The sequence below is a fragment of the Malania oleifera genome, chromosome 6, assembly GCF_029873635.1.
Source record: "Malania oleifera isolate guangnan ecotype guangnan chromosome 6, ASM2987363v1, whole genome shotgun sequence".
NCBI lineage: Eukaryota > Viridiplantae > Streptophyta > Magnoliopsida > Santalales > Ximeniaceae > Malania > Malania oleifera.
In genome coordinates this window covers 77,201,572-77,273,660 of record NC_080422.1, presented here as the reverse complement: position 1 = coordinate 77,273,660, position 72,089 = coordinate 77,201,572, and the positions used below count along the sequence as shown (strand labels likewise).

Genomic DNA, 72,089 nt, shown 5'->3' with positions numbered 1-72,089 from the left:
AAAAATCAAATATCTAAAAATTATATTGATTAGAGTAAAGGAATAAAATCTGAGTTTTTAAATTTGAAATTTGAGTTTTATTTTTAAAATATCCTAATCTGATTTGTGGAATTTAATCAGTTGAGTGTCAATGTCAAAGATTTGAACTTGAGATTGAATATTGGTTAAACTTAATTGATTATCAATAATATTGTGGTTATTGGTAAATTGCTGAAAGTATATATCGCTAAGATTAAAATTTAACTAAGGAATTTTTAAAAACAAAGTAACCAAAGAAATTTTAAAAACACAATTCACTCCCCCTCTTGGGAGTTTACCTTACTTTTCACTACCCTATACCATTCGAGTGGATTGACCATTGAACCTAGTAGGGATAAGTGACCAGAAATAGTTATCTCGAACGACAACCTAATTCAGATTCATAACCTGAGACTTGCTTTCCAAAAGTAAATGCATTTCACTTTCATTGCTTTTGTAGTTGATAGAAAAACTTCCATATCCATCTTTTCATTATTGTTCAAGTGTAGTAAGGTAGATTAAGGTTGATTTACCACTGCACTAGAATCCCTAAGATCGACCCCGGCTCACTCTTCGTTCTACAGAACTTAGGATTAGTTAGGTTATAAATATTATTTTTGGTAGTTAAAGACCTAAGCCTTTGCAAGCCTACCAAATTTTTGCGCTATTGACAGGGACTCAGTTACGGTAGTAAGCTAATTTTTAGTGTAGTGTACTATGTGTTTTGTTTTTCTTTATTTCTTTTGCTTTTAATTTTTGTTTGATATTTGAAGTCTTGATTGTGTGCTGAATTTGTATATGCTAGGTTTGCGCTCTTTAGATCCCAAGTTAGTGCCTATAGACCTTGACATTGACAGATCTTGTAAGTTAATAAGGAAATCTACCTCTAGTCTAGAGTTAGTTGAGTCTTCTGAATCCAAATTCATGGTTGAACGTCAATCAGTTCCCGCCTTTCATAACCTGGAACCCTATGCTTCCTGTCGACCTGCAACGAAAGAGCAACCTTTTTGGCCCCTTAGAGACTACTTTACACCCAATGTATACACCTCACTATCTCGTATCCGATTCCCAAATGTCGAGGCGACACAATTTGAAATTAAGATTTCCACCATCTCAATGCTTCCTAACTTCTTTGGAAATTTTACTAAAAATCCATACAAGAATCTTGACGAGTTTATTGAAATTTGTTCCACCATCCGTATACCTAACTTTGGTGATGACACCCTCCATTTGAGGCTATTTCTGTTCTATCTGAAGGACAAAGCCAAATATTGGCTGAATTCCCTAGAACCAAACTCGGTGACCAACTAGGCCACCATGAAAAACGAGTCCTTAGAAAAGTACTTCCCCATTGGGAAGACTAACCAGCTAAGGAATGCAATCACCAGTTTCTCATAGATAGATGGGGAACAATTTTTTGAGACTTGGGAACGCTTTAGGGGCCTTCTGCGTAAATGCCCTAACCATCAAGTCCCTAGGTGGCAGTTAGTTCAAACATTCTGTGAGGGGTTAGCCGAGTGAGATTGATCCATGGTTGATGCATCTTGTGGAAGTACTTTCCTTACGAAGCATGAGAATGAGGCTTGGATTCTCTTTGAGACCCTTGCCAAGAATTCTTAGCCGCATACTGTTGTTGCTTGTATACCATCCCATTCCTCTTCTCCCAATTCTAAGGGAGTTTATGAATTAGCTGCCGACCATGACCTTGCACCTACCATGCACACCATCATTAAGAAATTAGATCAAGTTTTGTCCTTAGGACAATTACCTCCATCAGTGACATGTGCATAAGTGCGTGTCATTTGCTCTGACCCCTCTTACATTTGCTATACCTGCCCTTATGAGCCTCCCACACCTGAGTTTGTGAATGAGGAAGTGAAAGCCACCCATAATTAGTACGATATGCTATCCAATGACCCAAACTCCAACCTGTACAACCATGGGTGGAGTAAACATCCTAACTTCTCATGGAGGCCACAAGCTCCGAGTTTTCAGGCCCAAAGACCTCAGCAATCATCTATTGCTCCACCTCCTCGCCCATTTCAACCTCAAAATCTTCCTATGTCTGCCCCTCGACAATCAGAATATCAACCACCATCTCCTCCTCAGCCTTAATATGATATTTTTTTTAGGAGACGGTGTTGAAAGGCTTTAAAGGCATCAAGGCTGATCATCAAGTTGTTCGGCAATTACTCCACTCCCACTCTTAGTTTATTGCCAAGCTAGAAGCCACCATGGGTTAACTAGCTACATCCTTGAGTAGGAGAGATGAGGGTAAGTTGCCGAGTCAGCCCATAGTGAACCCTAAGTGCCAATACGGGATAGAATGTGAACCAACTGCTAGTTATTCGACATATCATGAGCAAGCCCAAGCAGTGACCATTCTTAAGAGTGGCAAGGGGGTAGACTAAGGAAAGGGTAAAAAAAAAGATGAGGGTTGAGCCTAATGTTGAATCATGTAACCCTTATTTCTCCAATTCTGTAGTAAATATCGAGACATCTATCCCCTCTAATAATGGAACACTTCCCCATTATGTTCCTACAGTGTCATACCTTGCAACCCTTCATGCACCCTCAAAGTCTAAGAATGAAACTAATACTGAGTCCATTATGGAAACATTCAGGAAAGTCAATGCTAATATTCCTCTCTTAGATACTATCAAGCAAGTGCCTACATATGCAAAGTTCCTCAAAGACTTGTGCACCCAAAAGCACAAGTCTACAGTGCACATGAACAAATAAGTTAGGTTGACCGAGCATGTGAGCTCAATTCTTCTACGTCACATTCCTCCAAAACTTAAAGACCCTGGTGCTACCACCATCTCATGTGTAATCAATGATTACACTATCGATAGGGCTCTTTTAGATTTAGGAGTGAGTGTGAACCTACTTCCATACTCGATTTACAAACAAATCAATTTAGGAGAGCTTAAACCTACCACAGTCACATTAAGCTTCGTTGATCGATTGGTGCAAAGGCCTTGAAGTGTAATAAAGGATGTCTTGGTTAAGGTCAAAGAGTGTTACTACCCTGTTGACTTCATTGTTTTGGATATGGAACCAACCAACCCAACCAAGAATCCGATCCATGTCCTCTTAGGATGACCATTCTTAGTTATGGCTAATGCTTGCATTTAGTGTAAGATCGAGATTATGGATCTATTCTTTGGTAATATACAGCTCCGGTTGAATATGTTTTACGCTTCCCAACATCCATCCGATGAAGTCCAATCAGTGGATGTTGATATGATTGACGAATGTGTTAAGGAGTGGCCCCTTCGATTCTTTAGAAGGGCCCCCTTGAGGTTATACTTCAGCTTGATAGCCCCTCCATATCAGGTCTAGATGATCCGTATAAGTAGATCTTTTCCATTTATGAATTTTTCTCTAGCTTAGAGGGAAGGCTCGAGGGCGGCTAGAGCAGTAGGTGGCTCACGAGTGGCTAGAGTAGTGGAGTGATTGGCTGCTTGGTCACGCACCATACTCTCTATGATGTGTCCTAGGGTAAGAGTGAGCGGTGTAACTATGGAGAGAGGCCGCTTGGTGACGTTGATGGGTAGAATGAGTGCCATCGATAGAGAAGGATAGGAATGGGCACTCTCTACCTCTAGAGGCTTTGAGGTTGTAACTGATGACGTCGGGATGGAGGTTGGCTCTGTAGGTGGCTCAACATGGGGCACTAGAGGACTCACGAGGGCTTAGGCCTCGCCCGTAAAAAAAGATGTTGGTGCATAGCCACCTTAGTTGGAATATCTATCTCACTATTTCTAAAAGACTCAATATCAATCATCACCACAGGGCTAGCCGGTGGGGTAAAGTGCAGAGCAGGAGATGGAGGGGAAGATTGTGGCATAGGCGATGGAGGGACTAGTGACTGCAGAGCTAGTGATGAAGGGGCAGGTGAAGCAGAAACCCTTTGAGCAGTAGCAGCTGGAGATGACGAGGTTGGAGATGCCAAAGGCCAAGGGGTACTAATTGGGGCCTTAGCCGGTGCAGGTGGGGATACTGAAGCTACGAATCCCTGGAAGATGAAGGACTTTAAAGAATGCGGGAAGCAGACTCGCAATGCATCAAAAAGAACTCAGAAGCCCTACCTCATCTCCTGCCAAGTCTTCATAAGGTCTTTTTGCACCATCGCAATGAATCTCTCAAAATCCTAGAGCAGACGGCCTAGGCTATCCCCTACCTAAGGCATAGCAGTGGGGGAAGTTGGCGGAGGAGGTACCGTCTCTAGCTAGCAACAGCTGGGGTGGACAGTGCAACAGTTGAGGTGGAGGGTGCAGCAGTCACCCTCTTCTTCTTCTTAGAAGCCCTGGGTGGCGGTGGCACCGCAGGGTGAAGCTGCTCCTTAGGCCCAAGGTAACCATGGTACTCTAAACTCAATCCCCAGTTCACCCTTAAGTGGCACCCACCGATTCACCTTCAGCCATGTTGTGGCCACCAAACTCAAACTCTTACTTCATATCTTCTCATTGTTGACCACTCCGATGAGGATATGTGCATCTGGATCACCCGAGTTGATCTTGTTATGAATCAAGATCGATATAATCAACTGGTCATATAGAATGAGGTGCCTTTTGGGCTACCAGGCAGGTTGTCCTCGCACCGACTTTAGCAGAAAATTCTTCAAAAAGGGTTTCTTCACATTTCTTTCGTAAAACGTAAGCATATCATCCATGATTAGCTAAAGGATATCAATAGTCATATCCCTATGCACGACATAGAGGACCTGCAAGTGGATGTCGTGCCACTCTGAATGATGCCAAAATGCACAAATATTATGCTATAAAACAAGGTTGAGGAGGAGCAAGTAATCGGGCAAGTGGTCCCTCGCTGTGCACATTGCCTTATGGTAGTCACCACCATCATAGTAGGATTCATGAAACATGTGACGGATAATGGGGTGGACGTCTATAGAATCAATTGGTGGCTAGAGGATGTCGTCAATTTCCTCATGAGACTATGCATGATCAATCAAATCGGATGTCAACTCAAACATGATCCCCTGAACTATGGTGCTCCAGGTGCCGGTGGATGGATCGTGTTGCATATGCATGTAGAATTCCCGCACAAACTCTGGATGATAATAGGTGGTAGGTGGGGTCATGTAGTGGTCCATCTTCCTCTTCTCAAGGTCCTCGATGCAACACTTCTTCCATGGATGGGCTCGAGTCTCATCAAAACGAAATGTATACATCAGCCTAAAATCATAATCGGTGAGGGTCATCATCTGAGCCCTCTGCTAGTCTGTGCCTGGTCTCTTTTGGCCGCCTAACCCCTCTTCTTTGGCTAAGAAGTTGGAACCCGATTAAACCCAGAAGAAGATGCATCATCGCACTAATCCTCAACTTTGTTGTCTATCAAGCAAAAGGTTTATATCCTAATCTTGTGAAGATATTTTACATATGGTTCAAGGAAATTCGGTACTTAATACCGAAGTTAAGGAAAAGGCAATTGCCCTAACTCCGCAGACATTGCCCCCCATTCTCCATATTAGCCAAGGTGACTTTGAGTGTCCTACTCTTGCACAAACTTGGATTATGGAACAAGGCTTTAACCCTAAGGAATTCCTAACATTAAAAATGGTTGAAGAGCCCGTTTATTTTGGAAATCCTCCTTTGTATAAGCAATTGAACCTCTAAGCACAGATGCTTCAGAAAATAATCACTTACAATATTTTACCCCAAGCTGGTTCACATGATTATATGTCTTATGTCAATTGCTCTGTCATATGGTGTCTGTTGAAAGGGAAGAAGCTCGACTTGTCAAGTTTAATTCTGAAATGGATGTGGTCAAGATTGGAAGCCCGACGAGTTACTCTTCCATATGGTGGTATCCTTAATCTTCTATTTGCTCACCTTGATGTCACCACTCCTACCGAGCTGTTTATAAAACGGACTAGATACAATCTTTTCTCCTCCACAACTCTGAAACAAATGGGATACATGAAACATGAATAGCGCTGGTTTCTAAAAGGAAGTAGACCACCAAGATAAGTAGCTGCACCAACTCCACCTCCTAATCAGCAACAAGAACCCAAGCTTGAAGCTCCTTATTGGTTTATTCCATTCCATCATCAGTCCACTACTTTTAGTAGTGATATGCGTTTAGGGCTTCAGTCTCTTCAGGAGAGATTTGCCTCACTTCAATCTAAATGTTCCTCCTTTGACCGGCAACTTAGTCGTATGGAACAACATCAGGTTAGTTCCTCATATAGTGCAGATCCTATGGATATCAGCTCTACACCTCCCACTGATGATGCATTTAATGAAGAATCTGAGGAAGATGATGAAAGTACTAAAGATGATGATGCAGCTAATGATGATGCAACTAATGATGATTGATATTACTTTTTGTTGCTTTTTGTGTTGTGAATCTTAGTTCTGTAGTTGTATTTGCTTTATATCTTAGTTTATATTTTTCTATTTTGTTAGCTTTGGTGCAATCCCAAGAGGGGGGGGGGTGAATTGGAATTTACAACTTTTTCACCTAGGTTAATTTATCCAACAACAGTATATACACAACCTAGGGTCAGTCTATACAATTTTCAAATGCGTAGATAAGTATAATGTGGAAATTAAGTCATATACATCATTCGCCCATAATATACATGTGCTGTAAGTATAAACTGCAGAAATGGAAACAAACAAACGATATGTTATCAAGGTTCGGCCAACTGTGCCTACGTCCCCGCCTCTAGCTCGCAAGCCAGAGGATTCCACTAATAGCTCACTTAAGGGTGGAGCGGCACCGTTTACAACCAGGTCAAATTATCATAGGGCTGACCTCAACCTTAACTAGGTCAATTAGCGGGGCTGACCTCAACCTACACGCCTTAACAGGACGATGCACTTAGCTTTCCTAACCGGGTCTAAGCCAATCCGGGACTAATCCAGGGCTAGTCTCCCTCTTCAGGCCCGTGCCTGGAAATACAACAGTATTTGAAATACAACAAATGTGTATAAAATTTGTACACGAAAATATGCTTCTAGAAAAGCAGATGTGTGCACCAATACAGCTCAATCAATAAAGCAAGCACGAATGATATGTAGATATGCTCAGTGCTCTAATGTGTGCTAAACACTCAATCAAGTATGATAATCAATCAAGATCTAGAGTGTGTATCTAAGCAGGATTTGAAACACAATATTCGAATATCAAAAAATCAGATCAGGGTTTCAAATATACTAAGTAAGATAGATCAAACAAACTCAATACGATATTTCAATGTCTAAAGCACAATGGAGTTGTTTGAAAGATTAGCTTTTCATAAAAGGATTTTTGCACACAAATTCTAGGTTTAGGTATCTTGCAACAACAATGCAAGAACCACAACCCTCAAAGTCTTCCCACACAAGATTTATCAAATGAAATCCGTGGAAGAACTTTAGGCTATACTCTCAAATAAAATCAATCAAACTTTATACCAAAAGAGAGTATTAGCTAGAGAGATTACACACTATAGTCTTATAGAAATACTCACAATGCATAGAGAAATAAAGATTGAAGAGTATGTGAGTGTTTGCAAGAAGTTTTTGGCTAATATAGGGTTTTGAGAGTTGAGAGAGTTTTGTCCTAATCAAGTTTGCTAATCCTGGCTAATAATGATAAATGAATGGGTATATATAGGCAAGGAGGTATTTTTGACCGTTGGGGACCTATTGGGCATTATTAAGAAAGTTTTAAATCATTTTAAAATAATTAACCCTATTTAAAATATGTTTAACCGCGGTAAAAATCAGAGCAACCCGAGAGGTCCGGTCGACCAAAAATGTTTCGGTCAACCAAGTCTTAAATGGTTCGGTCGACCAGGAAATATTGAACTAAGGGCACGGTCGACCAAGAAAGGGCGATTTCCCAATTTTTCAAGTTTCGGTCGACCAGGCCATTTTGAACTAGCTGGTTCGGTCGACCAGACCGCTAAGAATTCTCCCAAGAATCCTCCGGTCGACCAGGTAGTTGTAGTACAAAAGTGGTCGGTCGACCAGATGATCAAACTTTTGATCCCAGGGGGTTTCGGTCGACCAAGGCCTTTTGAACTACCTGGTTCGGTCGACCAGATGGTCAAAATGTTGACCAGAGAGGTTTCGGTCGACCAGGGCTTCTTGAACTATCTGATTCGGTCGACCAGATAGTCAAAATGTTGACCAGAGAGGTTCTGGTCGACCAGGGCTTTTTGAACTACCTTGGCTGGTAGACCGAAAGTGTACCATGTGTGCATTTCGGTCCCGTTTCAAAACATACAAACCCTATTCAAGTGCCTAACAAATAAATGTGTAAATGTGTGTGTCCTAAGGTCACTTGGGGTCCAATTTTGAGGACACCGAAAAGGTCCGGTGTCAGTCGACCGGTGTTCCCTAAGGTCTTTTTATGGTCCGTGTAGGTACCTAAAGTCCAACTAAGGTCAATTTGAGCATACCTACCTATCATGCATGATGCAAATTATTACAAGCCATATGAGTGTATAGTCCATAGTAAAATTACATCCCAGAATGAAGAAACTAAATAATAAATAAAAATGCATCACAAGATTCTTCATTCATCGACATGAACACCGCACGCCATCATGATAAGTCTTTTAGTCTTAAAGCGCACACAAGGTGAACCTGCATGCAATTCTCAGTACAACCATTAGTACCAAGAGTATTTGTCATAATCAAAACTGGGTGTGACCAATAGGGTCAACATATTTGGTGTGTATCTACCAGATATTGTTGACACTATGTACACCTTTGGATGAATATGAATATTTGCTTTGTGCTATTATGTGTCTACATTTGCCTTTGCTTTGTTACTTTTCTATTTTTGATTGATGTCAAAAGGGGGAGAACGTTTGAGCACAAATGAGAGAAAAATTGAGATATATAGATCTTGAGGCAATAAAAATAAAATGCAAAGTTGAGACATGATATTTTGCTAATACTGATATGATGATATGAACTATGATGCACTGATACTTGATTGATATATAGATCTTGAAAAATGAACTATGGAAGTTGAGTAGATAAAAATAAAATGCAAAGTTGAGACATGTTATGATGTTGCTAATACTGATATGATGATATGAACTATGATGCACTGATACTTGATTGATATATAGATCTTGAAAAAAGAACTATAGAATTTGAAATTGAATTTGGAACTATTTGATAATATGAATGATTATTTTTTCAAAACATTGTTAAAAGTGTGCTTATTGTAATGGGAAGTCTTATCAAGGTTCACTCACTTTTACTCCTTATTTCTCATCATAAAAAAGGGGGAGATTGTTGGCCTAACAAGGCTTACGAATTGTTGGCCTTACAAAGCTTAAAATCTTGTTTTGATGCTAACAAATAACTTGAACTTAACATTTTTGGTTGAGTGGTGATATTTCAAAACTCATATGTGAAAGCAAGGTCAAAGTGCTCGCAAGGATCAAAAGAAGCTTGTATTCCAAAGGAACATGATCATATAAAGCTTAAAGAATACTTAAAGACATGGATGATATATTAAAGGTTGACAACTATGAGAGGATAAACTTGATATGAAATCTTGAAGAAATGGACTCAAAGCATGGACATACATGAAGACTTCAAGAGATGAAAGATTTAGAATCTTAAGGAAATTTCATGTAAGTACTTCAAATAATTTCAATATGGATACAAGAAAGTCTTAGGTTAATTTCTTGGACCTAGATACCTTTTAAAATACTTGAAAAATATTTTTATAAGGTGAAAAGATATTTCAAAAAGGTTAAAATTATTTTTGGAATGAAAAGCACCAATAAGAGGTTTTTCCAAATGCTGTCATTTTTTCTACATCCGAATTAAGGTACATTTTTCTCTATAAAAACTCCTCATTTTAAAAAGTGTTCAAGATAAAAGTTTTAGGATTTTATCTTACCTTTCTTTTGACACCAAAAACACCTAATTTGGAGTTGTATAGAAAAAATTATGACCAAAATATTGAAGGGGGGTCAAAGTTGTCAAGTTTTTGTTCTTTTTTTTTTCCTCTGAGGAGGCAGTGTACCCTCAGAAGACGGAACGTCAAGTTCGGACATCCAAACCCAGCACTTCAGAAGACTGAACTCCAATTCATTCTTCTAATCCTATTTCTGGACTGAATGTTTCACTATTTAAGCAACTTCAGAAGATTGAACTCGATAGTTCAGTCGTCTGAACAATGTTAATGAACATATTTTTTGAAAGTTTTTAAATTCAAACTTATATTTCTTGTGCTCCAAACTTTCTGTAAACTTGGGAAACACTCCAAGTCACTTGGGGAACATGAAATAAACTTGATTTCTCATCCATAAGTAACCCCCCAAGGCTAAGGATTAATTACACCAAGAAAATACAGCAAACAAGCTTTCTTGCTCTCAAATCTCCCAATTCTCTCAAAGCTCTCTAGTGCAATCAGTTTCCAAGTTTCACTACTAAGATTTGCTATGAATTTATCTAGAAAATTCTAAGCCTACTCTTAATTCTTTAAACCTAGAAAGAAGGCTTACGATGATATCTTCTTGAGCTTCATATTTCCATATTGTGATTTTGATTGAAGTATATAGATTTAACTTGTACTAATTAGATCTTTGTGAGAGTACTCTTTGTACACATCTATTTTTTGTATCTCTTGTAGATTGTGATGAGTCCAAGGTATTTAGATCATTGGCTAAGTGAGAGGATACTGCTTAGAGAAGCGGGCTCTAACCTAATTGAAGGAGTGACCAAGTAAGGGGATATCACTTGGAGAGGCGAGCTGTAGCCTACTGAAGGAGTGTGTAATTGGTGTTGTTCCACCTGGAAAAGGAACTAATTTTAGTGAACCCTTTGGTTGTTTTCCAAAGGCGAGGACGTAGGCTGGGTATAAGCCAAACCTCGTAAAAATCCCGATCTCACTCTCTCTTTCCCTTACTTTTTATTTTCAACACATATAAATTGCGTGGATGGTTTAATTGGTAATCATATATACTACGTATATTTGGAAATCAAGTAAACTTAAAGTCTAATTTTGATTTGGGTTGTGGAAACTGAAAGGGAGTACGTTGGTTAAACCATACTTTGCGGAAACCATACGGGAGTACGTTATTTGGTTAACATCCCAAAGATAAATTAACTAAGAGTTTATTTGAATTCTGAATTTTGGGAAAAGTGTGAATGTTTTGTTGAATATTAAATTGAGAAAAAAATTTCATTCTCTATAGGGCCTGAATCAAACTTTCATATTTTCAGGGCTACAAATAAACAAGAGTTGGAATCTTCTATCTTATATATCTTGGTTTAAATATTGTGTTTTAGATAATTGGTTTGGTTGATTGATTGGTTACTTGATCGTTTATGTTGACCTGATAGGTCACACCTAGTTTTGATTATGACAAATACTCTCGGTACAAATGATTGTACTGAGAATTGCATGCAGGTTCACTTTGTGCGCTCTTTAGGACTAAAAGTCATATCATGATGGCGTGCGGTGTTCGTGCCAAAGAATGAAAATCCGTGTGTTGTATTTTGTATTCATTAGTGTAGTTCTTCATTCTGGGATGTAAATTTAATTATGAACTATGCACTCCTATGGCTTGGAATAATTTGCATCATGCATGGTAGGTAGGTACGCTCAAATTGACCATAGTTGGACTTTAGGTACCTACACTAAGAACACAAGTCCCCAACATCACTTATCATAATTAGGGGAATCAAATTAAGGCTAAAATGAACTTAATAGAAAAAAGTTGAGAGGGTTCGAGAAAAATGAACTTAATAGAAAAAAGTTGAGAGGGTTTGGGCAATCGAACCTATGCCGTTTAATGCAGCTCGGGTGACCGAACAAGTCAACATGTTGACTTGATTTTTAGGCACTCGAACCTTTTTTGAAAGTATTTTCCTTGGGCACCCGAAGCTATGTCAGTGCACTTTTCAACTACTCGGGCAACTGAACAATAACGTTAAAAAGAGGACTCAGGTGACCAAAGTGCCTAGTTCGGTTAACCGAACTGGGCACCCGAACTATCAAACAAATGCTACAACTTTGTTTCAGCCAACCGACTCATCCTTCAGGCACTCGAACTTCTAAAAGTTGAATTTTTGACTATCTATTCTGGCACCCGAACCTCTAGCCAGGCACCCAAACCTCGCGGGTTTAAATATTTTTTACTGAATTTTTAAATAGGGTAAAATGGGTTAATATTCCTAATGGTCTTTTAAACAAATTTAATTATACCCATTGTGTCCCCAACGGTCAAAAATTCCTCCTTGCCTATATATACCCATTCATTTGTCATAATTAGGCAGGATTAGCAAACTTGATTAAGGCAAAATTCTATCAACATTCAAAACCCTATATTAGCCAAATACTACTTCCAAACACTCACATAATCCTCATTCTTGATTTCTCTAAGCATTGTGAGTATTTTCTAAGGCTATTGTGCTTAATCTCTGTGGCTAGAACTCTCAGTTACATTATTGTTTGATTGATTTTCTGTGAGAGTTTAGCATTAAAGTTCTTCCACCAATTTCATTTGATAAATCCAGTGTGGAAAGACTTTGAGGGTTATGGTTCTTGCACTGTTATTGCAAGATACCTAAACCTAGATTTTGGTGTGCAAAAATCCTTTTCAAAAAGCTAGTGCTTCAAACAACTCCAGTGTGCTTTGAATATTAGAATATTTTATTGAGTTTGTTTGTTTGAACTTGCTTAGCATATTTTTGAAACCTTGATCTGATTTATGTTATTCACATAGTGCGTTTCAAATATTTCTTGAATATACACTCAGGTCTGAACTGAAAATCTATACGTGATTGAGTGTTAAGCACACATTAGAGCACTGAGCATATTTACATATGATTCGTGCTTGCATTATTGATTGAGCTATATTGGTGCACACATATGTTTGTCTAGAAGCATATTTCCATGTACAAACATTTTATACAAATTGGTTGTATTCCAAGTACAAGCTTGAAGAGGGAGACTAGCCTTGTGGAATAGTCCTGGATTGGCTTAGACCCGGTTAGGAAAGATAGGTGCGCCATCTTATTAAGGCGTTTTGGTTGAGGTTAACCCCTTGAATTGACCTGGTTGTATTAGGTGCCGCTCCACCCATTTAAGTGAGCATTATAGTGGTAATCCTTATGCTGGTGTGGCCAAGGCGGGGATGTAGGCACAGTTGGCCGAACCCCGATAACATATCGTGCATATTCTTTATATTTCCACACTTTACCTTTATTGCACGTGTATGTTTATTTGTTTATTATGTATTGATTGTGTAGACTAACCCTAGGTTGTATTGCACTGTTGACAAAACCAGTGAACCTAGGCGATAAACTTTAAATACCCAATTCACCCCCCCCCCTCATGGGGTTGCACCAAATCTAACAATTGGTATCAGAGCCTCGTAACTTAAACTTAGACGTCATTTAGCTAAAAGATCATGATGGCTCGTGTTAGTGCATCCCCTTTATGTGAGGGAAGATTGGTCACACACCCACTTGTATTCTGTGGTAATGATTATGCTATATGGAAATTTAGAATGACTATGTATGTGAAAGTTTTAAATTGGAAATTGTGGAAAGTCATTAATCAGGGTGATTGTGTGCCTATGAAATCCACTGGGTGTACTGATGTTCCTAAATCTGAGTGTGAAATGAATGATCATGATAGGAACTTAGTACAGGTAAATTTTGATGCCATGAATACCTTACTACATGCTTTAGATTCTAATGTTTTATGTGAGGTTATGGCTTGTAGTAGTGCTAAGCAGATCTGGGACGAACTTAAGTGGAGATATGGTGTGTCCACGCAAAAGGAAGTCATCTCTCCATGTGACTCAGGCTCCACTGATCTCAAGGGAGGTAACCAGTGTTATGTGGCTTTAACTAATGATGAGGTTATCTTAGTTCCTTCTGTCTTAGTAGATAAATATGAACATGATTCATGCGCTAATTTGAATGTCATATCCGATTATGAATCATATGATAGTAGTGATAGTGAAAGCATGCCATCTTATGAGGAGCTGCAAGTTGAATACATTAAGACTCATAAGTTACTTGTAAAATCAAATAAGAAATACTTTGTGTTGAAAACAAGTATGATGCATGCATTAAAGAATGTTACTCAAAAGTTCTTGCTGAAAGAGAAAAAAAAATTGAAAATTAAAAGGCTAGAGAGCAAGAATGAATCATTAGAAAAGGAGTTGACTGTTTTGAAATCTAAAGTTTCTAATGATGATAAAAATAACCACTTGATTGCAGACTTTGAAAGTAAAGCAAGTAATATGTCTAAAGAGCTTTTGAAACTGCAAAATGTTTGCAAAAAATTGGCGAACTCAAAAATTCAAGATCTAGAAAATGAAATAGAAGACCAATCTAAGATCATCTACACGTTCACTGGAGGCAAGGAAAACTTTGATAAACTGCTAGGTGCACAAAAGATGACCTTAGATAAGGAAGGTATAAGTTATAATGGAATTGAAAATAAGAAAAGAAAGAACCTATACATGAGGTACTTTGTAAAAGAATCGAAACACTATGCTAGTACCTCCTCTAGTCCATACACTCACACCATATGCATCTTATGTAAAAAGAAGGGGCACACAAATTTGATTGCCCATTTAAAAGAAAAAGTGTGAAACCCAAACAAGTATGGAAAATTAAAGAATCACTCCTAACCCATCGAAAATAAAAGGAAGAAAAATTATATGGGTTGTTAAGAAAGAAAACCCCTTCAAAGTCAAGGAAGAAGTTATTCAAATAGGAATTACATGATCACATAATTCTTCCTTAGTAAATAGGATTAGCTATAGGGGGTTGTTTCTTCTAAAGGCTTAGGAAGTGGTTTGGAGCTAAAAATGTAAATCATTGGCATATGATCTTATATACTAAGTACTTTGAAGAACCATCTAGTCCTAAACTCTTCTTGAAGTCCTTTAAATGCCCTAAATCTTGTAGACAAATCATAGGGCCCCTAGATTGAAAAACTGATCAAAGCATAACAAGTTGACCAAGCTTGGGTGACCGAACCATACAGTGCATTTGCACTTCGGCCGACCGAACTTGAGGTTTGACCAGGCCATTGACCATACTTCGGGTGGCTGAACATTCATGTTCAAACCATTTTGGGCTGTCGAACTTGAATCGAGTCACCGAACTTATATTCGGGCTACCGAACGAGGTCTTCGAGCAACCAGGTTAAACAGTTCATTTCCAATTCGGGCGGCCGACCCTCGATTTTACAAAATGGTGCCTAAACTTCAGCTGACCGAACCAGTTCTCGGTCTACCGAAAAGACTCAGTGGGGGTTCATATTTAAAGCTGTTCAGGAGACCAAACTTATGCCCAGGCGCCCGAACCGCACTGATATATATAATTTTTCGTGAAAATCAATTCATTTCTTCCCACAACCTTGAGAGCTTTCTCAGTTTTTCCCACATTTTAGCCCAATTTTCCTTGAGATTTTTTATGGCTAAAGATCAAAGATGTGCCACTGCGGGTATTCCACTTGAATAGTGGTTTCCCACACCCGACCGGCGTATCAAATATGAGAAGGTCTTTCGCCTCAAAGATCCCATCCTAGGAAAGATCCTAGACATTGAATTCATGCAAGCCCATTTCAACAATATCTTGGACATGTTTCGCTATCAAGGGTGGAATGAATTCATCGCCTTTCAGCCTAAAGGGTTGTACCCCTTGCTCATCCGACTATTCTACGCCAATCTTGCACAAGATGGCTAGGGCTACTACTCTAGAGTACTCAAGATTGATATTCATTTTGACGATGCTTATCTGGTAAAGAATTTTGAGATCTGGCGTGACGACTTCATTTGTCTTGACTCTTCCTCCACCTGGATTGGCAAACAGGATTTCACGGTAAGCACTTTCATAAATCTGATTATGGCAAATCCACTAGCTGATTTGACACACACTCCCAACTACAAATCCTTGGCCTTAAAGGCAAAGGTGGTTCACCACCTAATTTCATATGACATCTTGCCTAAGTCAAGATCGAGGGACCATGTATCCTATTTGGATTGTTTTGTGATGTGGTGCTTCTTCACCAGAAAGAAGTTAGATCTCTCCAGATTGATCCTACGGTGGATGTTCATTAAGACTGTAAAAAAGCGGATCATTCTACCTTACGGTGGCATCTTGTCTAGGATATTTGTTAGGGAAAGGCTTAATAGGTTGCCACTTGCCACCATCAAGAAATTCAGGCCCTCCGACATCTCTGACTCCACCACACTAAAGTTGATGGGATATGAGCTCACAAGCAACATGTGGTTGTCCACTGCACATGAGAGAGGCTAGAAGCTCAGGAGATCCCACAGGAGCTGCCCCATGCGCCGTCCAATGCCGAGATCATGGCGGCCATTACCGACCTCTCTACGTCATTCCAGGAGTTTAGGGTCTCCATGACAGAGCATGTATCTTCATCTCATGCTAGACTTGACTCCCTTTACAACGAGTTCACCGGATTCCAGTCTGAGGTGTGGGCTAACTCTCATATCCTTGGTGAGTGATTAAGAGAGATGAATGACGAGGACTTTGGGGAGGATGACCAGATGGAGTTTAGCGGTGAGGAGGAGGATGATGATCATGACGATGGGGAGACCTAGGAGTGCTTCGTGAGGATCCATTTTATCATACTCTAGCTTTTTGTTTGATTCACTTTTGTGTTTTATTTAGATACTCTTTTATTTGGTCTGTAATCTATTTAAAATAGCTCTTATCCTTGACGATCACACTCACCACACACACATGCAGATACTATGATGTGGTGATTATGCTTTTTCTTATGATTATATATATATCCAACAGTACTTTGACTTGCATGTATTTTACACTTGGATGAATATACTGTTGAAATGCATGCTTAGTGTAGAAAGCCTCCTACATGGCGGATGCAATTGATGAGAATTGCATGCTGGTAGATTTAGGTTCTTGCATGCCTTAAAACTCTTGAGATACTACTTGTTTGAGAATTATTTTTGTGTAGGTTAATTTTGGGAAATGTCCTATTTATAGACGGCATGCTGCTGAATTTTCTGTAGACATTTGCCCAAACGGTTGAAACAATTTTTTGAATACCTTGTGTGCCAATGCAATTTGACCTAAAATTCTAAATATTTACGCTTGGCTCCTTTGCTTTGAAATTTTAAATTCCTTGGAGCTGGTTGTGCGTATATATTTGAAGTGCTTAGATATTGGCAGGTTCTTATGGATTGATCATATTTTCAAACAAAATGCTACCAGATTCTTCTTTAATCATTGCACACAACTATATATCATTTTCTAAATGCTAAACTTCTTAAAACTTAAGTTATGTTTCTAAAATAATATTTGAATTTTACTTAAGTTGATTTATAAAGAAAATGCATATTCTTAGGGGGAGTCACTTAACTTTAAAATCATTAGGCCCTAAGAAACAAAAATGTATTGTGCCTTCATTTGTATATCCTTTGGAAAATACATTCACTAGGTGATATGAATGTGCATGTTTTGGCAAAAATTTATTTAATATCATGCTCATTTCAAAACAACGTGCCTTTACAAAAATTAGCATTCTTATTAATTGGTATGTTAATAATTGGTAGCCTCACTACCACGTAAATCTAACAATTGGTATCAGGCCGACATGTTTTCATTATGCTATACCTTGTGGAAATCCATGTTTATTTTGGTAAACAAAATATGATTATGATAAAATTTACATTGAAATATTTTTGAAAGGATGAGTGAAAGTCAAATGAAAATTTAATCTTCATCCTTGCATAATCATCCATTGGGGGAGTATAGAACATTAAGTTTATAAGTTTGTTGAATGCTACTCCTACTTCCTTGATGTACACTCTGTTTAGGTTCCTTGATTGAAATCTATTATATATTGTTCATGGAAATTCCAAACAGGTCACTTAAATACAAGGCTATGATTAAGAATGATCTATTTTCAAACGGCATGTTTCCGAATTTTTTAAAAATTCCTCCTAATATACCTTCTGTATCTAAATGACATCCTTTGCCTTCGCACTTTATTGCTTAACCCTTTTTTCTGTTGCCAAAAGGGGGAGAAGAGGCAAAAGTGGGGCAAAACTATGCTCAATTTCGCTTGATGTTTATTACCCATTACTTTAATCATCTTTATGCATAAAGTCAAGGGCAGCCTTTTTTGGCTGTACCCACTTTTGCATAAAGTATTTGTCATCATCAGAAAGGGGGAAATTGTTGACTTGATAGGTCACACCCAGTTTTAATTATGACAAATGCTCTCGATTTTAATGATTGTATTGAGAATTGCATGCAGGTTCACCTTGTGCGCTCTTTAGGACTAAAAGTCATATCATGATAGCGTGCGGTGTTCATGCCGAAAAATGAAGATCTATGTGTTGTATTTTGTATTCATTAGTGTAGTTCTTCATTATGGGATATAAATTTAATTATGAATTGTGCACTCCTATGGCTTGTAATAATTTGCATTATGCATGGTAGGTAGGTATGCTCAAATTGACCATAGTTGGACTTTAGGTACCTACACTAAGAACACAAGTCCCTAACATCACTTATCATAATAAGGGGAATCAAATTAGGGCTAAAATGAATTTAATAGAAAAAAGTTGAGAGGGTTCGGGTGACCAAACCTATATCGTATAAAGCAACTCGGGCGACCAAACAAGTCAACATATTGACTTGGTTTTTGGGAACCCAAATCTTTTTTGAACGTACCTTCCTTGGGCACCCGAAGCTATGTCAGTGCACTTTTCAACTACTCGGGTGACTGAACGATTACGTTCAAAAGAGGGCTCGGGCGACCGCAATGCCTAGTTTGGTTAACCAAACTATGAGCTGAGCACCCGAACTATCAAACAAATGCTACTGACTTTGTTTTAACTGGCCGACTCACCTTCAGGCACCCAAACCTCTAAAAGTTGAATTTTTGACTGTGTCTGTTCGGGCACTTGAACCTCTGGCTGGGCACCCAAATCTCGCAGGTTAAAATATTTTTTACTGAATTTTTAAATAGGGTAAAATGGGTTAATATTCTTAATGGTCTTTTAAACAAATTTAATTATACCCATTCTGTCCCCAACGATCAAAAATTCCTCCTTGCCTATATATACCCATTCATTTGTCATAATTAGGCAGGATTAGCAAACTTGATTAGGGCAAAATTCTCTCAACATTCAAAACCCTATATTAGCCAAATACTACTTCCAAACACTCACATAATCCTCATTCTTGATTTCTTTAAGTATTGTGAGTATTTTCTAAGGCTATTGTGCTTAATCTCTGTAGTTAGAACTCTCAGTTACATTATTGTTTGATTGATTTTCTATGAGAGTTTAGCATTAAAGTTCTTCCACCAATTTCATTTGATAAATCCAATGTGGAAAGACTTTGAGGGTTGTGGTTCTTGCACTGTTATTGTAAAATATCTAAACCTAGATTTTGGTGTGCAAAAATCCTTTTTAAAAAGCTAGTGCTTCAAACAACTCCAGTGTGCTTTGAATATTAGAATATATTATTGAGTTTGTTTGTTTGAACTTGCTTAGCATATTTTTGAAACCCTGATCTAATTTGTGTTATTCACATAGTGCGTTTCAAATATTTCTTGAATATACACTCTAGATCTGAACTGGAAATCTATACGCGATTGAGTGTTGAGCACACATTAGAGCACTGAACATATTTACATATGATTCGTGCTTGCATTATTGATTGAGCTATATTGGTGCACGCATCTGCTTGTTTAGAAGCATATTTCCATGTACAAACATTTTATATACATTCGTACTATTCCAAGAGCGAGCTTGGAGAGGGAGACTAGCCCTGTGGAATAGTCTCGGATTGGCTTAGACCCAGTTAGGAAAGTTAGGTGCGTCATCCTGTTATGGCATGTTGGTTGAGGTCAGCCCCTTGAATTGACCTGGTTGTATTAGGTGCTACTCCACCCGTTTAAATGAGCATTATAGTGGTAATCCTTGTGCTAGTGTGGCCAAGGTAGGGACGTTGGCACAATTGGCCGAACCCTGATAACATATCGTGCATGTTCTTTACATTTCCGCACTTTACCTTTATTGCACGTGTATGTTTATTTGTTGATTGTGTAGACTAACCCTAGGTTGTATTGCACTGTTGACAAAACCAGTTAACTTAGGCGATAAACTTTAAATACCCAATTTACCCCCCCTTTTGGGGTTGCACCAAATCTAACAGTTTAAATAGTTGTGTTGTTGATTGTATAAAAGAAACTAAGTTCTTGTGTGATTGACAAATTAAACAAACAAGTCAAGAATTGGTTAAAAGAATTAAATTACGTTAAAGAATTCATAAAAAGTTTTAAAAGAAAGTTTAAAATCAAATTCACCCCCCTCTTGGGACTACATCTTAGTTTTCAAGAATCTTATTTTGATGAATGCAAATCAAAGAAATTTAATATGTTTTGGTTAAAGCGATGATGTTTCAAGAATCAAGCATTAGAGTTTAAGATCAAGTTATCACAAATGTTATGAAAGCCTACATTCTAAAACCAAGTGATCAAAAGAAAGCTCAAACGATCAAAGAAAGACAAATCTTATGAAAGCTTAAAGAATTTTGAAGCTCAAGTCAAGATGGACTCAAAGAAAGACATACATGAAGACTTCATGTTAAGAAAGTTTTTTAAGTCTTAAGAAAGTCTTATGTAAGTGCTCCAATTAAAAGTCAATATGGATGCTTTGAAGCTCATTAGGATTAATTATTGACTTAGAGACCAAATTTTGAAAAACCTTAGAAAATATCTTCAAAAGACTCCAAGTAATTTGGCAAGTAAAGCTCATAAAAGTTTTTGGAAACAAACAATATGAAAGCATGATTTTTTGTCTGTCCAGATGACTGACCCATTCTGGTCTAGTGACTGACATTTATATTGAATTAATTTTGAGAAGACAGAATAGGCCTAGTCGACTGACCCTAGGCTCAGTCGACTGACCTAGGCATCTGACCCCATTCTAACTTTGATATTTTGCTGAAATTCAAAGTCCAGGCGACTGAACTTGATGAGTCCAGTCGATTGAACTTGATGAGTCCAGTCGACTGAACTTCGTAACGACTATTTTTTAACAGTGAATAAAAGTTTCCAAATTAGATTTCTTGGACCCCAATCTTTATAAAAACTTGGAGAATACTCAAAGTAACTTGGGGAACATGAAATAGATGCTTTTTAACTCTATAAATACATGGAAAACCAAAAAGATTATACAACTACATACAATCATCAATATACAAATAGCAATCAAGCCTTATTGCTCATACTCTTCTAAAGCTCTCTTGCTCACACATTCTTACTGAAGTATTACTGAGTTTCTGTTGATACAACCACACAGTTCTTGTGCTCTTACTATGATTTTTCAATCTAAAGAAGAACCCAGTGAATAATTTCTTGAGTTTCAAATTCTTTCTTTATTGATATTTAAATTGAAGTATATTAGTTGTGTTTAATCTTGTACTAATTAGCTATGTTTTAAGAGTGTCTTTGTACACAAAAATTGTTCTTGTTCTTGTTGTTTTGACGGTTCATGATTGTTGAATCGTTGGAATACCGAGTGTGGGGTATCACTTGGAGAGGAGGGCTTCATCCTACTTGAAGGAGTGTGTAAATGGTTTGCTCCACCCGGTTAAAGGAGTGGTATAGTGAAATCCTTGAGTGGTGTACCTAAGGCGAGGACGTAGGCGGGTATAGTTGAACCTCGTAAAAATCTCGATGTCACTTTCTTCCCTATTCTCTTTAAATTTCAGCACATATAAACTGCGCAGATGCTTATTTAAATTGCTGGAAATTATTTTGTGATCGAGAATTGCGAAAACCTTCTAAGGGAGTACGTTGATTGAATCCTGTGAAAGTTCTAAGGGAGTACGTTGATTAATACGTGTCATTCATTCATCAGCTACATACTTGAATCCAATATCAAGATCAGAATCTTGGAGCTTGGTGGAATTTCTATATTGATTCATCTTATAAAGCTTATCTTGATTGATTGAATTGACTTATTGAGTTTTAATTTTGATTTTTGAAAGAAGCATTAAATTGCAAAGCATTCAAGTTCATTCATAAAGTTTTAAATTAAATTGTGTCTTGACTGAACTTTTAATTTAAAATCAAACCTTACATGTGTGATTGCTAAAACTAAAAAGAGTTGAGAAAGAATTAATAAAAGGAATTCAAAGAAAGTTTTGAGACCCAATTCACCCCACCTCTTGGGAGTACACCTTAGCTTTTCAATGTTTAAGCACATGCCACAAAATGTTCAAAAGATATCTAAACATAAATGCTGGTGAGCATAACAAGATGAAAATTTGTTTTAAGATGCTCCCCCTATCAATTTGAATACATGCTTAAATACTGTTAACTAATCATATGATATTAATTGTAAAGATTCATTAAGTGTTTAAACAATATAAGTACAATTCTTAGTCTTAAACAGATTTTACTAGATATATGTTAAACCATTTGTGTTTCACCGTTAAAACTATTCCTAGGACACATGCACCATAGATTTAATATTAAGTCATGTGTGATGTGTTCATGCGTACTAGGAACAATCCATATCAAAGATGATTCAATAAAGATAGGATATGATGTTCAAGGTAACTAGAAAAACTTCGGACTCAAAATGTAGTAACAATAATAACGTGAGTCCATGGGGCAGGTGCTTTTAATCATTTTCTCAAGGATGGGTCTTAAACTCCCCGGTATATTTGCATGCATACGTATTTGTATTTAGTTCAAGGATGATGTTCCTTTAGCACTCATTCATCATATATTCATCCTTTCAAAAAATTTCAGCATGTAGCAAATACTAAGCGTTCAGCACTTAAGCATGACAGATTGCATTTCAATTTAGCACTCGATAGCTAGTCAAGGCTATATTCAAAAATAATGTGATAGGTGTGCAAAAAGGATGACACAACTCAAAACACAATGAGCATGTGCAATACAAAAACTCCTCCTAAGTCATGCAATTGTCCTAGTTTATAGACCATCATCAAAACATAGGACGTTTAATTAAAGGGATGACGCTTTACCAATTAGGTTCTTAATGATAGTACATAACCCAAAGATTTGGACCCAACGGTATCCATGAACTAGTCCCTCCTAAGACAACAAAATGTGTACATGTTTTTCATTTTGAATAGTACTTAGGATTTAACATGTACTAATCTATTCAATTATTTATCATCCCAAGAATAAGAAATGAACTGTTTGCATTGATCAAGGATTAATTCCACTAAGTATACTAAATAGTATAAGCACTCATCCCAAAGATACTACACTGGATATCTATCGAGGACATTTTATCATTTGACCAGTATAGTCTTCCTTATAGAGCGCTCAAGCACTGAAAGTATATATTAAGGCATACAATAATGTTCATAACCAAGAATAATCCATATTTGTTTATAGACCTTTACGTATTGGATATGATGTTCAAGGTTTTTCAGAAGAGCCTCAATATTATATATAAAAAAAGTTGTTGACTCTATGAGTCCAATCCTATTTTGATAATGGCAAATCATTTGGTATTTGATCTGTGCATTGAGATTGTGAACAGAAACAATATTTAGCATGCACGGAAGGATAACAAGTCATGGAAGCCATGAAGATTAAAGCATACACAACTTGGCACAATCCATGGAACTAAAAGAGTAAAAGAATGAAGATGCAAGCCGCAAGTTCAAGAACGTCATGGGAATGGGTACTTAGAATTAAATGTATTTACATATTTCATTTGATTTAATTTGAGGCTCAAAATAGACCCTAGACTGACCTTAGGACTCATGCATCTCATGAACATCATTAGAGGACATTTATGGACTTAGAGATATTTTTAAAACCCCAAAAATTATTTTATGAAAAAGCAAAGAAAGAGTGCCAAAGTAGCTTTTTGAAACTAAAAAAAAAATCTAGAAAATGAGCAGTTTAGAAGACCGAACTCAACGTTCAGTCATCTGAAGATTGAACTTTAGAAGACCGAAGTTAAGCTCAGTCGTTTGAAAATTTTCTTCAGAAGATAGAAGATTAAATTCAGTCATCTAAAGAATTATTGGTGAAACACAAAACCTGGCAGTAGCACATCAGAAGACTGAACTCAGACTTCAGTCGTCTGAACCCGACACTTCAAAAAACTGAACCTTAACCTTAGTTATCTAACCTTGTGTCCAGGTTTAATTTTTTGAAGCTCTAAGGAACTTCAGTCGTCTGAACTTACGGGAAGATTCAAAATTTTTGATTTTTAATGAGAGAACACACGAATTATTTTTTGATCCAATGGTTAAGATCCATTCTAAGGGCAAGATACCTATATAATGAACATCCAAACCCTAGTGCCCAAAAAAAAAAATCGAAGATCAACAAGAACAAGAAGAATGATAAGAAACAACCACAAGAAGAAGAAAATTGAACCTTTGGCATACGATTGAGCATATTAGCACAACTTGGGAGATCACACTACTGAGGTTGTGATAGGGATTTCAAATCTTATACTACAAATCTAAGCTAAAGCTACTTTGATCCTCAAAAGGTTTTCTTGTGATTATTTTGCAATCATTTTGATATTGAGGTTTGGAAAATCAATATACTTGTTAATATTTATTCTCATAGAGTTCATCATATAAACTAATTTGCTTGTTGATATTTAGTTTTCAAAGAGTTTTTCATCTCAAAATCTATTGTTGAATATAAGTTGAGTGATTGATCTTGAGTGTGTTTACTTATAGATGGTTTAGATAAGAGCACTACTTAAGAAAGGTTTTCGCCATTGGTTAAACGGTTTTGATTCAAGTGTGTATTCAGTTAAAAACTCTATATTTTTTATATCACAAAACCACTTGATTAAATATCCTTAGTGCTCATAACTATATATATTATTGAGGAATATTTTCTGAAAAACTTTATATTAGGCTTTTGATCTTTGGAAATCATATTTTATATATATATATATATATATATATATATATATATATATATATTTGCATATTACAAAGATCATATTGTGGTTGAATATTTGAAAGAAAGCCTTTTGATTTTGATCGATATAATATTCAAGACAAAGCTTTTGATAAGTTCACATTTAATATTTGTGCATTTTCGCAAAGTGAACTAGAACCCTAATTTTCTCTAAACCTTTTACTTATATCATTACTTGGGAGATTCGATAAAAAGGAAATTGGTTGAAGCATTTCATTCATATAATGATTGTATCGTTTCATACATACTGAGCTTCAAGTTTCATCATATGTTTATGTGATAGGTTTCAATTGTACTCACTAGCTTTGTTAGAAGCGAATCTTGAGTTGTTTTGTAGATTTGATATTATATTGTAATCACGGTTCGGATTGTGAACCAGGTGAGGAGGAAGTTGTGCCTCTTGTAAACAGCGAATGTAAGGGAAGCTCCGTACCGGTTAAAAGAGCGGTGAATTAGTGGAATCCTTGAGTGGGTTGCTCAAGGCGAGGACGTAGGCCTGGTTGGCTGAACCTCGTAAATATTGTGTTTGCCTTCTCTCTTCCTTTACTGCTTTTATTTTCTGCATCACATTTCATTATCTATCTTGCATGTATATGTTGGATAACTCCACATGTACTTAATTAGGTAAAAAGAATTCATTGATAAAATAAATTTAAATCAGCCTCAAACTCCTGCATTTAATTTGTTAAACATAGAAATCGAGATTAAATGGTAATTAACTCCAAAGAATTTAAAAATACCCAATTCACCCCCCTCTTGGGATTACACCTAAATTAACATTTGGTATCAGAGCGGGTTTACATATACTTAATTGTTCATTTGTAAAAAGATCACATGGCACACATCGGTGTAACTCCATTCGGTGAGGGACACTCATCCACTAGACCACCAATTTTCTGTGGTGTAAATTTAGAGCTTTAAATTTTCAATGATTTATATTTGGCTTTTTATACTGAGTTTAGGATAAATATGATATATAGTATGTATTTAATTTCCTAAAACTCAATTCAATAAGATGGAAAAAACAGTTTGCTAAACTTAATCTATTTATACTACAACATATATGTATAGCATTGAGAACTATTTAACAATTAAAAACATTTTTGTCCATATGAAGGGGATTCACTCAAGCATGCAATTGCCAATATTTTCATATTATAACCAATCATAATGATATGTATACATTAAGTAAATAGATTGGATCTTATCACATATATATTCATATTGGCATGCTTTTCTAATAATCTTAGAACGATAATAGTGTATACCAAAGTTTAAGAATTTAGGCAAAAAACACTATTTAAGCATTTAAAGCATTATAACCCCTTGTACAATATAACTTAACTCAAAATCTTATGAGTATTAAAAAATTTCTTTGAAATACTCCTCATCAAATGACATGCTATAACACATGATTCAACATAGGATTTAACACAATATATATCACAAGAATCATGGCATGAAATATTTAATAAAATAGAAAGAGGCAGAGATATACCAATACATTTTACTCATTTTTAATCATTTAAGCTCGGAGTGGTGTGATCCTCTCTCTCGGTTTCTATATACCTTATGGTTCCCAAAATCCTTAGTACTTAAAAATATCATAAACTTTGTAGCATCATTAGTGACTAAGGCATAAAATGAAATATGCATGACACTCAAATAATGTGCAATAAAACTATGTCATGCTCATTCAAATCATTTTCAGGTTTGAGAAAACCATACATTTTAAAAAAAATTTCAATGGGATATCTCCATTACCAAATAGTTTCCAAAACTTCCAATCAATTGTTTTTACAAACGCATTTTCAATTTCAAAATAGTAAAATCTTCACAACAAAAGCAATGGAGGATTCGCAAAGGATTGACCCTCAAAATAGGGATACACCGAAAATGAGCTGTTGCAATCTTTATGTAAATGCGGTTAAGCTTATTGCAACTGGGATCTAATACCAATTAATGTAATTGGTGTGATCCCTAGAGGGGGGTGAATTGGAGATTTAAAACTTCCTAGGTCAATTTAAGATCTCATACAGTATTTCACGACTTATGATCTTTCTAAGTAGTCTCAATTCCTATAATAATTCAAGTATGCAAATATTTAAAACATATATGGCATTCTCTACCAATTATATATTTGCATACAACAAACACATCATATCCCATTTACATTTTAAAGTGAATATGTATAATGGTTGAGCAATAAATACAAACATACACGTGTGACATATCTCATTTAAATTTAAATGTGTGCATGCAAATAATTATAACTATAAATGAACAAGCATACACAAACTGAATTTAATGTGCAGAAATTAAATGAGATAGAGAGAGAGCGAGACACACGACTTGTTATTGAGGTTCGGCAAAACCAGCCTATGTCCCCGCCTTGGGTATATCCCCTAAGGATTCCACTATCCTTACTCACTTAAACCAGCGGAGTAGAAGCCATTTACAACCTCTCCTTACGGGGTGAGGAATACCCCAGCTACACTAACCGAGTGGAGCCATAACCCAGCAACACTTTACGAGCAGTGCCAAGACCCAACTCAATTACCAGGCTGAGCTCAACTGGTCTCTCTTACGGGGTCACTCCCCAGTTCAATTTATCGAGCTGAACCAAACCAGTCTCCCTTATGGGCCAGAGACTCCCCAGTTCAATTTATGGGTTAAACCCAACCAGAACATAAAAATGTATTTTTGTACATATAAAAATGCTTCTAAATACAAGTAAAGATGTATAACATTAATGCTCAGAAAATGGACTCTCTAATGATATGAATTTAACCTGTGAGAGTAAGGGTGTTTTCAAAATAGTTTTGCAATCTTTGGATATGATATATATGATAAAAAGTTTCAAAGATTTAAACCCTATAAAATATTTCTCCAACAATATTTTCATAGAATAACATGAGAACCCAGGGTTTTTAGCTTAGAAAGATTTTGCCAATAAACACAAGTGAGCTTGTGAATCTTACAATGAATGTGCAAAGATTCACAACCTATATAAAAAATTTCTCGACAAAAATACTCATCAAAGAAAAACAAAGTGGAGAACCTTTAATCTTACTCTCAAAAATTATTTTTCAAAAGTAAAAACTTGGCAGAGTAAGTGCATTTGAATAAACTAATATTCTCAAGTAAAATGCTTTCTTCCAAAGGATTTTTTAAATGAATAGAAAGGAAAGAGAGTGGGAGAGTGAAAAGATTTTGCCCCAAAAGAATTTTGCAATGAAAATAAAAGTGGGGGAACTTTGATTAAAAAAATATTTGAAAGAGTTTTGAAATTAATCAAAGTTACTTATTTAGCTTATGGAAGGGGTATATATAAACTTCTCAAAATTTTGACTATTGGGGACACGTTTGGTATTTTTAAAATTATTTAATTAAAAAATAAAACACATTTAAGTGCTGGAAATTAACCCAACCAAAGAGGTTCGATCGACCGGTGCAAGCGTTGATTGGTTGACCACACTGTAGAATTCAAATTTCAAAATAGGGTTCGGTTGACCTAGGGAGGTGCCAGTTGGCTAGCCAAAAGGCGATTCTGAACCTTTGTAGGTTCGGTGGGCTGAAGAATAAGCCTGTTTGCCAGTTCTTGAGGGCCGATCAGCCGAGGTGTTTTTTGTAGAGACCCAAACTCAAAAAATAAAAGAAAAATAAAAAAAGAAAAAGGGAAAATAAATAAAGGAAAGGAAGGAAAATTTGGAGGACAACACAACAGGGACTTGTTGACGAGTGCCCTGTGCTCGTCAACGAGGAGATCCCGAGATCTAGGGAAATTTTAAATTTAATAGGCTCATCGACGAACCCACTGTGATCGTCGATGAGTGTCCTTTTTTAACTCGTCGACGAACCTTTTATACTCGTCGATGAGTACTAGCCTATAAATAGGCATTAAGTCATTTTTAGCGTGAAAAAAATTCCTCTCTTCACTCTCTCTCTATAGGGGTTTCAACCCTTCTACCTTCTCTCTTCAAATTTTCCTCGGTTACAGCCTGATTCGATGATCGAAAATCACCACGAGATTCTAGGGGCAATTCTGTCCAAGTTAATCGGAGCGGAATCGTGATTTGGGGTTCTTGTGCACCACTCCAAAATTAGGGTAAGAGAGTTATTTTTAAGATCAATTAGCTATTTAATTTATGTGGACTTGGAAATGCTAGGATATTAGGCATTCTGGGGTTGAACAGATTAAGTTAGGATTTGTGGAATACAAGGTTTCGTTTTTCGTTCATTTCAGGCAGAACTTCAAGGAATCAGATAAGGGGAATAAATTATACCAGCTTTTTATTAAGTTTAAACCGGATAATTTTGAGTATATAAGTCGTACAATTATAGTGTGATTTTCTAAATGGTTTAGGTAATTGAAAACAATGGTTTTTGATTATAAGTCATATTTGGGAAAAACCATGTGGCATGATAATAACCCTTCATAATTAACTAGTTTTTAATACTGTCTAGTTGTGAATACTGTCTGGTTGAGAATATTGTGAATTTGAATGCATTGATGTGTTAAATGATTGGTAGTGTATTGTTGTTCATGTAAATTGCGCTATAACGTTGGCAGTAACATGAGGAGGTCGTTATATCGTACTTGATATAAATTGCCATATAACATTGGCAGTGACATGAGAAGGTTGTTATATGGACATTTATATAAATAGGGTAAAACATTGGCAGTGGAATGAGGAGTTCATTTTATCGATTTACTATGGACGGGGTTGTGAGTGTGTGTTGTGATTGTGGAGGTGTGTGAAGTACTGGTGTGATATCCAATGTGGATGTGTATAATGTGTGGATGTGAATGAAATGTGTTATATCCAGTGTGGATGTGAGTGAAGTGGGTTATATCCTGTGTGGATGTGTTGTGGTATTGTATATGCAGATTTTGAGATATGTTTAATGTTAAATGTGTGTGAGCTTATGTACATGTATTTAATTGCATAAATAATTAGGGCAAAGTAAAACTCTCTGCCCAAGGGCTTACTGAGTAAGGTGAGTGCCCTAATTAGTATTAGTTGTAGCTGCACCCAAATTAAATCGGGTAAGGTTACAAACGGAATTAGAGCAAAGGGGTGTTATATGTATGGGCGTGTAATCTCCCCAATACTTGGGAACTTTCGTTGATAAATAATGTTTGCATAAGTGTGAGCATGGTCTGCTTGTGTTTTGTCAATTGCAGTTGATTAATAACAGATTGTATTTTATATTCACTAAAAACTCTTCTACCACACACTGTTATCGTTTATTCCATCCTTACTGAGAAGTGTCTAACCCCAGCGAATTATTTATTTTTCAGGTCCGTTGGGTGATCAAGCTTAGAAAGTTCCCGGGCAAGGTTTAAAATTTTGGTAATTTTGGGTAGTTGTAAGAACAGTTATATGTACAGTTTATGTTTTAAATGCCGGAGATGTAATATGAATAGATGGATGCATTTTTTGGGATATATAGATAATACTCTGGTATTTTATTTGAGGTAGTTATTTATTATTTACCGCTGCGTGATTGACATTATAATATCAGAGACGGATAAATGATCACATAACACCCTGGGCCCCACTTGGCAGGTTCGGGGCATTACAAGCGGTATTAGAGCTTAGGAAATAGATTTTGCAGACTTTAAGAGGATTATTACCAGAGTATAGGTACAAATGGTGATGAGGATAGTAATGGGTAGATTAGGATACTAGTAGGAAATTTTGAGTTTTGCTTCGTAGCCTAGAGGCAGAAATCCCTTGATGGACTTCTATGATTTTCTGAATTAGTTGATGATTTTAGAAAACCATGGTAAATCCATCGACGGTGATGTTTCCAAGCAAGTGACTGGAACTTGAAATTAGAACTCGAAGGTTAGGATGGTGGATTAATAGGAATAAGCCTTTAGAAGAGAATTTTGATAATTTAAACGTTGTGATTTGATGATTGATGTTAATTGGGTGTTTGATGTTTAAGTTGAGAATTTAAATGTTAAATTGGTTCTCTGCTTTATAATTGTACCAATTATGTTAAGATGTGGAAATTTTAAACTTACCTCTATCCTATCTTCAAGATGGAGCCTAGAGGTAAAGACGTGGATGTTGGAGAAGAAAATGAGTTAGGGGCTTCTAGCGAGGATGAGATTGATACCTCCAAACTTCTACGAGGTATAGCCCAACAAGTTAGGGCAAAGATTAGGTGAGACCGTGAGGGATAGAACTACCTACCTGTGAACCAGGGATGTTCGATTGACCAATTCACTCATCTAAAACCCTCTGCTTTTGTGGGTGGCACCAACCCAATCATAGCTAAAAGTTAGGTGTAGGAGATGGAGAAGATATTGACAGTGTTGAGTTGCACTAAGGAGTAGAAGGTTCTCTTTGCACCATCTTCAAGCTAACAGGAGAGACCCAGTGGTGGTGGTTGGCGGTGAAGCTTTTGGAAGAGCAGAGGGCAATACCCCTATGATGACACGAGGTCATTTCAAGGAAGTCTTTTATGACCGGTATTTCCCCACCACCATTAAGGATGTGAAGGCAAAAGAATTTTTTAACCTGACTTAGGGGCACCTCACCATTCAGCAATATGCTGCTAGGTTCATGGAGCTTTCTCGCTTTGCCCCCTTCATGGTCCTAGATGATTACCAAAAGGTGAAGTGGTTTGAAAGGGGTCTAAAACAAAGGATCCACAAGCATGTGGCAGTCTTGCAGATGCAAAATTTTTCAGAGCTGGTGGATAAAGCCACGACAACAGAGATGAGTCTGCAGAAAGGTGCAAAGATGTCAAAGAAGAGGAAGGGACCCATGCCTCCCAGCTTCCATACAGATGCCAAACAAGGTTCTTGGAGGGGAGATGGCGATACTATGGGCCCAAGGCCAGATAAGAATGATCGAGGGTGTCGAGGAGATTCATCACGCCCCTACTATGCTCGGTGCAATCAAAGGCATTGGGGAGAATGTCGGAGCAGGGGTGCTTTGGGTTATAGGTGTGGTAGAAATGACCATATAGCATGGGATTGTTGGGGACTGCCAAACAACATACTCGCTCCTGATTAGAACTGAAGGAACAATATGGTACCTTGCGGCGGTCCGGCGCATGTCTACACACTTACCCTGACTGAGGTGGATATTGCTAGAGGCGCAAGTAATGTCTTCATATTTGGGATAAGCAATAATTTCATTTGATTCTGAGTGATGCAATTGTTCACGTGCTAGAATATATTGAAATGCGTGAAATGTGGTTAGTAATAAACTTCTAAGTTCGTGAAAAATAATGGGTTAGCAAATTTCGAGGATGAAATTTCTATAAGAGAGGGAGATTGCAGAGACTCGAACCCAAAAAATAAAATAAAAATAAATAAAAGAAAAGGGAAAATAAATAAAGGAAAGGAAGGAAAATTTGGAGGGCAACACAATAAGGACTCGTCGACTAGTGCCCTATGCTCGTTGACGAGGAGATCCCGAGAGCAAGGGAAATTTTAGATCTAATAGGCTCATCAACGAACCCATCGTGCTCGTCGACGAGTGTCCTTCTTTGACTCATCGACAAAACTTTTATACTCGTTGATGAGTACCAGCCTATAAATAGGCATTCAGTCATTTTCCACATGAAAAAAATTCCTCTCTTCACTTTCTCTCTCTCTAGGGTTTCGACCCTTCTACCTTCTCTTTTCAATTTCTCCCTAGTTACAGCCCAATTCGATGAACAAAAATCACCATGAGGTTCTAGGGGCGATTCTCTCCAAGTTAACTGGAGCTGAATCATGATTTTGGGTTCTTGGGCACTACTCCAAAATTAGGGTAAGGGAGTTATTTTTAAGATTAATTAGCTATTTAATTTATATGGACTTGGAAATGCTAGGATATTAGGCATTCTAGGGTTGAACTAATTTAAGTTAGGATTTGTGAAATATAGGGTTCCGTTTTCCATTCGTTTTAGGCAGAAGTTCGAGGAATCAGGTAAGGGGAATAAATTATACCAACTTTTTATTAAGTTTAAACCAGATATTTCGAGTTTATAAGCCGTATAATTATAGTATGATTTTCTGAATAGTTTAGGTAATTGAAAATAATTGTTTTTGATTATAAATCATATTTGGTAAAAACCGTGTGGCATGAGAATAACCCTTCATAATTAATTGGTTTTTAATACTATCTGGTTGTGAATACTATCTGGTTGAGAATACTATGAATTTGAATGCATTGATGTGTTGAATGATTGATAGTGTAATGTGGTTCATGTAAATTGTGATATGACGTTGGTAGTGACATGAGGAGGTCATTATATCGTACTTGATATAAATCACCATATAATATTAGTAGTGACATGAGAAGGTTGTTATATGAACATTTATATAAATGGGGTAAAACGTTGGCAGTGGAATGAGGAGTTCATTTAACCGATTTACTATGGACGGGGTTATGAGTGTGTGTTGTGATTATGGAAGTGTGTGAAGTACTAGTGTGATATCTTCTGGGGATGTGTATCTTGTGTGGATGTGAATGAAATGTGTTGTATTTTGTGTGGATGTGAGTGAAGTGGGTTGTATCCTGTGTGGATGTGTTGTGGTATTGTATATGCGGATTTTGAGATATGTTTAATGTTGAATGTGTGTGAGCTTATGTACATGTATTTAATTGCATAAATAATTAGGGTGAAGTAAAACTCTCTGCCTGAGTGCTTACTAAGTAAGGTAAGTGCCCTGATAAGTATCAGTTGTAGCTGCAGCCAAATTAAATCGGGCAAGGTTACAAATGGAATAAAAGCAAAGGGGCGTTACATGTATGGGCATGTAATCTCCCAAATCTTTAGGAACTTTTGCTGATAAATAATGTTTGCATAAGTATGAGCATGGTCTGCTTGTGTTTTGTTAGTTGTAGTTGATTAATAACAGATTTTATTTAGTATTTACTAAAAACTCTTCTACCACACACTGTTATAGTTTATTCCATCCTTACTGAGAAGTCTCTCACCCGAGTGAATTATTTATTTTTCATGTCCTTCAAGTGATCGAGCTTAGAAATCTTCGGGGCAGGGTTTAGAATTTTGGTAATTTTGGGTGGTTGTAAGAACAGTTATATGTACATTTTATGTTTTTAAATGCTTGAGATTTAATATGGATATATGGATGCACTTTTTGGGATGTATAGATAATACTCTGGCATTTTATTTGAGGTAGTTATTTATTATTTTCCACTACGTGATTGAAATTATGGTATAAGATATGGATGAATGATCACATAACACCTCGGGCCCCACTTGGCAGGCTCGCGGCGTTACATTTTTTAACTAAAATTGTTGGTTGGTCGAGGATTTCTAAAAAGCCAAAAGTAGAGGTTTGGTCGACTGGTCGTTTCAGTTCATTTTGGGGCTGGTCGGTCGAGCATGACCAAAACTACAATCTTGCCCTCAGGGCGTGGTTGGTCTACTGAGGCACTTTGAACGTGCATGGGACGATCGGTCGAGGTTAGTGAAAAACTTAGATTTTTCCCTAATTTGATTTGAAAAACCCTTGTATGATTTTAACATTTTAGAAAATGGTTTTTCAGGGAAGGTTTAGTCCATTAAGGTTAATCTAAGGTCATTTTGAGCATTTAGTCATATGATGCATGAGATGCATTATTACAGACCAAATACCAAAAATAAAAATTAAATGCAATACAAATTAAATTAGATGTCTTCTTCTTTTTCTATACTCTTCAGTCTTCATGGAATACGCCAGATGATATGAGTTTTACATTCTTCAGGCTTCCATTTCCATTCCCTTATGTGTGTGTGTTAAATTAATAAACCTGTTCACATGCTAAATATACACATAAAAAACTTGTGCTTTGTCAGCATCAAAACAAGGATCGGACTCAAAAAGTCAGCAGGATTATTTTCTAAACTACACAAGCAATGAAATTAAATTGAAATTACTTATAGAAAGCAAGTCATTGGTGGTGAATCAGGCTTAGGTTGTCGTTTGCGATAACTATGTCTGGTCACTTATCCATATTAGGGTCAACGGTCAAGCAATCTGCTTGAGTGACATAGGGTAGCAAGGTTGCACCAATCGTCTGAAGCACGATCGGGAACCAGAGTATACCCTATCCAGCAAACACGAGTTCCTCTATAGGAACCGTACCCTGTTATGTATAATTGACTGAATCTTTAGCTATGTTGTCCTATCCTCTAGGGTTTCATGGCAATCAGAGAACTAAAAGTGCATGTAAATTAAAGACATGGTATTTAAATTGCATAATTGAAATTAAAGCATTGTAAATTGACAAGTATTGAAAATGACATCAATTGAAGCTTGAAGGCTTGTCACTAGTTGTAGTAATCCTAAAAAAAATAATAATAAAAAAATTTTAAAAAAATTATTATTAAAAATTAAAATTAAAATTAAAATTTTAAAAAATAATTAATTAATTAATTAATTAAGTAATTATTATTATTAATTAAATAATATAATATAATAATAATATAATATTATAATAAAATATACTATATAATATATGTTAAGTTATCCTAAAGGATTTAAGCTTTTCTTTCATTTTTTTTTTTCATTCCGCGCACAGAGCAACGCTCCTCGTCTCCTCTCTCCGACTCTCCTCCATATTGTCTCTAATATTCGGCCGATTGGAAATCTGAAAATACCGTTGGGCGCTTCTCGCTGCCACCGACACTTCCATTGGAGCGAATTTGTCATGGGAGCGGCGTAGGTATATCTCCTGGGGTAAGACCAATTCTCAAACTTACCTCAATTTCTCTTAAAACTATAAGCCCAATTAACAAACGGAAATTTTCAGGAGATTTGTGAGGAGATTCTCTACAATTTAGCTGGAGGTTTTCGAATTGGAGCTCCGAGGTACCAATCCTAAATCGAGGGTAAGTTTAATAATTTAGGCTTTATTAGGCTATTTAGGGTATTCAGAGCCTAGGAGAATTTTAAGGAAAGTTACTCTAGGGATTGTGATGAGTAATGTAGTGAAGTTTGAATTTTAGGGTTTCAGGGATTTTGAACACTTGGGGCGTAGGCCGGGGTGTTATCGGGTTTTTTAGGAATTAGGTAAGGGGATTAAGTTAAGTCAGTAATTTTATGAAATTTGAATCAATTTAATTATTATGTTTATATAAATTTATGAATTTTATTCATTTATTTGGAAATTTAAAGGTTATTTTAAAAACCAACTGTTAGAAATGGATTTTACAAACTTAGGATATATGGTATGATATTTTTGAATAAAAACGAACGGTGGAAAGTTTGGTAGTTTGTATTGATATGTTAAAATGTTGAAAATTGTGGGAAAGATGATTTAATTTGTATGGATTATTGTATATCTAGATTTGGGGATTTTGAAATACTGAATTGTTTGAGAAATAGTGGAATTGTTGTGAAAAATACTAGAACTACTTGTAAAAAATGCAAGATTTTGATTTGACGACCGAGGGCCGGGGTTTTGTTTCAATGACTTTGAGGTGAGTTTTATTTTGTGGTCGAGGGCTAGGTTTTGGAATAACATGGAATATAGGTGAATTAATGTTTTAAATGGCGATTTATATTATCTAAATTGCATGATATGCTTTAGACTCTGGGGACCAGTGTATTGTGAGCATGGTACCGTTGCTAAAGATTTGTTATATGGCCGTGTACGCCCACACCTGTGCTGAGAGTTGTAGGGTGGCCTTGTCCGATTTGCCTACGTGAGGTGAATGCACCCCCTAAGTGAGGTTAATTAGACCAGTAGTTTGAGTTGCATAGACCCGCGGAGTATGTTAGCAGAGAGTACAAATGACTATTGTCTGGGTGGATCCCCCAGGACAATAGTCCAGCCTTCGGGCCGCACAACTCGTGCCATGGGGAAGTAAATGATGTGTTTGTCATAGGGGCTATCTTATATGCATATCTATTAATTTATGTGAATACAGTTAATTAATAAGATAACTTTGAAGACTTACTAAGAAAGGTGAGTGCCCTGGTAGCAGTAATGGTACTAGAGCAGAGGGAAACTACTTGTATGGGCGGATTATCTTCCCTATCCTCGGCTAATTGTGTGTGTGTGTAAAATAAGAATGTTTTCATAAATGTATTTATCTGCTTAGTGAACTAGTTATTTTCTATACATTAAATGCATGTTGGCCACACACTGACATTAACTTAGTCTTTCCCTTATTGAGTTGTGCCTCACCCCTACTTTACAAACTATCTTTTCAAGAAATCCTAGAGATCGGGTCTAGCAGCCTAGAGGAGCTGGGCTAGCGGTGTAAATTTATGTAGGTAGTGTGTAGATAGAGATTTTATTTTTGTTAAGTTTTGTGGGATGTAATTATGTGAAAATGGATATATTTGTGTATAAAGATAGTTAGAACTCTGGTAATGTAATTTGAGGATTTTATATTTTATTTTCGCTGCATATGAGATTTTTATATTTGATGAATAAGGTATCTTCTCTACCACGTAGTTATAATAATTGGTATCAGACCCACATGTTTTCACTATATTATACCTTATGGGAATACATGTTTGTTTTGGCAACCAAAGATGATTATGATAAAATTAACATTGAAATATTTTTTGAAAGGATGAGTGAAGGTTAAATGAAAAATCAATATTCATCCTTGCATAATCATCCTTTGGGGGAGTATAAAACATTAAGATTTTTAATGTGTTGCATGCTACTTTTACTTCTTTGATGCACATTCTATTTGAGTTAAAGGATTGATATATGCTATACACTATTCATTGAAACTCCAAATAGGTCACTTAGGTACAAGGTTATCTTGAGATTGTGTCATTTTCAAACGGCATGTTGTTGAATTTTTTTTAAATCCTCTCAATATACCTTTTGAATCTAAATGATGTCATTTGCCTTCATGCTTGATTGCTTAGCCCTTTTTGCTGTTGCCAAAAGGGGGAGAAAATGCAAAACTAGATACTTCATTAAAATCTAAATTTAATTACCTACTGATAAATCATTTAATTTGATTTTAAATTATTTTTATGCATAAAGTCAGGGAGAGCCTTTCTTAGCTGTACCTACTTTTGCATAAAGTATTTGTCATCATCAAAAAGGGGGAGATTGTTGACCTGATAGGTCAAACCCAGTTTTGATCAAGACAAATACTCTTAGTACTGATGGTTGTACTAAGGCTTGCATACAGGTTCACTGTGCATGTGTATTCGGACTAAAAGACATACCATGATGGCGTGCGGTGTTCATGCCAAAGAATGAAGAATTTTGTGTTGTATTTGTATTTATTATTTCATTTCTTCATTCTGGGATGTAATATTTATTATGAACTGTACACTCTGCGGCTTGTAATAATTTGCATCATGCATGGTAGGTAGGTATGCCCATAACAGACCATAGTTGGACCTTAGGTACCTACTTTTAGTACACAAAGTCCCCAACATCACTCTTCATATCAGGGGAATTAAATTGGCTAAAAATGAACTTAACTGACTTTGTATTCGAACACCCAAACCTGATTTGAGCGTATGTCCCTCGGGCACTTGAACCTATGTCAGAGCACTTTTCAACTACTCAGGCAACAGAATGATTACGTTCAAATTGGGCTCGGGCGACTGAATTGTTTAGTTCGGTTAACCGAACTTGGAACCGGGCATCCAAATTTAAGAACAAAATGCTATTGAATTTTGTTCAGCCGACCGACCGTTTCTTTGGACACCCGAACCATTAAAAATTGATTTTCTGAGTGAGTCTATTCGGGCACTTGAACCTCAGGCCGAGCACCCGAACCTCACAGGTTAAAATATTTTTTACCGATTTTTTAATAGGGTAAACTGGGTTAATTTTTTTAATGGCTTTTAAAATAAATTTAATTATTCCCATTGAGTCCCCAACGGTCAAAAATTTTTCCTTGCCTATAAATAGGTTCATTTGTCACAATTAGTAAGGATTAACATTTTGATTAAGGCCAAAATTTCCTCAACTTCCAAAACCCTATTTTAGCCTATACTACTCCAAAACACTCATACACTCCATATTTCTTGATCTTTCAAGTGTTGTGAGTATTTCTAAACTGATTGTGCTTAGTCTTACTAGCTAATACTCTCATTTGATATATTGTTTGATTGATTTTATTTAAGAGTATAACCTTAAGTTCTTCCACCGATTTTACTTGATAAATCTTGTGTGGGAAGACTTAGAAGGATGTGGTTCTTGCATTGTCATTGCAAGACACCTAAACCTATATTTTTGTGTGCAAAAATCCTTTTCAAAAACTAGTTTTTCAAACAACTTCATTGTGCACTGTATATTGAAATATCTTGTTGAGTTTGTTTGAATCAACTTACTTAGCATATTTGAAACCCTGATCTGATTTTGTATTATCCATGTGTTGTGTTTCAAATCTTGCTTTGATATACACTCTAGATCTGGACTGATAATTTATACTTGATTAAATGTGTAGCACAAATTAGAGCACTGAGTATATTTACATTTCATTCATGCTTGCAATATTGATTGAGCTGTGCTGGTGCACATATCTGCTTGTGTAGAAGCATATTTCCGTGTACAAATTTTATACACATTGGTTGTATTCCAAGCACGGGCCAAAAGAGGGAGACTAACCCTGTTGAATAGTCCCGGACTGACTTAGACCCGATTAGGAAAGTTAGGTGCACCATCCTGGTAAGGCGTGTTGGTTGAGATCAGCCCCTTGAATTAAACTGGTTGTAATCGGTGCTGCTCCACCCGTTAAGTGAGCTTTAGTGGAATCCTTGTGCTAGTGTAGCCAAGGCGGGGACGTAGACAATTTGGTTGAACCCCGATAACATATCGCGTGTATTGTTTAATTTTCGGTACTTTACTTTTATTGCATGTGTATGTTTATTTATTGATTGCATAGACTGACCTTAGGTTGTGTAATACTGCTGTCAAACCGATTGACCTAGGTGATATTTTTTAAATACTCAATTCGCCTCACTCTTGGGGTTACACCAAAGCTAACATTTATCCTCTTACCTATTTTACTGTGAAGCCCACAAAATACTCCAAATTTACACACGTGTGTTCCCCAGCACAACACCCTAAAATCGCATTTTTCCCAACCAAACTTCAATATAATACTATCTAAAACATTTCCCCTAGTCCATCAACACCAAATAACTTATAAAGCCTAAAATAACTAACTTACCTAGATTTTGGGATGGTGCCCAAGTTGACCTAACCAACGAACTATTTTAGCAGATTTGAAGAGAATCTTCCTAGGAGTAGTGTGGCGGCTTTCGATTATCAAACCGGTGAAGGACAAAGCTAGAAACTTAGAAAGAAGGAGGGGGAGACATTTTAAAGAGAGAGAGAGAGAGAGAGAGAGAGAGAGGGTTTTCTGAAAATTTCCTCACAGAAAATCCGAAGTTGGTATATTTATAAAATGCATATTTGTCGATGAAACACATCACCTCATCGATGAGTCCATGAAGAGAGTTTGTCGACAAACACTTAAGAGTTCATAAACAAACACATACGCCTCATCGACGAATTTTCAAGCCGTGAAAACAACCCTCTCGGTAAATTCTTGTCGACAAGACACACGTCCATGTCAATGAGCACTCTGCACTCGTCGAAGAGACCTTACTGAAATCCTTATAAAAATCCCTTTTCTCTCCTTCCTTTTATAATTTAATTACTATAATTCTTCAGGTCTCTACACATATCCTCAAAAGAGGAATTAAGTCATTTGTAGTTCGAAAAAAAAAAATTATTTTGAAAAAAGATATCAAACAATATGAATTCACACAATTTTAGTTTCTTTATAAGGAAAACTATAACACCTAACTTGAAATCACTTAAAGTATCTTTAAAAAAAAAAAAAACAAGGGGGGGGGGGGGGGTTTAAATCCACTCAATAGCAGCATCATGAATGGTCCATCCAATAGTTAAATTTTCTAAAAGACATGTTTGGTTTATTTTGAAGGATATGAAAACCCTTGAAAAGTATGGCTTTTGGGGAGGAGAACCACCAACTTGTCTTGACCGTCATTTTGAAAAGATTAGAAAACACCCAAATGCTACTTCATGAGTGTATGACCTCATGTAAAATGAAAATATTTGCAAAAATATTGATGCCTTTAAAATGAAAAGATTAGAGAACACTAAAACGCCACTTCATGGATGTATGTTCTCAAATGATTTGAAAACTTTGCAAAAACATTGATATTTTTTTAGAAAACTCATGCAAATCCATTGGTTGTTGATGAAAAAAGTTGATTTTTTTTTGGTAAAGAAACCATGAAAACTCATAAAAAAGATCCCTCAAAATCAATCACAAGTACTCTACCATGTATAGAGACATTAACATACTTGGAATCACCAAAGAAATTAAGGTAGAATCCAAAATATGCACTCTTGGGATTTGGTGGTTGACCACATGCAAGGACCAGTCGACCGCCTATAGCCAATGATTGCATTTTCAAAAAGAATAGAGGTCGATCAACCAAAAAAAGAAAACTTCAATAAAAACATCATATCTTGACACACTAGCATGTTTTTTCCTATGCAATCATGATTGAAACATATTCTACAACATCTAACATGCATTTGCAATATAGGAAAGTAGAAAAAAGATGAAACAGGAATCATAACATTCAAGAGAGCACAAACAATGCAATGTATGGAAATAAAATAAAGTAAAGGGTTTGACACTGACCTTTTAGAAAAATAACCCTCTATAGACGAGTGGAAGATCCCTCACTTTGTATGACACCCCCAAAGTTTTCTTCAAGAGAAAAAAAATGTATTTTCTCTTCTTTTTCCCCTTCAAATGAAGATCCTCTTAAAAACTTGTGAATTCATCTTAAAAACCCTCACTTTACCCTCTCTTTGATCTACCCTAAACTCTCCCCAAAGATGTCTTTTTATAGACCTTCAAAGGGGGAGGGGAAAACATTTTTTAATTTGAATTTGAAAATAACTACCAATAACTCCCACCTATTAAGTGCCACTATCAAATGTTAGCATGTGGTTGGCCAAGAATCTCCAGCCAATTGCACGAGGACACATAATAAAAACTCAAATTTGTTACAGTTCGATTAACTGCTTGCAAGTTCTGGCTAATAGTTAGTTTTGGAAGGAAGACTAGTTGACCACCCTAAGAGGCCAATCAAGTGCCCAATGAAAAATTTGGCCTTTCTCTTTTATTTTATTTTTTTCTAATTTTTTGCATCTTCATTTGTATTATATGTGTTTGGTCAAACATTGGCTATTGACTAATATAAATTGTCATTTCTAAGATTGTAAATATTATTGAACATAATTTTTTTTTCTCAATCAGCACTAGTATTGAATTATCCTTTTGATTTTAAATATTAAATTATAAACATATAAAACATTTCTTTTTTAAAAAAAATGGTATTGTTGTTACGAACCTATATTTTAAAGTTATCCATTGGTGTTTGTGGCATCAACCTACATTGACTGCCATTTGGCTTGCATGCTAAAAGGATGTCTCTCTACCAAAACATGGACATCAATTGTCAAAATTGGTCTTTTCATCCCTTTTAAAGAATTAATCATGTTATAACTATTTCAGCACATTGAGAAGAGAAAAAAAAAAAAAAAATAGAGATTTAATTGCTTCTTTTACGTAAGTAATTAGCAGATTTAAAATAAATAAATTAAATTAATTTAACCATTCAAATATAAAAATTTCTCCCTCCTATGAATGGGGAAACAGAGAGTCATGGCTATATTTTTTGATAAAAACGATTTATTTATTTATTTACAATAATAGCTTTTTACAAGTGCTCTCAAGGACCACTAATTTACAATCCCCAATTCATAACATGGTCATCAACCGTCCACCTTGATCTTTTCTTCCCTTTTAAGAAATTTTTATGTTATAACTTTCACAACACATTGTGAAGAGAAAAAGAACCCAGATTCAATTGCTTCTTTCACATAAGTAGTTAGCCTATTTAACCATTCAAATATGAAAATTTCTCCCTTCAAAGAATGAGGAGACACAGAGAACCATGGCTATATTTTTTGGTAAAAACTATTTATTTATTTACAACAATCGCTTTTTACAGCCAATTTATAATTTCTAAATTTATGTAAATTTTGAATATAAAGTACATGTATTTTAAGACATATCACCATCATTCATTTAAAAGATTTTTAATTGTTAAAATACATAAAATCTACTATTTTTTTTTTTTTTTTTACTAAAAGAGGGCGACACCTCTATTTATTTATTAATATACTCTCACTTTTGTCGATGGAATAGCGTGATTACAAGTTAAAACAAATCAATCAAATTAAAACAAACAAAATTAAACATAACTAACAAAAGAAATAAAAACATAAAAACAACCAAAATCAAAACGAAATACATCAAACGAAACTTTAGAATTCAATTAACGACGAACGGAAACGAGACCCTACCAAGATATTATTTTTTATAAATTACATTATTTTCTATTTCTCCTTCCCTAATAAGAAAATCAGGTACACTATTGTATCACCGCTCCAACGGTGGTAATGTGTAAGAACTTTGCCCAATCCTCAAATCCTTCTTTTCAAAGCCTCCAAACCCATTTTACCTTTCTAACGCGGATCTCTAGGTCCAATGGTCGTTCATCTGCAGAAATTTAAAAAAGTCCAGTTTAGAGAACTATAAGCTCGGTGCGGTGGTGCCAAGTAGACAATCCCACCTAGCAGATTTGCTGCACAAGGATAACAAGCGATGTCAAATGCATGTTGGCCGAGTTCTCTTTCCGTGCTCTCTTGAGAAAATTCGAACGCTCCTCCTTCTATAATAACCGCCACTCCCTCCATTTCAACTACATTTTAAATTCTTGCTCCTCTCTATCCGACCTCAAACGAACCCATGCTCTGATTCTGACAACTGGGTCGCACCATAGCCTCCTCTTATCCACTAAACTCATCACCGTGGCCTCAGCCATAGCGCCCACAATGTGTTACGCCCGAACACTGTTCGAAGAAATGCCTGAGAGAGATGTCTTTCTTTGGAACACCATGATCCGGGGATATGCTGATCTGGGTCCCTGCCAAGAAGCCATAATTCTTTATAGAAACATGCATCTCTCGGGATTGTTCCCCGACAACTATACTTTCCCTTTTGTGGTTCGGTCATGTGCCGTGCTCTCTGCTTTGAGGGAAGGGAAAGAAGTGCACTGTAATATAATTAAGAACGGGTTCGAATTGGACGTGTTTGTTCAGAGTGCTTTGGTCGCAATGTACTCCCAGGGTGGGGAGACTTCGGATTCGGAGCTGGTTTTCCATGAAATGACTCTGAGGAACACAGTTTCTTGGACTGCAATGATTGCAGGGCACGTGCAAAATGGGTTTTTTGATAGGGGGTTGAGTGTTTTCCGAGGAATGGTTGCTTCGGGGATGCATCCAAATGCAATTACGCTGGCAAGTGTCCTGCCAGCCTGTGCTGGTTTGGAGTTCTTGACTTTGGGACGGTTGATTCATGGTTATGGGGTTAAATTGGGGGTGGAATCAGATATCTTGCTCACAAATGCTTTGATAGCACTTTATGGTAAATGTGGGCGTGTTGATGTAGCCAGATCTTTGTTTGATGGGATGGTGGTTAGAAACCAGGTTTCATGGAATGCCATTATTGCTGCTTATGAACAGAATAATGCTGCTGATGGTGCAATTAAGCTTTTTCGTAGAATGCAAACTGAAAAGGTTGAGTTTGATTTTATCACAATGGTTAGCGTTATTTCAGCTTGTGCTAGTTTGGGAGCACTCAGTATTGGAAGATGGATGCATGAGCTAATCAAAATAAAAGGTTTTGAAACTAATGTTGCAATCACAAATGCACTTATTGACATGTATGCGAAATGCGGAAACATAGATTTGGCGATGAAAGTTTTCCATAGATTGCATCACAAAAGCGTTGTTTCCTGGACTTCAATAATAGGGGCCTGTGCATCTCATGGGCACGGAGAAGTTGCCCTCCAGCTCTTCTTGAAGATGAAAGAAGACAGAGTTAAACCTAACGGCTTCACCTTCACTGCTGTTTTGACTGCTTGCAGACATTGTGGTCTTGTTGAAGAAGGGAGGAAGCATTTTGAGAGCATGGTGAAAGACTACTCAATTGTGCCTGGTGTAGAGCAGTGTGCTTGCATGGTTGACCTTCTTGGTCGAGCAGGTTGTTTGGTAGAGGCTTTTGAGTTTATTGAAGGGATGCCAGTTGAGCCAGATGTCAGTGTCTGGGTAGCGTTGCTGGGTGCTTGCAGGATCCATGGCAATCTTGAGCTGGCCAAGCTTGTGGCCAACCGGCTGTTCCAGTTGGACCCTCAAACTGTAAATTTCTATATCCTTATGTCAAATATTTATGCTGAAGCTGGAAGATGGGAAGATGTTGTAAGACTGAGGGAACTGATGAAGGAAAGGGAGTTGAAGAAAAAAATACCTGGACGTAGTTTAGTTGAGGTTAATCGGAGGTTTCATAGATTCCTATCTGGACCAAGAGCTTGCCCTTTGTGAGAGATGCAATCAAGTGGATCAAGTTTATCTAAAGAATTACAACTCCAAAAACATCCAAGGGCATGCCATTTTTATTCATTGAATATATCGGTTGGTTGAAGAGACAGTTAAAAAATGTTTTTGTACATCCACAACATTCTGAGTAATGTTCTTGTATGCAACATACAGGATCAAGATGGCTGAATTCAATCACGTATGTACTAAATGGTAATAATGGGCCTTTAAGAGGTAATAACGAGTTTATTTTGAGGAGCAAGCTGCTATGAGTTATGCTGCTTTGCTTGACCTAGGCTGATGGATCAGGATTGATCTATGAATTTCAAGTTATCTAGCAATGAAGATTCAACCAATGTATTGTTTTATGAAGAAGGCGGACACCTGTACATTTGTTATAGATTACTCTAAATGTGTTTTCAATGGAAAAAATTCTCTTAGAAAATGTATAAGTTACTAATGATTGTATTCATGTAACAGCTCCTAACTACCCTCATGAGGCACCTTGAAATTTAATAAATTGTTTTTGAAGTTAATTGTACTGTGTGTTCAAGTTGTGTTCATAAATCTGTATCACAATTGATAAATTTGTAAATAGATTTGATTATCTAATCTGTTTTTACTGTATAGTGACTTAGCATCTTTTTTCTCAATCAGTTCAATAGGTCAATCTCCAGTATTAAACATGCCTATTTTCACAAAAAATGTCAAAGCTCAAAATCCCAGACTTGCTATTAAGGAGAGAGCCTATTGATCACTTGATTTTTCTGTTATATCAAACACTCTTTGAATGCTATGGCGATGCCATTTTGTACACATCTGAATATGAACTCCATATTTTTATCCAATAATTTCTTATTTAATACCCCACATAATTAAGAAAATTCTTGTTACTGGTTTATGGTATTTAAATGCTTGATTGTTGCAGATATCTGTAATTGGGCTGTTCATGAGGTAAAAAAAATTGAGAAAAGGTATCGCTTCACCTTGGAAGATTATGGATGATTTATTGTTCAGGCACTTTGATGAAGATTTTAATTTCTGTAATATTTTTCAGGCGAAATGGGTAGTACTCTTGCCAGATGTATATGCCTTTGTGGATTAGGATTATTTTTTATTTTTTATTTTTCTAAACCTGTGATAAAACATTGTCTATCAACAAGGATATATTGAGACAAGGATATATGGCTTGCAGGGGAACTCTTATCATCGAATAATTTTAAATTTTTGAATGATCTTATCTCAAAGGATAAATGTGTTTAATCTATAGTTTCTGTAGGTTCATATGTTCCTTCCAGAACTTCTGGATAAATAATTTTGTGCTTGATATCATGATCTAAAGAATAGTACTAATGTCCAGTTTTGCTTGGTAGTAGAAACTTATAAGGAATTTAATAGATAATGTAATGAATGTGATTTAAAGTTGTATGCAATAATGTTATTCGTAAGAAGTAACTGGTGAGAGATTACAGAATAGAGCTTTTGTGTTAAGTGATTCTTGCTTCTAAACATTATCTATGCTTTTGCATTTTTAACATTTGGTTTTCCTTGTTGTGCAGCCCTGGACTCATTGTTATGGTTGACTGTTTGCAGCTCTGAGCTTCCTCATAGCGGAATCATCTCCTTGAAGGTTTTGGCTATAAAACAAGGTGTAATTGTTTCTGCCATTTCAATCAGCATTGTGTTGTGCATCCGTACTGCTTTTTCTTGCTCCCAACTCTCCCCCTCCCTCCTTCCCCCCCCCCCCCCCCCCCCCCCCCCCCCCAAAAAAAAAAAAAACTACCCAAATTTTTTTGTTAAGTATGCTCTTCTAACAATTGAGGGCTTTCCATGTTGACCATCTGATAGGAAATGTATAAGCTGAGTGTCAGCAGTTCATAAATTAGAATAGAAGATCAGAAACTGAACCCAGAAACACAAATGGAATAGCTATGGTGTAATTACCTTAAAGCCCATCTTCTCATACAGTTTCTGTGCAGGTCTATTGCTTCTATGCACATGCACAAAAACATTTTCCAAATCTGCTTCATGAAGATAAAATTCAGGGGGAAAAGTCTGCTGCATTCACTTGTCTAAAAACTAGTTCAAACTTAGAACATTCTCAAAAGGATTACTTCGTATTTGATCTTACCATTTGATTTGGCCATCTGAATAGCAAAATGCAACATGTTGCTTGCAATACCTTGTCGTCGTGCTGATTTAGCAACACATAAGTTTGCAACATAACCATACCTTTTTTGGTCTGTTTTGCTGATGCTGCAGAAGAGAGGGGCCTTCACCCGTTCCTGTGATATGATTGAATGCCATTGACATGTAAGAAAAACATGGGATTATAGCAGGTGGATAACAATCTGGCATTGAGACATATCAATTTGAAAACATTGTACCCCAGGAAATGTCTCTCCATTCAACAAGTATCGGATGCTCAGATCCAGTGTTCCAACAATGCTCTTCAGGACAGTGAGCTTTACATTCCTTTTGCTCCCTTTCACCTAGTAATTTTGAAAAACACTGTCTAAGTTGTTTTATTGTGATCTACATGTGCTTCTACACACTTGCACATACATATCCTGTTGCATATAACTCCTACAAGGAGTAGGTAATGGCATTATTTTATTTATAAAAAAATAAAGGTGAGAGCAGAATATTCGAAAGATATACTACCATTACAATGCAGCTGCATTTCTGCCCATGTTGCCTTTTGCTTTGCCTTTTTAACACATTGAACTCCTAGAACAAGTAGAGGAAACATAAAAAATTGTGGGCATGATGCATACTATATATGTTAATTGAACAAATGCAGGGTAACATTTTTTAGCTCTACCTGCTCAGCAAATTTCTTCTTGTAGTTATATGCATACCTGTGATTATGAACCAGAGCTAGAATCAGTGAGGTCCAATGCTTCCAGTCGTACTCAAGAAGATACTGATAGGGACCCTCTGGACTACAATTACTAAAGACTGAATTGTTTTATTGCTCTCTTTTACCAGCCTCCTGTTTAGTCTATTTCTTAAACTTGTTGTAGTCAATAAAACAGACACACACATACGAATGTGTATACATGTATTAAGTGGAAGATTTAGTGCCCTGCAGTTTGCTTCCTTACTCTATACCTATGTCGCTGTGTTGGATAGAAAACCACCAATTGGGCCTTAATAGGCTCCTTAAATTCCTTAAGAATATCTTGACTAAGATAAAAGGAGAAAATGTGCATTCGAGAAAAGTGAGAAGTGATTTGTCTGATAGCTGGTACGAACTTTTCATTTGGTCGATTCTCCCAGTGGCTTTCTGCTCGCAGCCATGCAGCTGTCTACAACATAAACAAAAAAAAAAACATCCTCCACCCAAGTTAAACACACTTGACAATTTTGTTTTGTTAAATTTTGTATCACATACAAACTGGCAATCAATCACATACCCAGTATTCTTCATCAAGCACCGCCTCTCGGGCTACAAATTGTCCAAACTCCATTCCTTTTTCTGGAATCAACTCTTGGTCTGATGGTTGGAGTCTGTCGAACTGGAGATTAGTGGATGGCCTTGGAGTTTCAAATTGGGGGATCAATAGTTTTGGCATCTCTATTGGGAGTTCTTCCTTCTTTCTTCCTGTCTGAGAAGATCTAGAATCCATTTTCCTGTCCACGGGCTAAAATCCATGTCATGAATTCATAAAATCATTCCTGCTGCCTTTGGCAGTATAGGATTCAAGCCTTACAGATTTAATTTGTGCAGATTTCAACAAAACATAATATATGATTATAGCAGTTCTGTTAAATTCTACACAATGTCAAATCTAAGGTTCAAACTCCATAGTCCAAAGCACGTTTTTATGTTAGTAATAAAGTTTTGATGTAACTGTTCGCTTCATCAATGATGAGAGATTTCAAACAATGGAAACAATCCTCCAAACCTTATCTTTATCCTCTGAACCAGAAAAAGGTTTCGTACATTAGACTACAAAAACACAATTACCTACACTCAACCACAATAGGCTGAAAGATCATTTACAAACTTTTTTAAATTCAAAGCTGAAGAAATATGTGATCACTAAAATTGTGCAGGAATGACATTAACAGAAGAATCTTGGTTGAAGGAAGGAAAGAATCTGACTCACATTGTCCAATATGCAGAAATTTTGTAAGATTTGTAATGATTTCTAACTCCATTATGGGAACATCTCAAGAATTCAGGTATAAGAACTGCACTATTTGACATTGGGCCTTGCATCCTCAAGATTCACCTTTGACAGAGGGAAGAAAACACAGAAACACACTTGCCTAAGCTCTGTGTATGCACGTGTGTGTTCTCTCTCTCTCTCTCTTCCTCCCTCCCTCGCCGTCTGTCATTTGGATTAGGCAAGGCAAAGTCAAACTATGAATTTGGGTTTTTATAGTTTGATCTCTGCTGACAGTGTTGCTGACAAATATGATTAAAACGAGAGAAAAAGTTTTGGGAATACCTTGTGTGGGAAAACAAAACCATTTCTAACTGCTGAGTGCAGTTCTTCAACTGTTTTCACATTTATGATTTTAACACTGTCAAAAAGGAATTTGGTCCTACTTCAAAAGTACATACATTCACAAACACACACTGGGTTTTTATGGGACACAAAAAAGGTTTGAGATTTGACTGACTGCTGGACTGGTGAAGGCGAAAAAACAGTAGGGTAAAGGAGCTATATTAGTGTTTTATATATATATATATATAAATTTTTTTTTCCTTGGTTGCTAAGAACTAAGGAAAGAGCTCAAAATCAATGATTGAGATTGGAGATTTTAGCTGCAAGAACTCCTGACCACATTTGGAAGAGAAACCAGCAGCCAGCCAGCCAGCAACTGCAATCATGTACCGGATAAGACATTTTTGTCGGTAGAACATGTGGTTCCTTAGCTGCCAACGCTCCTTAATTTCCACCTCATAAATAATAATAATAATAATAATTATTATTATTATTATTATTATTATTATAATGAAGTCTCTCTCTCTCTCTCTTTTTGTTTATTAATTAATTAATTTTTAATGATTGAACCGACTTGTCAAAAAGTGTAACACGTGCCTAAATTTTAATGCTGTCATTGCATTGAGTTCTCCCATAAATATTTGAGAACTTTTAGAATTTTTCAATTTTTCATTTCATGTAATATTGAGGAAATGGATGCAGTGAATGCGAGGATATGATCTAAATGAAAATATAGTTAAAATAGTAGTAGCAGTGGTTGAGTCGTTCTAGAACTTGTGCTTGCAACAAGAAATCTAAAGTTGGATGTATGAAGAAAGCATGTATTATTATTCCAAAATTAAAAATTCTTTCAATGGTAAGAAATGGTGGTACCAGGTATTTTTAAAAAGGCAAAGAGGGAATTTGATTCAATTGAACTCGATGTAGTTTGGGTTTAAACCATTGGTGGTAACATGTCATTTTTTCACTGCCAAATATTTACGGCCACATTGATATGTTTGCAATATATAGCGCGTGTGAATTCCAAATCCAATCACCAAATAATTGGTTGTTCAACCAGCCTTAGTTTGGTTAACCTCGATTTGGCAATCACTCCTTCGGTTGGGTTGCCCTAACCATGTACTTACTTGACGGTATCTTGATATGAGAAAATAGGAATACGGAAGGAGATATGGATCAAAGCTTATACCATCGAAGTCGTCACTGAACTACTTTATCATAGGTTAGGTTAGAACACTTAATTAATTACTATTGATTGATTGGTCTACTAACTACTGTTAGTCCTAAGGTTTCATCAACTTAGTTTTGATGACAAATTATTTTGTACTAATGACTTTATGTTTATGATATATTTAACAAGTTAAACCATTAAAGTTAGAGAATTGAGAGAACTTAAAGAACTTATTTCTTGCATTTTCTTTTCAATTGTTTTTCTCTCAATTATATTATATTATAACTTGTATATCTCTAAGAATATGAAGGTCATGACACAAAAGTAACTAAATTGGGAGATCTCCCCAAGTGATAAGTCTTCTAGTTTAGGCAGAAAGCTCAAGTCATTGATCGGCCCAAGAAATCAATTGATCGGTCTTGCTTTTCAAAGACTCCAAAGGTCAGTTTTGCACTCTAATGACTAGTGGTTGGTTGATAGGCATATGACGCAGGTATACCCTTTTAAGCCCGAGAAGATCTTGATATTGATTATATAAGTATCCAAACTCTTTATTCTCTTTTTATCTCTTTTGTGCCTCAACTTGCAAACTTGTGAGGGAACTCTTTACAACTTTAGCGACATAATCTTACATATTATTTAAGAGTTGTTTTGTCGTGCTTAAACCAGTAAATTGTTCCTTATGAGGAAATTTATTTCATAATCATTTCTTATATTTGATATCCTTGCCTCCGTCAAAGAAAGATGTATTTGGTTGCCTTTTCTTCCTATAAAACAAAGACTGTATTGGTATTCTTGCCTCCATTAAACCAACGAGTATAGTGGAACCTCAAGGTGGTTGGTCTTGAGAGAGCGGATGTAGGCGGGGATAGTTGACCCACTCTAAAAGAGTCAGCATTTCTCTCTTCCTACTCTTTAGTTTAATTGCTTAATATTTGTGTATTTTCTTTGGTTTGTTTAATGTTTTTTTAAAAAAAAAAAAATTGGTATCAAGTACATTAATTTTATTAAATCCAATTCATTCCTCTCTTGGATTGCTACTTGGGCTAATAATTGGTATCAAAGAAAGGGATATCCTTTTAATTTTATACTTAACCATCTTTGAGTGATCCATGACAACCATCAACATTGACATTGAGAGATTCTCCACCGTTCAACCTCTATTTTTTAATGGAGAAGATTTTGCTTATTGAAAAAATAGAATGACCATTTTTTTAGACTTCCTTGAATTTGAAATTTGGGATGTTATTTAAGATAGATATACTGCCTCAACTATTGTGGACCACAGAGAATTTAATCTCATCACTAGATGCACGCCCACTAAACAAATTTGGCATGCATTTCATGTGACTAAGGTAAAATTATCTAGAATAAATGTGCTTGTTACAAAAAATAAAATATTTGAAATGCATCAAAATGGGAACATTAATGATATGTTTACAAGGTTCATTAATATTATTAATGATTTGAAATCTCTTAGCAAAAATAAACTAATTTTGAACTTGTGCAAGGATATGTAGGTGCTTGCCAAAAGAGTGGGTGGCTAAGAAGAGCGTCATCATAGAATTTGTCGATAATCATTTTTTAACTAAATATTTTATAATTTAAATGAACAATTTAAGAATTGAGCTAAAATAAAGAGAAAAGGAAAATTGTACAAGGCGGTTGACCAGTCATTTATGGGCAAACGACTGGTCACTGTCCTTCCCATTTTTTCGCCCATGCACAAAGACTTTTAGCACCATCCTGATAGTGGTTGACTAGTCCTATGGGATGGTTGACTAGTTTAGTTAATTTTCAAAGCTTGAAATTCTTTGATCTAATTGGTTGTTGATTTCAAAGGTGACAAGTGTCTTAGTCATTGTCACACGATAGGCAACAAACCTGGTCATTGTTGGTTATTGGTTGGTGGTTATAGAAGTTGAAATTTTGAATTTGAAATTCAAAATTTTAAACTCCATTTCCCTCTACCATGTACGGTGCTATTTTAGGGCACGTCCTAATGGGGGATAGGGAGAGTTTGTTGCAACGAGAACTTGTGTTTTGGGTGCTTGAGAGGAAAATTTACACTTAGGCATTTAAGAGACGTCTCATTCTCTTAATCTTTCGTTCATATTTTTGGCATGTATGTGTGTGTACAGTTTTTGAGTTCTCTCCTACTAGAAATACAAATCTTTTTGGATTCAGGTCAATCTTATTACCATTCTTCTGTAATTTCTAAGTTTATATTGTAATTATGTATGCATGTGATTTATATTGTTGTGTTCTCTTCATGTTATTTAATGTTTCAAATGTTCCTCATACATAGTGTTGTTTTGGTGTCCTGGGAAAGGTTTATATGCATATTCCAAAACCGCATTGGCTTTGACACCATTTTACTAAAAGAAATGCATTTTTGAAAAAAAAATTTATTTTGAAAATATTTCTACCTACTTCTTAATTTATGCATGCTAATTTCTGTAATTGGCCTATTATCTAAAATAGGAGTAAATAAGAACTATGCCAAGGTTTTATAAAATTTATATGAAAATTCAAAAAATTGTGGAATATGCATGCAAGCAGTCAACCGGCCTTGAGGGCACAATTGATCAGTTAATTTTTTGCAGACTGTCTATCGACTCTTAAGGCACCCTTGACCAGTTCATTCTTTGTTGATAGTTGACTAGTCACTAAGGTGCGATTGACCAGCCAGCCCAAAGGCCCTTCATCAACTCTTTATTTAGACTTTGAATTTTGAGTCTCAGATTGGTATAAACACTCATTAGAGTGTTTAGTCAAGTATGTTGATTGATTATTTGATGATGGTTTAACAACTTTGTCCTTTAAAAGAAAACCAAAAATGTCATTTTTCAAGTATTTTTCCAAAAAAGAAAAAAAAATTGAAATAAATGTCCATGATGTAGCTTTTAGACATTTTTCATTGTGATTTTGATTCGATTTTCTAGTGATTTCAAAGCAGGTTTGTGGCTCTTCCACACACACACACACACACAAAATCACCCAAAAGTTCAAGTTAATTTTTTGAAAATATACCATTTTCAAAGTAATCACTTATGATGTGGCTAAGGATACAAAAGTTCTTATTTTCTAAAAATTAACATATTTCAAGACCCTATTTTTGCATGAAGTTTTAAGATAAATAATGTTTTTCACCAAAAATATTGATTTTTTATTCAAGATTTCAAACTATTTTCAAAAACTTTAAAACGTTTTTGTCAACAAAGATTTAGTCTGGGGTGCCGATAAGAGGGAAAATGGGTCCCCAGATGAGAAGGAAAGAGTTTTAATAAAAAAGGGTGAGTCACATGATACGGAGTTGCCACCTTATTTTTTTAAGGTAGGGAAAATAAAGAAAATCCTTAAAAAAAAAAAAAAAGTCTGAAAAACTAGATTTTTGAGTTTGGGAGTACATTTGTGCTTAGGAAAGGTGATTGGCCAACCACCTCAATGATGATTAACTTTGAGCACTCCTATCAGCACCCATTTGAGGATTGGTTACCGCACTTCTGTGCGTGCGTGTGTGTCCTCCAAAAAGTTGACATTTCGTGAAACCTATATGGGGGACTGAATCCTATGGAGGCTCCACAACTCATCCTAAAAAATGATTTTAAAAAGGAAGGAAAGTAAAAAAATTTAAGTTGAACCTACCCTTTTGGGGTAAGCTGACTACATACCCGAGGTCTAAGATCAAGCCGATGTAGTTCAGGAAAAAAGTTAGGTTTGAGGATTTTGAAAGGAATTCCCCACATAAGGGTTAATATTTTGGAAAGAGAAACAAGAAATTTTAAAAGGTGAGGGGAATCTAATATTTTGAAGTCAGGGTGGCCATCCCTAAAACGAGTTTTGAAAATTGGGAAATGGCCCTTGGTTTTTTTTTTTAAAAAAAAGGGGATAACCTCTTAGGAAATTTTTATATGCATATTCCAAAACTACATTGGTTTTGACACCATTTTACTAAAAGAAACACATTTTTGAAAAAAAAATTATTTTAAAAATATTTCCACCCACTTCTTTATGTATGCATGCTAATTTTTGCAATTGGCATATTATCTAAGATAGGAGTAAATAAGATCTATGCCAAGGTTTTATAAAAATTATATGAAAATTCAAAAAATTGAGGATTATGCATGCAGGCAGTCAACCAGCCTTGAGGGCACAATTGATAGGTTAATTCTTTGCAGACGGTCGATCGACTATTAAGGCAACTATGAGGATTGGTGTAATCTCAAGAAGGGGGTGAATTGGATTTTAAAAAACTTTTGCTAATTATTTTACCGATTCACAAATAATATTCCAATCAAAATTGAAGGCATGTATGTAAATCAATCAAAACAATATATGTACAATCACACATATGCGGAAATATAAAGAGTGTAGGGTAAGAGAGAATGACACTGAGATTTTTACGAGGTTCGGCTATCCCCATTACGTCCTCGCCTTGAGCAAACTACCCAAGGATTTCAACTATACCACTCCTTTAACTGGGCGAGGCCACCACTTACACCACTCCTTATAGGCGGAGCCACCTCTCCGAGCAATATTTCCTCACTCGGTACAATACACACTGTAATCCCTCCTAATAGGCGGAGAAGCCTCTCCGAGCAATATACCCTTGCTTGGTACAGTTCGCACCGTAATCCCCCCTTCTAGGCAGAGATACCTCTCCAAGTGATATTGTAACGACCCCAAAAATATTTCATAATAAACATAAAATAATATCATCATATGATACCTCTGATACCATAATGCAACATCCACGAACCCAGTGGGGTCCAAGAAATACCATCTCATAATTAATTTAAACAAATGAACAAGGGAACCAAATTGTTCTTCTAATATCATACACACCAGAGTACTAGCCCTCAACCTTTGTATCAATATCTTCAAAAATATATTACAACCCAGAATGACCAAAAGCAACTAAATATAACCAAATAGGGTTTTACCAACATTCACTCTCAGCTAGCTCATCTAGGTCCCACCTTGGAGCTCCTAGACTCGATTTCTTGTAGGCCCTGAAAAGTTGATATGTTTACTGGGGTAAGACACTTATCAGTAAGGCGAAATAAAGTATTATCAGTGTGTGGCTAACATGAGTTTCAGTGAAATCAAACACATTCTTTAAGTTACTTTAGCTGACAAATATACCATTTGTATAAAATAACTCACACCTATATAGTTGAAAATATACATTTTCTCCACAATATAATTAGCTTAGTAAATAATATCATTTACATAAATTCACATATATACATAGAAGAAACCCCCTTTTGGACAAACAACATTATCATTTAATAACCCCACATGATCGGGGTTGTGCGGTCTGAAGACTGGACTTAGCCATGACTGGCCTACCACCAGGCTAAGTCAGAGAATTTCGTCTATTAATCTGATTTGCCTATCCAATCTGGCCTGGACTCTAGAGGGGTACAACAATTCTTCGTGGCCAAATCGACTATCTGAAGGCCTACACGTCTCACTACCGTGTGGTTGCACTAACTCATTCACTAGCAACAGTATCGTGCTCTCATCACATCTGGTCCTCAGGTTTCTTAAACCATATAATGCAATTTAAGTAATAAAAATAGTTATATAATCTCATTTTCGTAATTCAGTATAAAATTTGTCATCTCAAAACCCGGCATAGAGTTATCATCTCAAAACCTGGCATTCAGTCGTCATATCAAACCCGGCATTCATCTGTCACATCACATTTCACAATTTCCACCACATTTCCATACAGTTAAATTGCATTTTCACTGTATAATACTATAAAAATTCTCAGATTCAATTGTGCAGTAAAATATAAATAAATCTCATGTCATATGATTTTTGATTGATAAATCTTAATCTACTAAACTACCCAAAAAATATATTTTTTCGTTGAAAACTAGGTCTGACCATCTCCATAATTTTTATTCAACTCAAAATACCTTTTTAATAAGGAAAAAGAAGACGATCAACCCCACTTACTTTGGTTTTCCCCGAAATACTAATAATAATCAAAACCATATATTTAATATGCCAGAATCATTCAGAAAATGATATACAACATTCAGGAATTCATATACTCAATTTTAATCGGTTCAAATTCAACAAAAAGCTGACATAATTTATTCCTCTTACCTATTCCTAAAGATATGCCTAAAACGTTCGGAAAACAATGAAACCTAGCTTCCTTAACTCGCAGCGGGAAGTGAGTCGGCGAGCCGAGAAAGGAGAGAAAGACAATCAGAGAGCGAGAGCGGATCCCAGGAAGCCTTAGGGGAGAGAGAGAGAGAGAGAGAGAGAGAGAGAGAGAGAAATGAAAGTTTATAAAAAAATTTATGCTATCTCGGTACTTAAAGACGCTTAGCCTTCCTGAAACCATCGACGGTTTTCTTGAACTCTACAAAACCGTCGACGGTTTGATCACTTAAATGTTCTCAATTGTTTTAACCGTCGATGGTTTTCCTGAGACTCCCTGAAACCGTCGACGGTTTGGTCCTGCCAAATCGATTTCCTTCCTTTTATTTTATTTCTCTTTTCTTTTATTTATTTTCTATTCTTGCCTTGGTTCAGGTTCCTACATCCTCCCCCCCTTACAAAAAATTTCGTCCCCGAAATTTTCTAATTTGTACTTATCATCACTCCCGGAATTACCGAATCGATCCCTAGACTCTAGGAAGAGCTGGCGGCCACCCACATAGCAGCCCCATCCCAAATTTATTAATTACCCTCACTTGTGGCGGAGGAATATCGTGGTTACATAATACATTTCTAGGAGATTACAAATAGTCAAACAAAATTCTCCTAAAACCACTTAAAGCACAAAACCCAAAACCTACAAATTTACAATCACTCAAACCTAACTAGACAACCTACACAAAACCAAATATACTCATAATCAAACTCTTACCTAAATAGCTTCACTTACCTGAGCCGTCTCACTTACCTGCTTAGTGTTGGGTCTACTTGAATAGCTGCGGGTACCTTTGATGTATTTGCTCCTCTAGTTCCCATGAAACTTCCTCCACTGCGTGGTTACGCTAGAGCACTTTAACTAATGGAATCTTTTTAGTACGGAGTTCATGTTCCTTTCGGTCTAATATCTAAACTGGCACTTCTTCATAGGATAAAGTATCTCTGACTTCTAAGAATTCATAGTTTATCATGTGGAAAGGATTTGGAATGTAATTTCTCAACATCGACACGTGAAAGACATCATGAATCCTAAACAATGCTGGGGGTAACGCTATCTTGTAAGCAACCAGACCCACCTTCTCCAGTATCTTGAATGGCCCAATGTACCTAGGGCTTAGCTTAAACTTCTTTTCAAATCTCATAACTCCCTTCATCGAAGCAGTCCTCAGATATATCTCATCTCCTATTCCAAACTCTAGCTCTCGTCGGTGAGTATCAGTATAACTCTTTTACCGACTCTGAACTATCTTAATTTTATCCCTGATGAGTTTGATCTTTTCAAAAGTCTGTTGTATGATTTCTAGCCCCAAAACCTACCGTTCACCAACCTCGTCCCAATACAACGGAGATCAGCACCTTCGACTATACAACACTTCATAGGGTGCCATCTCGATACTAGCATTATAGTTGTTATTGTAAGCGAAGTCCACTAGTGGCAAAAACTAAATCCAACTACCTCTGAAATCCAGCACACACGCCCACAGCATATCTTCTGATATCTGAATCGTTCTCTCTGACTACCTATTAGTTTGCGGGTGAAATGTTGTACTAAAAGTCAGTTGAGATCTCAAGGCTTTCTGTAAGATTTTTCAAAATTGGGAGGTGAACCGTGTATCTCGATCTGAAATAATGGACACAGGCACGCCGTGAAGTCGAACTATCTCCTGCACATAAAGTTCTCCCAGCTTATTCATGGAGTAACTGACTTTGATAGGAACAAAATGTGCAGTCTTTGTCAGATGATCCACAATTACCCAGATGGCGTTTTGTCCATGCAATGCTGATGCTAACCCCGTTACGAAGTCCATGGAGATGTGCTCCCACTTCCACTCAAGAATGTGAAGTGGGTGAAATGGTCTTGCTGATCTCTAATGCTCTACTTTCACTTACTGACATATCAGACAATATTCCACAAATTAAGCAATCTCCCTCTTCATATTGTTCCACCAGAAGGATTCTTGCAGATCTCTATACATTTTAGTACTCCCTGGATGTATGGTATAAAGAAAGTGATGAGCCTCCTCCAAAATTGTACTTTTAATCTCTACGTCGTTAGGTACACATAGTCTGGCGTGAAATCTTAGAACTCCTTCATCCGAAATATTAAAATCAGACTGTAGCCCACTCCGTACTTTCTCCACAATTTTCACCAATTCTGCATCTTTCATCTGAGCAGTCTTAATCCTTTCCTGCAAGGTTTGTTGGATTACCAGATTAGTAGTGAACATCTGCTGATTTCCCTCCACTAATTCCACACCAAACCTTTCCAGATCCATCCTGATTTTCTGTTGAGCTACCACTGCCAAGATTGACGCATTCACTAACTTCCAACTCAAGGCATCAGCTACCACGTTAAGTTTCCCTGGATGATAACTGATGGTGCAGTCATAGTCTCTATGAGCTCTAGCCATCTCCTCTATCTCATATTCAGCTCCTTCTATGTGAAAATGTACTTAAGGCTTTTATGATCTGTAAAAATCTCACAACTTTCACCACACAAATAGTGCCTCCAGATTTTCAATGCAAAAACCACTGCTGCTAACTCCAAGTCATGCATAGGATAATTCTTCTCGCACTCCTTGAGTTGCCGAGAAGCAAATGTAATAACCTTTCCCTATTGCATCAGCACGCACCCGAGCCCTTTATGAGATGCATCACTGTAGATTACAAAACTCTCTTCCCCTGAAAAAATTGTCAATATCGGCACAGTGATAAGTCATTGCTTTAACTCTTAGAAGCTCTGTTCACATTCGTCTGTCCATTCATATCTTACAGTCTTCGTGGTCAACAGTGTCAGAGGGCCTGATAACTTAAAGAAACCTTCTACAAATCAGCGGTAGTATCCTACCAATCCCAAGAAACTCCTAACCTTGTGGACATTTTTTGGCCTTGTCCAGTCCAGTACAACCTTTATCTTGCTTAGATCCACAAAAATACCACCCCTGGATATCACATGCCCTAGGAATGCAACATGTTTCATCCAAAACTCACACTTCTTGAATTTGGCATATAGCCTCCTTTCCCTCAACACCTGAAGCACTATCCTCAGATGATCCTTATGCTCTTTGAAATTCTTTGAATAAACCAATATGTTGTCAATAAACACCACCACAAATAGATTCAAATACTGATGGAAGACCCTATTCATTAGGTCCATGAATGCAACAGGCGCATTCATCAGTCCGAATGGCATAACCAAAAATTTATAATGGTCATACTTGGTTTAGAAAGCGGTCTTCGATATGTCCTCAGATTTAACTCTCACCTAATGATACCCGGATCAGAGATCGATTTTCAAGAAAACCTACATTCTTCGAAGTTGGTAAAATAGATCATCGATACGAGGTATCTAGTACTTGTTCTTGATCGTCCCCTTATTTATCTCCTGGTATTCGATACACATCATCATCGACCCGTCTTTCTTTTTAACAAACAGCACGGGTACTCCCCACGGAGATACACTGGGCCTGATAAACCCATTGTCTAACAACTCTTGTAGTTGTTCCTTTAATTCTTTCAACTCCGCTGGAGCCATTCTATACGGAACCTTAGACATTGGCATCATTCCTAAAGATAGGTTAATAGCAAACTCCACCTCACGCTCGGGAGGTTAACCTGGCAAATCCTCTAGAAACACGTAAGGAAAATCCCTTACCATTGAGATATCCTCCAGCTTTAGCTCTTTCATTGATGCATTTTTCACATAAGCCAGGTAACCCTAACATCCTTCCAATAGTAATATCCTAACTTGCATGGCTTAAAGAATTAGTGGTGAGGCGTGCACGCACGACCCCACAAATTTGTACTCATGTTCCCCTGGAGGTTTGAATACCACCTCCTTCTTGTAGCAGTCAATACTAGCATAACCTAAAGCTAGCCAGTCCATTCCCAAAACCACCTCAAAACCATGCATGTCGAGAACCACCAAATTAGCAGGCAATGTCCTTCCCTGAATACTAATCGGATAATTTTTAACTGAATACTGATCGGATAATTTTTAAGTACCCTCCTATACACCACAACGGCTCATGTCGATGTAGCCACTGATAAATTGATGTCCAGTAGCTGAGCTTCTATCCCACACAATTTAATGAACACACGAGCTACGAAAGAATATGTCACCTTGAATCAAACAACACAACAACTTTATGTGGAAAAATTGAAATGGTACCAATCACCACGTCACTAGCATCCTCTGCATCTCCCGGCGTAAGGGAATACACCCACACCTGAGCGGTGTTCCTCTGGTAGCCACATTAGGGTGTCTGATTGTCTCCCCGAAACTGATTAGGTGTGGGCGCATCACCAAGCGATGCACGACATTCTTGTGCCATGTGGCCAGGTCTACCACAAAGAAAATAACCCACTATTCTACCCCGGCATTCACCCCAATGCCCATGATGACACCTGGAATTCGGAAGGCATGATGGATTTCCCTGATGGACTCGATGTCCCACCTCCTGTCACTAGCCCACGTAGTTACCAGGCCTCCTCAATGTACCTTGACTGGTGCAAGTTTGAAAACTAGGAGGCAAGGGCCTCTTTCTCTCATTCGCTATCCCCGCACTCCTCTGCAGAGTGGTCTCCAACACCATGGCTTTTTCGACCAGCTATAAGAAACTCTGGATCTGAAATTCCACCACCTACTCGTATATTCCCTATCTCATACCTCTCTCAAATCTCTGTGCCTTCTTCGGCTCATCTAGGACCATGTATGGGGCGAAGTGAGATAGCTACATGAACTCGGCCGTGTATTGCTGTATGGTCAAGTGCCCCTAAGTCATATTTAGGAACTCCTATGCCTTAGCTTCCCTGGAGGAAGAGGGGAAGAGGGGAAATATCTGTTGAAGAAAGCATCCCTAAAACGGCTTCAGGTCAAAGCTGCAGGTCCTGGTCTCTTTTCCTCCACCAAATTTACTACTCTCCACCATCGCTTAGCCTCCCTAATGAACTTGAAAGTGGCATACTGCACCCTCTGCTCATCGGTGCAATGCAAAACAGTTAGAAGGTCTTTAATGTCCTAAACCCAATCCTTAACAGCAATTGGATCCGCTCCTCATGCAAATGTCGGCGGATTCATATGAGTGAACTGCTCAATGATGCAGCCTTGATCTGCAGGTGGATAATTCTACCCTTTAGAGTTCCGTTAGATCTCTCCCATAGCCTTCCATGCTAAACCTCGCAGTACTGCAAAGGTATATCCTCGTCACTGGAAGCTTCCACATTATTATTTCCTCCGGCTTCTACGCCCTTATCTTTGGGATCCATTTTGAAATAGGGTAATGAATAATTTTCTTAGATTCCTATTGTCAAAAAAAAACTAGTACAGCTAATTAGCTAGAACTCTAGAGTTCCCTGATGAACTTTTCCCACACAGATAAACCATTTTCCCTCCATACTCCCAATCCAAATTTTGGCCTCATTGCTTAGAAACAGAACCGTCGATGGTTTGTCATGATTTTTCTAAGACTGTAGCCTCGGGAAAACCACACAAGACCGTCAAGGGACTTTTGCCTCTAGGCAACAAGACAAAACCCCAAAATCTTAAGTACCCAGCTTCACTATCCATCCTATACCTTACCTACTCACCACACTTAGACTACCCCATTCCTACTCTTATCACCACTCATTCCAATACTCTAGTAGTATTATCCTCTAGAGTCTGCAGAACCTAACAACCTAGGCTCTAATACCCCAATTGTAATGACTTAAAAAATATTCCATAGTAAACATAAAATAATATCATCATATGATACCTCTGATACCACAATGCAACATCCACGGACCCAGTGGGCTCCAGGATAATGCCATCTAATAATTAATTTAAACAAAAGAACAACAGAAGCAAAATGCTCTTCTAATATCATAAACCCTAGAGTACTAGCCCTCAACCTTTGTATCAATATCTTCAAAAATATTACAACCCAAAATGACCAAAAGCAACTAAATATAACAAAATAGGGTCTTACCAACACTCACTCTCAGCTAGCTCGTCTAGGTCCCACCCTAGAGCTCCTAGACTCGGTTTCTTGTAGGCCTTGAAAAGCTGATATGTTATTGGGGTGAGACACTTCTTAGTAAGGCAAAATAAAGTATTATCAGCGTGTGGCTAACATGAGTTTCAGTGAAATTAAACACATTCTTTAATTTACTTTAGCTGACAAATATACCATTTGTATAAAATAACTCACACCTATACAGTTGAAAATATACATTTTCTCCACAATATAATTAGCTCAGTAAATAATATCATTGACATAAATTCACATATATGCATAGAAGAAACCCCCTTTTGGACAAAACACATCATCATGTAATAACCCCACATGATCGGGTTGTGTGGTCTGAAGACTGGACTTAGCCATGGCTGGCCTACCACCAAGCTAAGTTAGAGAATTCCGTCTATTAGTTCAATTTTCCTACCCAGTCTGGTCCGGACTCCAGAGGGGTACAACAACTCTTTGGGGACAAATCGACTCTAAAGGCCTACACGTCTCTCAACCATGTGGCTGCACTAACTCATTCACTAGCAACGGTATCGTGCTCTCATCACATCTTGTCCTTAGGGTTCTTAAATCATATAATGCAATTTAAGTAATAAAAACTATTATATAATCTCATTTTAATAATTCAGTATAAAACATGTCATCTCAAAACCCGGCATACAACTGTCATCTCAAAGCCCGACTTTCAGCCGTCATATCAAAACTCGGCATTTAGCTGTCATATCAAACCTCGCATTCAGTCGTCACATAACATTTCACAAATTCCACCACATTTCCAGTATTTCTATCAATCAGTACAAATTTCATTTTCACTGTATAATACCATAAAAATACTAAGATTCAGTAGTGCAGTAAAATATAAATAAGTCTCATACCACACGATTTTTAACTAATAAATCATAATATACTAAACTACCCGAAAATATATTTTTTTCGTTGAAAACTAGGTCTGACCATCTTCATAATTTTTATTCAACTCAAAATACCGGTTTAATAAGAAAAAGGAGACGATCAACCCTACTTACTTTGGTTTTCCCCCAAATACTAATAATAATAATAATCAAAACCATATATTTCATATGCTTGAATCATTCAAAAAAAAAAAAAAATGCAACCTAGCTTCCTTAACTCGCCGTGGAAAGTGAGTCAGCGAGCTGAGAGAGGAGAGAAACAAAATCAGAGAGTGAGAGCAGATCCCAAGAAGCCTTAGGGGAGAGAGAGAGAGAGAGAGAGAGAGAGAAATGACAGTTTATAAAAAAAAAAATTATGTTATCTCGGTACTTAAGGTCGCTCAGCCCGCCTAAAACTGTCGATGGTTTTCCTAAATTTTACGAAACCATCGATGGTTTGGTCACTTAAATGCTTTTGGTTGTTTTAACCATCGATGGTTTTCCTGAAACTCCCTGAAACCGTCTACGATTTGGTCTTGCCAAAAACGAATTTCCTTCCTTTTATTCTGTTTCTTTTTTATTTTATTTATTTTCTTTTCTTTCCTTGGTTTGGGTTCCTACATATATACCCTCACTTGGCATGATTCACAATCCAAACCGAAAATACAAATGATTTGAAAATAAATTTGCATACAAGAGATGCTTCTTCAAAGCTGATTTGTACAGTGAAAAAATTTCTAATATGCACTCAAATGATTTTAAATATGAAGTTCAGTAGAGTATAGGTATTCCTCTCAAAAATGGTTTGCAAGAATTATGAGAGTATGGAAGATGATTTTCTCAAGATTGACCTTTGAAATATTAAGAGTAAGAAGCTTTTCAAGCAAGTATATATGAATAAATATATACTCAAAGCTTTCTTGTATAACTCACAAGATTTTCTCCAAAAGAGTTTTCAAAAAGAAAGTAGGAGAAATATGAATTTGATCTTTGAAATATTACTAGAGTAAGAAGGCTCAAGCAATATATATATATATATATATATATACATATATATATATATATATATATATATTTATATATATATATGTATATATGAATGTGGATATAAGATCAAGCCTTTCAAGAAACCCTTAAAAGGTTTTCTACAAAAAGTATTTTCAAAAGAAGAATAGGAGAAGTATGATCTTTGATCTTCAAAAAGAGTATAAAATATAAGTAAGAATCAATGAATATTCAAGTATAATTTCAATATAGATCTCTAACCTTCTCCAAGTAAAATGGCTTGGTATTTATAGCCAAATTTGAAATATAACCGTTATATGACCGTTGGGTATTATAATAATTATATATTTAAAATTTTATGACCTTTTGAAGCTTAAAATATCCTGAATCCGAGAGGTCCGGTCGACTGACCCAAGGTCCGGTCGAACGGCCAAAGGGCGATTTCCCTTTTAGAGCGGTTCCGTCGGTCGGGCATATGATTTTGTCTGCCGGATCATCCTTGGTTGCACACCGATTGATCGGGCCCCTTTATAAAAATGAGTTTTGGCTAGTTATTTGATTTCAAAACCATTTCAAACCTTTTGTGTAAGTTTAACATTTTTTAATAAAAAGGTTTTTCATGAGAATTGGCGTTCCTAAGGTCAATCTAAGGTTAGTGTAGAGCTTCAATTCAAATCAAATGAAATGTATACAAAATTGAAACCTAATAACAATACAACTAAAAATAAACATAAGTCTTCAAGCTTTGCTCTTCTGATGTTCATGGAATACGCCACATGATGTGTTCGATTAGGTACTTTCAAGGCTTCCATTTTGTATCAGTCATCTATGCTATCTGAAACTTAACTTGTTCAAATAATTAGCGCACAAATGAGATGCTAAGCTTTGTCATTATCAAAATGGGATAGGACTCAAAAAGTCAACAATCTCCCCCTTTTTGATGATTACAGATACAGGAGTAAAATGATGGCAGTTTGACAAGGCTCCCCCTTACAATATGCCTAATTTCAAAAATAGTCAATATAATTAAGGCATATTTGAAATGAAGACTTTAAAGTTTTTCAAGTTGAGAATTTAAGCTTAGTTTAGTTTAGTTTGGTTTAATGCATTTTATATTGAAGCTGACTTTGAAAAATATTCAGTTAAAATCAAAGTGTTTAAAAGTTGCTCGAAAAGCTTAGTATCATGTGACTTTGTTTTAGCATTTACTTTGAGTTTAAAAGATAGAGTTAAGAACAAACTAATCACAGTAACTTCTTTGTCTGCCCTTATGATTACTTTCTGTTATGCTTTCTCAAGATCGAGGCAGGAGGATACAAGTTATAGAAAAAAATCTGCTCCAAAACCTTCTCCCTCTTTTGTCATCAACAAAAGGGCTAAAGTTTTCCCCTTTTTCAAGAGGATCATTTAAACAAAAAGACCCTTAAAATTTATGAATTTCATGGCAGAAATTGAATTTTTGGACACATGTCATGAATGCCTTTAAGTATGTAAGTTTAAAGCAAGAGATAAGATTTATCTTCTATAAGTTCATTTCTTGCCTAAAAAAATTTTTCATTTTGTAAAAAATATTTTCCCTTTTGATATTATCATCAAGGACTGGGGACTATGCTTGTTGTAAACTTCAAAGTGAATTTAACATAATGTTTAGGCAAACTTTATTTATCTGGTAAGCAAGATCATATGGCTAAGCTTAGAGCAACAGTTTCATTTAAGATTACTGTGAGAAAGAAAATTATCTTAACAACATATGCCATAGTAAGCTTTCAAAAAAGGAATTTAAGCCAAAAGATGGGTAAGCATAAAAAGATGGAATTTTAATTTCAAAGCTCCCCCTTTTTGTCTGAAATGCTAGCTTAGATGCAGCTAATTATTGAAATGTGCCAACCAGTATAAGCAACCAGTTTATGTCTTTAAAAATAATTTTACTGGAATTGAATAAGCCGTTTTATCCAACTAATAAAAAATTTCTATAGAACAATATGCATCAGGGAACTAATATTGTGTTATGTAATGTGTTCATAAAACCTAAGAACAATCCATATCTATTTATGGATCCATAAAAGCATGATATGATGTTCATGGTATTCATAAGAGCTTCAAAACTCAAAAACAAAAACAATAATGATATGATTCATTTGAATCCATAATAATTTTGAATTAAAGCCTTCTCTCTTAAAATAGAGCTCGTGCTCTCTTCTTCGTTCTCATGCACACAAAAGTTCAACATACAACATATGTATTCAATTAGCACATAGTTATCTTCATATTGCATTCCATCTAGTATACGATAGCCAATCAAGGCTATACTCAAAAAATCATGCAATAGCTATTCTATTGTGGTTCAAACATGAAAATGACACAACTCAAAAGACTCAATGAGTGTGTGAGAAATAAAAACTTTCTCAATGTCATGCATTTGCTCACAGTTTATGGACTTTAATCAAGACATGTAATATTGAATTCAAAACAGGATGATTATCCATTTAGGTCCTAAATGAAGTTTAGAAAATATGGTTTAAACCAAATGGTGTCCATGAACTAGATTTTCCTAAGAACGTAAAACATGTATATGATGTAGAGCATTCTAGGAAAAATCTATTTTGACAAAAATTAGGCAGCATGTCGTTTGTAAGTAGTTCATTTTTCCATTATGCAGTTCACAAAAGCATGCACCAAATATCTAGTTGTTTCTACAGCATGCAATTCACAAAGTCTGCATCAGCCATGCAGATGGAGTTTGGTATAATTAGCATGCAAGAGCCCTAAACATTTCTATAGCATGCATTCTGCATCAACCATGCAAATGGTTTCCACAATTCAGTATATCTCAATAACATGCTATAATAGAGATTATCCATCCATCAAACGAATTTAAATATGTAGCAGGATATGGATAATAAGTGTTTAGTGTCATACTCAAAAGAATATAAAACAAGATAAGCAAGTGAATGCTAATGATCATAAACCCAAAATAAAAATTCAAACTATTCATTAGTTGAAAATAAGCACAAGGAGTTGCTCCCTAGACCTGGAAAAATGGATAAAAATCCGTTAATCCGACCCGCATCCAACCCGTTTTAACCGACTCATAATCAACTTCTTGCTAAATGAGTCGAATATGGTTTTCAATTTTCATATCCGCCTCCTTAGCGGGTCAGGTCGATTTTATCCGGCGGATATCCGCCAAACCGCTTAAAAACCCATTACTAATTAACCCGACCCAAGAAGTGCCCATAGCCCACTACCCAACTATGGAAAGCCCAGTGCCCCAACATTGTCCACACGGCTCACTCATGCACACCGCACAACGCACATGCCTTTAGGCTTCAGGCTTCAGCAATTCTCAGTCTCAAAGTCTCAAGAGTCTCAGTCAACACAAAGAAACCCTAAAGGCTCTTAGTCTCTAACCCGCGCTGCAGCTCTCGAGTCTCAAGCTCTCAGCCTCTCAACCTCTCCTAAGTCTCCTCATCTCTGACCTCTCAACTCTCACTCTCTTAAATCTCATTCTCAATCCTCTCCTTTCCTGAATCCTGACTCCTAACTCTTCTTTCCTCTCCTATGGATCTGGTGCGTTGCAACATGTCAAACGGCCCCAACCTATCCTCTCCTGAGTCTCCTCTCCTCTCCTCTAGTGCGCTGCTACTTGCCAAACCTGTCGATAGCTTGAGTCATCGTCTCCAGGTCTCCTCCAAGCTTCACAGACCACAGCGACTGTCAGTCATCCCCAGCTCCATAGACGGACAGACCACCTAACTCCAGAGGTGAGTTGAGATTTTTTTATTTTTTAGGTTCTCTGTTACTACCTTACTGAGTTACTAGCTTGTTGGGTCAATAATACCTTTTTCAGAGCTGGGTCAATAATACCTTTTTCAAACAATTTTTGCTACCCACTATAACGAGTCAACACCAAATTAGAACTTGGAAGAATATCTTGGGAAATTTTATTTTTCAGAAGTTCTCTCTTGCAGAGTGCTCATGTCATGTAGACAGAAAACTTTGAAAGTTTAGCCTTATTGATTCTTCATTTTGCCTTGTTTGTGATAATTGAACTGCCTCTATGCTCTTCTTGACGATTACAGTTTATATATATGTATGTATGTATGTAGGTAGGTAGGTATGTTATGGGAATTCTATATGCTTCATTCTTTGTTTGAGCTACTGTATTTATTTGAACTTTCACCGAATCACCGAATATATTTTGTGAATAAAACATTTTGTCTTGGAACTTCCTCTTAATGAAATCTTCTTTTGTATTGATTCATGTGTTATGTTTTAAAAATTGTATTCATTCTAAAAAAGTTAATACACAAACTAATCGCAAGTTATCGTATACAACTTAATATATTATGACACAAAATAAATTATTAATAAAATTATATTTGAGAATGGCGGATTATCCGCCCATCCGCCATGAATTATCCAACCCGAAACCGTTTAATCCGGCACTTAAACAAGTCGAATATGGATTACGATTTTTTCACCCGATAATCCGCCTTATCCATCATGGATTATTCGATTCGATCCGCTTTGCCAGGTCTACTGCTCCCCCTAAAATATGCAGCCTAGTCCCCACTTTCACCGTGCTCTCCATTGGATGACTCAGCTTCGCTGCTGCTGATACCTATTGGATGTTTCCCTTCCAGGACATTGAAGTGGTCATTAATAACAGTGAAGTTGGATTGCACGATATCTTGCAGCTCAATGAAGTCATTTGGAATGTCAATGAATCTGTTTTCTGTAAAAGATGCATATTCTTTGAGACCATTCTGGATTGAGGTGAACCGCGAGTCAGTAGAAGCTACAAACTCTTTAAAATCATTCTATATTATGGTGAACCGTGAGTCAGTAGAATCCTTGAACTCATTGAAATACTTGGAGAGTCTTTCAATGGCAACCATGATCTCATAATTAGATGGCTGCTCGGGTTGCTGGGGCTGAACTTGTGGAGCACCAAGTTGATCTCCTAACCTCCTGTGTAGTGAGGCTTGTGCTAACCAAACATTTCCCACTAACTCATAGCCCATTTGTTTCACTGTGGTGGAGGAGAAAATGTCAGTGGTCTTTCGTCTTACCAACAATGATTGCCCCTTGGTGACTCCTAATTTTACGAAGATCCTATTAAGAATTCCCCCGTATGGCATTATGATCCTATGCTCAGTGGTCTTCATAAACATCCACTTAATGATCAAACTGGGCAAGTCAACCTTCTTCCCCATCATCAAGCACCTCATAATAAAATAGTCCATGTAAGAGACATATACCCTGGATCCAATCTCAGGCAAGATGTTATAAGCAATCAAATGGCGGATTATCTTGGCCTCTAGTGTAAAGGTCTTATATTTAGGAGGGTGGTTGAGGTTGACTACAGGGTATTCCATGACCTAGTTCACAAAAGCTTCAATAATGAAGCCTTATTCATTAATCTAAGAAGACCTAGGGTCAAGATAGTTGAACTCTCCTCTCTCGATTTCAAAGGTCTCGACAAGGAGTTGGGCATCAAACTTAAAGGGTTCTTCAAGAACCCGAGTGTAGTGCCCTCGATCATCGTGACCTAGGTTTTCGTAAAACAAGTGAACCAGAGTAGGATATACACCCCTAGGCTAAAAGGATAAAAACTTAAACCGCCTAAGGAATCTAAATATTTCTAAAATGTTTCTGAAATAAAGCTTTGTGAAAGATAGGTCTAGGACCTTACCAATAAGAGCATCCTTGGATCGAAAATTTGTTTCATACGTTTGTGGAGATAAACCATCTCTCTGAAGTATCTCCTACCTCTTGAACTGATTTCCGTTTCCCTGCTCTAGGCATGGTAAAATGCAAAGCAAGGGAAGGGAAGGAAGTTTGGAGGATTTTTGGTGGAGAGAAGGCAAAGGTTTGAGAGAGAGTATGAAAAAATGGAAAATGAGACGGTTTTGCTCTAAAATAAGAGGGAAAAATGAGCCTCTCAGTTGTAAAATCTTTTACACCCTAATGGTTCAATTAACAGGGGATACTCTTGGTCGACTAGCTCTTCGTAAACGGTTCAAATTCCACTAGCCAATCGACTAGGAAATTGGTCTGGTCGACTGGCGTGCAAATAGAAAGTCCCGGTCTATGGTTTGCTTGACTATGGGACAACCATAAGGGTCTGGTTGATGGTCAGTCGACTGTGGCTTTGTTAAGATTATGCCCAGAAGGGTTCGGTCGATTGGGCGTGTTGGTCTAATCGACTAGGCCTCACTAATTTTGAGAAATTTGCCTCTTTTTCACTCCTTTTTGCACCTAACTCTTTAGCTAAGGGTTCCCTATTTAAATTTAGCTTGATTATTAAGCACAAACCACTTTGCTCTCTAATCCTAAGGAAGAGTCATTATGTGGTTCGTTGTGGTACCCATTCTTCCCTGAGTATTGGCGTGTTAAAACCCGGTGATTCTTTGACTCTCCAGACTTGTTTGATTTTCACACTTTTCCTTTTAAATGGACAATCAAATTTGATGTGGCCCTTCTTTTTAGATAGGAAGCACATGGTGTGAGCATATGCACTGGAAGAGGTACTAGCATAGAATTTTGAGGCTCTTACAAAGTACCCCATGTAGAGGTCATTTTTCTTTCTATTATCAATTCTATTAAATCCTATGCCCTCCTTTCTAAGGTCATTTTCTGTGAGCCTAGTAACTTGTCAAAATTTTATTTGCCTCTAGTAAAGATATATATGATCTTAGCTTGGTCATCTATTTTACTTTATAGGCTAAGTATTTCTGAATCTTTTATGCCTTTACAATTTTCTTGTAATCTTATAAGTTCTTTAGTCATCTTGTTGATCTTACTATTAAGTTCAGAAATATAAAGATCCTTCTCATTTTCAATAGAAATTTTGGATCTTATATCTTCCAGTTCTTTCACCACTTTTTCATTCTTGTTTTCTAGTTTCTTGATTTTCAAACCCTTTTATTTTTCAA

General features: G+C 36.6%; 1 protein-coding gene and 1 non-coding gene across 4 annotated transcripts; both read right to left on the bottom strand.

Annotated features, from left to right (window-relative positions):
• Positions 1 to 1,384: 1,384 nt before the first annotated feature.
• LOC131159002 (small nucleolar RNA R71) lies at positions 1,385 to 1,490 on the bottom strand. The gene has a single exon (XR_009137616.1). It is a non-coding gene; the product is annotated as a small nucleolar RNA R71 (small nucleolar RNA).
• Positions 1,491 to 43,306: 41,816 nt separating this feature from the next.
• LOC131158372 (GCN5-related N-acetyltransferase 6, chloroplastic) lies at positions 43,307 to 49,872 on the bottom strand. 3 transcript variants are annotated; one of them, XM_058113206.1, is made up of 10 exons: positions 49,550 to 49,872; positions 48,854 to 49,070; positions 48,693 to 48,745; positions 48,259 to 48,295; positions 48,099 to 48,164; positions 47,822 to 47,926; positions 47,566 to 47,719; positions 47,379 to 47,455; positions 47,218 to 47,275; positions 46,825 to 47,144 (listed from the first exon to the last, which is right to left on the bottom strand). In XM_058113206.1, the coding sequence occupies exons 1-9, from the start codon at positions 49,660 to 49,662 to the stop codon at positions 47,231 to 47,233; spliced, it is 867 nt and encodes a 288-aa protein (XP_057969189.1). In that variant the 5' UTR covers positions 49,663 to 49,872; the 3' UTR covers positions 46,825 to 47,144; positions 47,218 to 47,230. The 3 variants fall into 3 exon arrangements, with proteins under 3 accessions (XP_057969190.1, XP_057969189.1, XP_057969188.1); XM_058113207.1 differs by lacking the exons at positions 46,825 to 47,144; positions 47,218 to 47,275 and adding an exon at positions 43,307 to 43,557; XM_058113205.1 differs by having other exon boundaries at positions 46,825 to 47,275.
• Between the last annotated feature and the right edge of the window lie 22,217 nt (positions 49,873 to 72,089).

Excerpts from the sequence above, each read along its gene's own strand:
- LOC131158372 (XM_058113205.1), bottom strand. The coding sequence starts at position 49,662 with ATGCAAGGCCCAATGTCAAATAGTGCAGTTCTTATACCTGAATTCTTG. Across the intron at positions 48,746-48,853 it reads TGCTTGATGAAGAATACTGG|ACAGCTGCATGGCTGCGAGC; the intron begins GTATGTGATTGA and ends TTTATGTTGTAG. Across the intron at positions 47,276-47,378 it reads ATGAGAAGATGGGCTTTAAG|ATGGTCAACATGGAAAGCCC; the intron begins GTAATTACACCA and ends ATTTCCTATCAG.